This window comes from Brienomyrus brachyistius, chromosome 6, assembly GCF_023856365.1.
Source record: "Brienomyrus brachyistius isolate T26 chromosome 6, BBRACH_0.4, whole genome shotgun sequence".
Taxonomy (NCBI): Eukaryota; Metazoa; Chordata; class Actinopteri; order Osteoglossiformes; family Mormyridae; genus Brienomyrus; species Brienomyrus brachyistius.
In genome coordinates this window covers 3,140,765-3,212,315 of record NC_064538.1, presented here as the reverse complement: position 1 = coordinate 3,212,315, position 71,551 = coordinate 3,140,765, and the positions used below count along the sequence as shown (strand labels likewise).

General features: G+C 44.0%; 2 protein-coding genes and 1 long non-coding RNA gene across 18 annotated transcripts; 2 read left to right on the top strand and 1 right to left on the bottom strand.

Moving 5' to 3' along the window:
• The first annotated feature begins 4,737 nt into the window (after positions 1–4,737).
• Positions 4,738–14,844, top strand: zgc:154075 (uncharacterized protein LOC556929 homolog). Of its 8 annotated transcripts, none has more exons than XM_049017326.1 (15): positions 4,738–4,863; positions 5,400–5,530; positions 6,591–6,730; positions 7,032–7,116; positions 7,475–7,548; positions 8,626–8,685; positions 9,266–9,373; positions 9,567–9,623; positions 10,317–10,447; positions 10,693–10,747; positions 10,920–11,012; positions 12,591–12,725; positions 12,815–12,916; positions 14,025–14,186; positions 14,325–14,844. In XM_049017326.1, the coding sequence occupies exons 3-15, from the start codon at positions 6,638–6,640 to the stop codon at positions 14,508–14,510; spliced, it is 1,341 nt and encodes a 446-aa protein (XP_048873283.1). In that variant the 5' UTR covers positions 4,738–4,863; positions 5,400–5,530; positions 6,591–6,637; the 3' UTR covers positions 14,511–14,844. The 8 variants fall into 8 exon arrangements, with proteins under 8 accessions (XP_048873283.1, XP_048873280.1, XP_048873286.1 ...); XM_049017323.1 differs by having other exon boundaries at positions 4,789–4,926; XM_049017329.1 differs by lacking the exon at positions 5,400–5,530 and having other exon boundaries at positions 4,791–4,863.
• On the bottom strand, positions 11,777–15,518 carry LOC125744985 (uncharacterized). The gene is made up of 2 exons (XR_007398539.1): positions 15,392–15,518; positions 11,777–14,197 (listed from the first exon to the last, which is right to left on the bottom strand). It is a non-coding gene; the product is annotated as an uncharacterized LOC125744985 (long non-coding RNA).
• A 5,542-nt stretch (positions 15,519–21,060) lies between these two features.
• On the top strand, positions 21,061–58,185 carry LOC125744976 (ERBB receptor feedback inhibitor 1). 9 transcript variants are annotated; one of them, XM_049017332.1, is made up of 10 exons: positions 21,061–21,263; positions 26,632–26,713; positions 27,620–27,700; positions 37,620–37,736; positions 38,053–38,582; positions 42,181–42,280; positions 42,497–42,603; positions 53,146–53,345; positions 53,811–53,893; positions 55,660–58,185. In XM_049017332.1, exons 8-10 carry the CDS (start codon positions 53,194–53,196, stop codon positions 56,769–56,771), a joined length of 1,347 nt encoding a protein of 448 aa, XP_048873289.1. In that variant the 5' UTR covers positions 21,061–21,263; positions 26,632–26,713; positions 27,620–27,700; positions 37,620–37,736; positions 38,053–38,582; positions 42,181–42,280; positions 42,497–42,603; positions 53,146–53,193; the 3' UTR covers positions 56,772–58,185. The 9 variants fall into 9 exon arrangements, with proteins under 9 accessions (XP_048873289.1, XP_048873291.1, XP_048873293.1 ...); XM_049017334.1 differs by lacking the exon at positions 27,620–27,700; XM_049017336.1 differs by lacking the exons at positions 21,061–21,263; positions 26,632–26,713; positions 27,620–27,700 and adding an exon at positions 34,304–36,820.
• The last annotated feature ends 13,366 nt before the right edge of the window (positions 58,186–71,551 follow it).

Genomic DNA, 71,551 nt, shown 5'->3' with positions numbered 1-71,551 from the left:
GCTAATTAGAGGATGACCATTTAGTTTTAAAAGTAAAAGACTTTGGTCTTCGGAGCGTGCTGGCACTGCAGAGGGGGGTGACAATTCCAGTGAGCCAATTTCACACGGTTGTGCAGTAGTTACTGCGGTCCTTTCACACCTCTGGAGACCAGGGTTCTCCTACTGGTATTATTATGGGGTGTCTTCTGGGTTCTTCAGTTTCCTCCCACAGTCCAAAAACATGCTAAGATGAACTGCCTGTAGGTGTGAGTGGTGGACCCAGCAATGGATTGGTTCCCTGTTCTGCATTCTAGCTTGACTTGGATGATTGGTTGATTTGGCGCAGGATTGGCTCCAAATCAATCACATGTAATAACAGATACTTTATTGACTTTGTTTTTTCACCCCTCCCTCAAGCTGCTCTATGTAGAGTAAGTTGTCCGCAAGGGGCTGCCACCTGTAGCCGGGGGTTGAGGGCCTTAGTTAAGGACCCGCAAACATGCTGAGGATGGGTTTGAACCAGCAACCTCGTGATTATAGGCACACGCTCATCCACGTGACCCCGCCTAGGATGGGGAGTGTGTCGTGTCAGAAAGCGCAGAATCGTCTGAGGAAGATGGTGCCGCACATCGTGCGTCTGCTCTGTGCAGACAGCTACTTCTATGTCAAAAGGCCAGCTTCACTTCTTCTCAGGTGCCGGTGAAATCGGCTTAGTTAAGTCAGCACATCCTCAGGAGCTGGTGCCCAAAAAAAATTGCTGGGTGTGGGATTGATGACTGTAATAGCTGTCGACCGGGGGGGGGGGGGGGGGGGGGGGCATTACCAAATATGACTTAGCAGCTCTGATATAAAGCCTGGATAGATGATTGAACAGCCTAAAATTTACCCTGCAGCTTCATAAAGGCTTAGAGGGCTTCATCTTCATTTTTATTTGTATAGTTCATTTTTGATAAATAATATACATTCACAGCAGAAACAGGCATACATACAATATTACTTTGTAATACATATCTCCCCTTTGAGCCCAGCTAAGCTACACAGGACTTTGCCCTCCCCAGGACTGGAGTTTGTGTAGAGTATATGTTTGTATATATATGTAAAACGTATGGGGAGCCCATAGTAATGGCTAGATAGGAATGAGAAAGGAATGAGGATTTATTAGCTTTAAAGAGAGCTTAAGAAAGCTAGGATAAGAGGCACTATGATCCATATCCTTAAATATGCAGTCATTTTTAGATTGTTTTCCCATATACCAAGCATGCATCAATGCCTACAAAATCTCCCCCTTGCCTGTATGTCACACATATGTCTGGCTTCCCAGCAGTTTAATTCCATTCTGGTAGCCATTCACTGGGATTGTCTGCTGAACTCGCTGAAGGCCACAAGAAAAAACAAATTGCTATGAATAAGGTTCGACTCGCGACTTAATTTTTTTATGCATGCAAAGGTAATTTTGAAATATTCATTTTACAGGAAAAGGTAGCGGGAGAAAATCAGGCCAAAGGTAAGCGTGCTTCAATCAATTTGCAGTGTGCAAAGACTAAGCATTTCGGCTAAGTGGTTAGCGGCTGGGCCTGCCCCAAGGCTAAATGCAAAGACAGCAACTGCTGGTAGTCGTTCCTTTGTGCGGTTTGCTTACCTCAGATCTTAACTCAGATCTATTCGAATCACTTCAGAAGCGGAAATGTGATCCATAGATGCAAATTATGCTCAGACTAATGTTGATCACGGTGCACGTTCCCACATTTTATCACACAGCTTTTATCATTACTTCTATCTTTTAAAAGTTGGCTTTACATTAGCGTAAGAAAAAGAAATGCAGTAACACTGTCAAAAAAGATATATATTTAGGGCTATCAGTAACAGAATTTATATTAGCATTTAAACAGCCAGAGCAGTAAAATAAGATTAAATACTCTACTTTGATCCAACTGTACACCATCGCACCCCATATCCAATGGGTAAATATTTTTTTTCTTATCATTTTTCTGATTTATCTTTATCTGCTTCTCTTTAGTTTATAGCAATTAAACAGACATTAAACAGAGTTTGATCATGCGTAAGTGAAATGTAGCATTATGTTACAAGATATTAATCCTCAGAATGCCAGGAAATTCACTAAAACGTAAGAACTCTAAGTGCTGCCAGCCGGGACTATCTTATCCAGTTTTTTTCATCTGTTTTGTATCAAGTGAAACCCTTTTAGCTTCAGATACGTCATTTATTAAAGATAATCTTAATGTTTTAAAGGAAAGGGGGAAAATGTGAGGCAATGTTTTGCACATACTGTTCAAGCATTGCTTTTTGTATAAAATGCACATTTTTGCTTGGAAGTCTTGTTTTTCATATATATCCCCAGTTTTACGCTAAATTATGTAAACACTTTGTTTTTTCCATAAAAATCATTTGGTGGCATTATACATGTTTGTCAATTTATATCGACCAATACTACAATGTTTTTCTGTCCTAAAATAATCATCACTAAAGCGACATTGTGAAACCCCTCTGTTTAAATCCCAGTGCTACATAAAAATTATATATTTATGTTGAATATACAAAATATTAATGTCAGTTGCAAACAATATTTTTCACCAGCACTGTGCAGAAACTTTACGAAGGGCTGGTGCCCTTTGAATCATACATTAAAGGGCCAATCGCCACCCTTAAATAGATCAGCAAAAGGGGCACGTGTTCAAGCATCCCAGTGCATGTGCCTGCTGTTCACCAGTGCTGAAGCCGTTGGGAAATAGACAGGTGGATGTATTGGTTTGTATCCTAGGAGCTCTGGACTAGGTGATTCTTAGTGGGATGCAGAAAGGAGACTTAAAATTTGGTTTTTGAATGATGCTCATCCATCCATCCATCCATCTTCCAAACCGCTCATCCTATTGGGTCGCGGGGGGGTCCGGAGCCTATCCCGGAAGCAATGGGCACGAGGCAAGGAACAACACAGGATGGGGGGCCAGCCCATCGCAGGGCACACTCACACACCATTCACTCACACCTATGAGCAATTTAGCGACTCCAATTAGCCTCAGCATGTTTTTGGACTGTGGGGGGAAACCGGAGTACCCGGAGGAAACCCCACAACGACATGGGGAGAACATGCAAACTCCACACACGTGACCCAGGCGGAGACTCGAACCCGGGTCCCAGAGGTGTGAGGCAACAGTGCTAACCACTGCACCACCATGCCGCCCCTGAATGATGCTCAATTGTGTTTTTCTTATTTTAGCCAGTCAGTTACTTATATGTAAATTCTGCTTTCCTTTCTCTTGGAAAGAAATGATCTATTATCCTATACTAGCACACCAGCTCTTTCTCAAGTGACACGATGATTTCGAACACAGACAGTTCTGTTAGTGAGCTAACTACAAAACTAGTCTACTAAAAAAAAATCACTGAACTTTCACTGAGAATTAAACAAATGATCTAACTCAAAAACTTGATAATAACTTTATTCATAATATTTATAAATGTCAATGGCGAAAGATGACATATAAAATGATAAACTGTCACTCTGAGTTGCAACGAAGAGAGTATGTCTTTGTATGTGACAGAATGAATGAATGCCACGAGCAAACACCTTCAATCACATGTGAAACTTGTCAAACGTGTACATTAATGTTACTTGTAGTTTATCCTGCCTTGTTGATATATCCCCAAAACACTGCAGAGAAGCCTGGGTTCCAAGTGCGTCCAAAATATTTGATCTGTCCAATCAACTTAGCCTAAATGAAGCACCGGAAATACGTCAATGAAGCGCATTAACCAAATAAGCTTTAATTTATTCTCCATTTAGATAAAGCGTAGAAAAATCTTCCGTGGACTTCCAGTGAAGCAGAGCGAATAGGAATTTTTATTTATGCTGGTATCAAAGGGATAATCAACGTATACGTGGTCGAAAGCAATCCCCGTATAACTATATCAGCGCGCTGTACTTCAATTAATAAGATATATTACACTTTTAGTCACAAATAAAAATTATTTACATCGATACCTTTTAAATTGTTCTGGTAATTTTATGGGGGGAAACCAAGCTTCCTGTGTAATCTTATAGCATCTGGTGCTTATTTCATTTTGAAACAAACTGCACTAAAGTAAGCAGTGTCACCAGTGATGATACATGAAAGGACACCGATACTCTTCCCTAGTGTAGGGGTGACGGGTCGTCCTTCCTACAGCGTCTAATTACACGGGATGTCTGACTGCATCACGTATAAAATAAATGGGAAAAACCAAACATAATAAACAATATTATTGTTTATACACTTGTGGGATCTTTGGCAAAAACAGGAATTCTTATTTTCCCTCCTTTACTTCTCCTGTGTATTACACAACTAGAAAGGTTTATTTCAAAACAAATTAGTTTTTTTCCCTCATAATTACGACAGTAAAGACTTGAGAGGTCTGGATAACCTAAACTGTGGAAACCCAGGTGCACGATGACTATCGACTGGACTGCTAAGGGTTAGAAGAGTGTGTGTGAATCTTATACTTATAATTTCACACTCTCAGATCATCTGGATGTTTTGTTCCTGTTCTCTGTTTGTCTTTTTATGTGAATGAAGCATATATAAATTCAAATGCTGGGAGTCGTCGCAGTCAAATTGGCTTATTTGACACTATATTTACGGTCTTTAGGAAGCAGGTCAGCAGAAATTTTATTGTACAATATGCATTTAGTAATAAAAAAACTAGACGATCACTCCTCCCCGAAACAACTTTGACAACCCGAGCGGAGTATTTGGTCTGGTCACTGTGTGCTATGCATATGGGTGCAGCAGCCAAGACAGCTTGCCTGAGACGTTAATATATACCACATAAAGAGGAACTATAGTACACCGTGCAACTGGCTGTATTAGGAAGACGTGACTAACTAAGGTGAATGGAAATGCTGAAGTTCAGATTTTCAAAATGAAAAACAACGTAAGCCGTCTGGTGCCAGTATGTATCTGTGATAACCGGCTGGACACTATTCTACATTTTATCAAATATCTTTTATCATTACTTCTGTTTTTTTAAAAGTTGGCCTTACATTAGCGTACAAAAAAGAAACGCAGAAACACTGCCAATACAAGCACATGATACTGTTATTGTATATGATTGTATATGTGGTTTATAATTTATTTAGCACCTTAAACTATAGATTCAATATAAAAATGTAATCTTATAAGGGTAAAAAACCCAATTGAATATTAATCGCATAATGTGTTAATGCTTTAGTATTTATCACTTCTTATTGGCTATATGCTGACATAACCAGGTAGACACAGATGAAAATTAAATAGCACTACAAATAAAAAAGTATTAAGTGTTATATGCTAACAAAATCGGATTAATCTCCCCTAGCATAAGCGCCATTTTCAGCCCAAAGTCTTCGGTTTTCCTTGACAAACTCTCGCGTTTCTCCTGAACAGCCTCAGGTTGCAATCTGAAGCCTGACAAGAGCGGAGACGCGAAAAGAAAAGAAGAAAAGTAATATTAAAAACAACGGAACCAGCCAAACGCCGCAGACGCTCGGAATCCTTTTATAAACACCGTTGTTTTGGTACACTTTATTTACACGTGATTGATTGTATTTCTTTGCCGAGCAGTTTAATATTGTATAATCGGGTAGTAAGACATACAGATAACCTTATTTGAAAACGGAAGAAAGAAGTCTCGCGAGAGTGTGGATGCACGTGATCTGTGCCCTGGCTCAGCGCCGTTCCGAGTTGATCAAAGTAAAGTCTTTCTGCGTCCAAATAGTTATCCAGCAAAGGCGTATTTGGAAACAGCGTATTTCATTATATTTTAACTAGACAGGTGTTTTGGCTGTGAAATGTGGCAGATTGCGTGTATATGTCGTTAGCCGGTATAGCATGTTAGCAGTATTGCTATGACAGATAACAAAATCTGAATAATTGTTAGCTTACGAGATAGTTATGTAATAAGGTGGGGAAAGGACCGTTTCAATGTTTTAAATTCTATGTTTGTATTGAAAACTTAGCTAACTACAAAATAAGAATCAACAGCCACGTTCATACACAAATGTATTATTATTAAATTGTCAAATTTTTAATTTTGTTTTTATAAACAAAAGGCTACGTCATATTTTATGACACGTGCAGACTACAAATCTAATTAAAAGAGCGGAAATTCCTATTCAAGAATCAGTTTTGCCATTTGGAAACTATTTAGTTTTCTGCTTGTATACAGTTTTCATGATATTTGTTATATGGGCTTGTTCCACACAGATGGTTCCAAATTACATTAATGTATGAAAGTCACTGAAACGTTAATGAAGTCTGTATGAATTTGCTTTAGGGTTAGTGGCTCAGTGGGTACCACTGCCTCATGCTTCCCTGGGAGGGGGTTCCTAACCCTATCCCGCTCCATTTGCTGTGGCATTTGTATGTTGTACATTTTCTCCCCATTCCAAAGGCATCCAGCAGTTAGGTGGTGTTTCCAAAATGCCGTATTGTGTGTGCTCCTGTAAGTGGCAGGCATGCCATCCCGCTTTGTGCCCTGTGCTTCCGAGAATATATTTCAGGACCCCATTGTGACGCTGCACTGGATAAATGTTTGGAAAATGGTTGTACTTACGATCCCCTACTACTCCCGCACAGCTGCCGCGCTTAAAGGCTCCATCTGTTTCCCATCACTGACTTCTGATATGTCAACACAAGTTAAGGTCATCGTGGTTGGTGCAGGGAGCCGTGGGCAAACTTACTCAGAATTTGCTCTGCTGCATCCACGTCGCGTGAAGGTATGGCTAAGTTTGTTTGGCTTCGTTTGTTTACGCTAGGTTTGCTAGGCATAAAGAATGACTCAAATCAGACCAGAACTAGACCTTATACAGTCATGATGCAGGATCACTGCATAAACTGCTGTGGTATGTAAATGGGAATTTTTCAGTGGGATTTTTGGACTTTGCATATTTGAGAATTGCGTCATGAATGTGTCATATTGTTAGTTTCATTAGATTGAGTTACTCAGAGTAAAGCCCTGAGTCACACATTTAAGTTACTTCTGATTATTGAAATGCCTATGAAAATCTGTTCTGCCAGGTGGTTGGTGTGGCAGATCCAAATGCGTTTGCTTGTAAGAAACTGCAGGAACTGCACGGCATTGCTGACGAACATGTGTTTGACGGTAAGGAGTCAGTGGCGTCATTCATTTTGTACCACTTTTGTGTTCTGAAGTGATTTCTCTTTCCCTCTTCAAATCCCCCTTAAAATCTATCTATCTATCTATCTATCTATCTATCTATCTATCTATCTATCTATCTATCTATCTATCTATCTATCTATCTGTCTGTCTGTCTGTCTGTCTGTCTGTCTGTCTGTCTGTCTGTCTGTCTGTCTGTCTGTCTGTCTGTCTGTCTGTCTGTCATCTAAAAATGTGATTTTAATGTCTTTTATTTACATGTGTTCTTCTTCCTTTATAAAGCACTCTGAATCACTTTGCGTCTGAATTGTGCTATATAAATGAACTTGCCTTGCCTCACCAGACTGGCACGGTGTTGCGCAGAGGGAGAAGTTTGCTGATGCAGTGTTTATCTGCACGCCGGACCGGCTCCACAAGGTAAACTCCGGAGAACGGCATTCTCGTTGACTCAGTGGCTCATTGGGTAGCACTGTTGCCTTACGCTTCCAGGGGCTCTGAATGTGTGGAGATTGCATCTTCTCCCCGTGTTTCCTCGGTGTCCATCCTGCTTTGTCCTCTGCTCCCTGGAACAGTCTCCAAGTTCACCACAATTGAATATGCATGGATGATGCATTTTGTCTTGGGGGGGGGGGGTCCATTAGATGCCGCCTAGACTTCGACTTCAATAATAGTGTAGCATTTACTATAGTTTCAAGGATTCAGAAGCCATGTTTCAGGCATAAACGTTGTATAGAGTTATCATGGGGCATCATGATTCTCATTGTTTCCGCCTGTTGAAAAGTTGAGGTATGAAAGACCTCGGTTTACAACACCAGTCATCAACTGTTGGGCAAATATATTGAGTTATAATCATTAATTTTGACTGAATGCATGAAATGCATAGCAGAGGCCGTGTAATTATGGTGTCTGAGTGTGGATCCACCCTTTCGAAAGGCTTTCATGGCTCTCAAGGCCGTCAGCACAAATGCATTACTGGGGGATTCCCTGGATCATGGTGCCACTTTATGGGTGTGTTCCTACCCTCACCTATGGTCATGAGCTGTGGGTAATGACCGAAAGAATGAGATCGCGGATACAGGCGGCCGAAATGAAGTTTCTCTGCAGGGAGTCTCGGCTCTCCCTTAGAGATAGGGTGAGAAGTTTGGATATCTGGGAGAGTCTCAGAGTAGAACCACTGTTTCTCCACGCTGAAAGGAGCCAGTTGAGGTGGTTTGGACACCCGGCGCAGATGCCTCCTGGGTGGTTACCTGGAAAGGTTTTCTGTGCATGGAGCATGCCCTGGGGCAGACCCAGGACGCGCTGGAGGGATTATATCTCTTGGTTGACCTGGGAACGCCTTGGCATCCCCTCTGAAGAGCTGGTAGAGGTAGCTGGGGAGAGGAAGGTCTGGGTATTTCTCCTGAAGTTGCAACCCCTGTGACCCGAACCCTGGCTAAGCAGATGGTAATGGATGTATGGATGGACTTTTTGAGTTTGTGTAATTCTGTTCTGCAGGAGCCAGCAGTGGAACTAGCAAGACAAGGTTACCACATCCTGCTGGAGAAACCCATGGCTGTGAGTGCCGGGTCTCTGCCCCCAAATCCGTGGTGGATTCCATGCTCTGTTCTCTTAAACCAGTGCTTCCCCATGCGCTCTTCTGGGAGCCGCAGGCAGTCCACAAGCAAAAATGTGGATTGTTTGGCAGGGAGCTGGGAGGGAGCAAAAACGTGGACCGTCTGTGGGTCCCCAAGGACCGGATTGGGAAACACTATCTTAAAGTATTACCGTCCAATGACGAGTTACAAGCAGTAAACACCTAATCTAGAGCAAATGTCACGGAGGGGAGGTCTGGCAGGTAATTAATGATGTGACAAGTGGAAACTAGTCGTGGGCTATTTCAGATTAGAACAAAGAAAAAAATATTTTCTTAACAGTACAGAAACCATTAAGACAGGATGAATCGCTCATTCTTTGTAATTTATCTTCTTTTCTTTGAGTATTTTGAGTGACGTTTCAGTGGGTAAATACCCGCTCACTTTGCCCTTCTTGGCTTTTTCTGCATAGATATGCACAGTTCGTATGCTACGTGGTTTCCCTTTTCTCTGTATGTCTTTGTGTGTGCGTCATGCATCTTTGTATTGACGTTCTGCTTTAGGTCACCTCCAGGGACTGCAGTGAGATTGTAGCTGCCTGCATTGAGAACCATGTAATGCTCATTGTGTGCCATGTACTCCGTTATGATCCTACGATTCACAAGATAAAAGTTAGTATCTTGCACACGCTGCCTCTTTAAAAGAGTTCTGGTTGGAACATTCTTTAAGGTTCCATTTCAGGTGCTTGGTGTGTTCTCAGAGCAAAGCACAAGTTTGTTGTTTTATACATTAGATCAAGCACATATGTTAAGATCTCCATATTTGTGGTTAATGCCGTCCACACTGGAAAATGCACTTTTTCAGGAGCTTATCGACAGTGGTGCCATTGGGGATCTGGTCCACATTCAGCATTTAGAACCGGTAGGTCAGAATCAACTTTTTTTAAGATTTGAAAATGTGTGGTTCAGCTGTCATTGGAAGGTTGGCGGTTCAAATCCCAGGGTCGGCAGAGTGATTTTATGGTAACTGCTCTTCAGGGTTGGGGGAGAGGAGTCTGGAGATACAGGTGCAAGGCAGGGAATAACCCAGCATGGGGTACTAATCCATTGTAGGACACACTCACACGGTCATATCTGTAAGCAATTTGGTACGTCTAATAAACCTCAGCATGTTTTTGAGGGAAAGCAGAGTTTCCTCGGGAAACCCCATGATGACACACGGAGAACATGTCAACTCCACACGTGGAGCCACGGCAGACACTCAAAACACACAAGTGTGAGGCAACTGTGCAAACCATGCTGCCTCTGAAGAGAAAATGAAAAACCCTTTAATAGTATTTCGCCATGCAGTGAGAGATGGTAGTTAGCCTGAGTGGTAACTCTTAGTACAGGGGAGGGGCATAAAGCCTAGGGCTCGCCTCTTCTGGAGCTTCCTTTTGTTTTTACTCAAATTGCTTTGCCATCTTATGCCTATGAATGGCTTCTATGAAAAGCTTTCAGAAGCATTTAGAAAAAAAACCAGCCCATTCAATATATGCTGTGGTACAGAGGCTTGCCTTAAGGCCTTCGCGTGGTTGTCCCTTTGTCACTATTGGCTCTTTCTGTCACCACGCAGGTTGGATTCTACCATTTTGCCCACTCCTTTGTTAGAGGGAAGTGGCGGAACGAAGCCAAAAGCTCCTTCGCCCTTCTGGCAAAGTCCTGCCATGATATCGACCTCATCCACCACTGGGCTGGCGGCCGCAGGTACGGTCTGCTGCTGTGCTGCTCCTGCAGTATCATGTGCCCCCCCACCCCCCTCCCCAGTAGTACAGAGCCCAGCTACCTTAACGATTACTTAGCAGCTGAGTATCTCCAGGAAAAGCAGAAGCTAAACAGAACTCTCCTGTTGACATTGCTGTAGACCATGGGTTGAAACATAGTCCAGAATGCTGAGCACTGGTGATTTGAATGCTTGTGCAAGTTGCATGTTAATGAGCCTGTCTTCTAAGGTGTGTCAAGGTGTCATCGTTTGGATCTCTCTGCCACTTCACCAAAGACAATAAGGTTCGTACACCGTGATACACAGTACAAGACCTACAGCCTGTTTTACACTGAAACTTATATATTCTTGGCAGAGCTTGTCCTCTTCTCCTTTTAAGCACAGAAATCTATCCTAGCATCGCTGGTTTTTGAGATGTTCACGTTTCAGTTTGTCTTTTTTGTCTTGATATTCTAGCCTTCTGGAGCTGGTGACCGCTGTTTGGACTGTCCTGTTGAAGCATCCTGTCCGTATTCTGCGTGCAAGATTTATCTGGATAGAGTTAAAAAGGTTGCTTTTTGTCTACCTCATTTGTCTGTTTATGCAGCCGCAGACAAAATAACAGTGGTTTCAATGTTGCAATTTGTTAAAGTTAGTCATTACTCTATCTTCAACTTCTTTATAAAAAGTATGATACACATTCCTAACTTTTTAGTCAATGATCAAGCTAACAGCACAGACAGCTAAACAGGTACTGAGAGAACAGTGGGACTGCACAGGGAAGGAGACTGGGCTGCCTCGGGATAGTAGGTATCATATACGGCCAAAAAGATGTGGACACCAACTGGTCCAACGTCGTGACAAATTTTGAACAAAAAGGGCTCAAAAGAGCTTAGTTAATGGATGGCCCCTGGGTAAGACACACTGGGTAAGTACATTGGGTAAGGCAGATTGAGTAAGTAACGTTGGGTAAGGTACGTTGGGTAAGGCAGATTGAGTAAGTAACGTTGGGTAAGGTACGTTGGGTAAGGCAGATTGAGTAAGTAACGTTGGGTTAGGTACATTGGGTAAGGTACGTTGGGTAAGGCAGATTGAGTAAGTAACGTTGGGTTAGGTACATTGGATTAGGCACATTGGGTAAGGCAAGTTGAGTAAGGTACATTGGGTAAGGCACATTTGCTAAGTTCTACAACTCATTATCTGACCTGTGTCCTTTGTTGACTTTTTGACTTACTTATGGGATTACTTTTTTATTTTGCACAATATTGCAAATTTTTAGAAAATGTGCACTTTTACCTGACAGTTCCTATTGACCAAAGCATACATTGTAGCTATCAATTTCGTGAATGGTTTTACTCCGGTGTCCTGTAGAATTGCCAGGAAAATACAAGAGAGAGCCATCTTCCAGCTGCCTATACGATACACGGTTGTGGTGAGGATCAGCTGATCCTGAAAACTGGGTATCTGAGTGTATAGATATTCGCATTCGTAGATTTTTTTCGGTTTTAGGTTTTAGGATGAACGAGGTAATGTGGAAACGCACGTGATCATGATTTGAAGATTGCAGCTGTAGAAACATGAAGCTTGCGTGAATAGACCACAGCTGGCCTAGTTGGGAACATTAGAAAACTGTCAGTTCAAATTCCCAGATACCTCCCTGGACACCTACAATAACACTGAATATCTGGTACAGGTGTGTTGGGAGTTGAGAGGGAGCAAAAATGTAGACTGTCTGGGGGATCGTGAGGACTGGACTGGTTTAAATACACGAACTCGTGGCCATAGGTGGAAATTAGCGGGAGAACATTTCAAGCTGGGTTTAAGGAAGCACTTCTTTACACAGCGTGTAGTCAGAGTATGGAATAGCCTTCCTGATAATGTAGTGCAAGCTGAATCCTTGGGTTCCTTTAAATCAGAGCTAGATAAGATTTTAACAACTCTGAGCTATTAGTTTAGTTCTCCCCAAGCGAGCTTGATGGGCCGAATGGCCTCCTCTTGTATAGTTCTTATGTTCTTAAACACTGCTTCAGGGGGACTGGCTGTCATATCCTGCTGAAAGTTAAATGTAAGCAGGTGTGACATTCCAGGCTGGGTTATATGCTCTAGTCGAAGCGGTACGCGAATGTAATAGCGTCAGTCTTCTGGCAGGGGCACGTCCGCTGGCCGGTCTCGGTGCTGTGCCCTAGCTCAGTTCCCGACATCGAGACTGTGACGGAAGCTCTGCGTCAGGGTCCTTACGGCCGCTGCGTCTACAGCTGCGACAACGACGTCTGCACCAACCAGGTGAGGAAGGCCCTGGGTGAAACCGGTAATACCGTCGTTTTCTGTGACGGCACCCGGCGAAGCATTAACCTTTTTCCCCCCATAACCAGGTTGTGAACATGGAGTTTGATGGAGGTCTCACTGCTGCCTTCACCATGGTGGCTTTCACAGAGGAGGTCTGCAGGCGCAAGACCACCATCCACGGGAGCAAGGTAGTCCCCTCCCCCGACTACCACCTGTCACTGTACTGCAAATTCCACGTTGTTCATGGAAATTTATTATTATTTCTTAATGTTTGTTATTTAATGTTTTGTCTCTTTATACTTGCATCCCCTGTTTCTCAGTTTTGTAACTTGGCAACATAGCATTTCACTGCACAGTATACTAAGTATCACTGTATGTGTGACAAAACTTTGATTGATTGGTTAGTTGATTTATTGAATGAGTGATTTATTGGTTGATCGAGTGATTGCTTGGAGTGAAGTGCCAGCATTAATAGGCTCGTTCTAATGTAGCATAAGTGCAAACCGGGAAACAGGTTACAGGCAGCAGTTAGTGACCAGTGTCTGGGTATTGGAGAGAAACCCAGTTTTGGTGTGATTCCAGCAAGAGCTGCCATCGAAATGGGGAATACATCAAGCACTGCTGATGTCAGGCCAGAGTCATGACAGGATTTCCAGTTCTTGCTCAGTTCCATTTTACCACTAGAATTTACGGCTCGGTGTTAATGAATAAGCTGCAGTCTCCAGCAGAGTTTACAGTGAAAACAGTTTTTTTGGGGGGAGGGGGTGAAGTCATTATGGGGGGAGTGCCCTTGGCACTTAGCGGTAGGCAGGTAGATATCCAGGTAGTAAAATTATGGGTTTGAACCACCCTCAGAATATAGAGGGGTCTCGGCTTAAAACGTCCATCTATATTCTATAACTGCTTATTCAGTACGTGGTTACATTGGGACTGTTGCTTACCACAGGAGACACAGGGCATGAGGTTTGGATGGGATATCAGGTCACCGCTGCCCATGAACTCACACATTACGGTTAGCTTGCAGACACCGCTTCACTTATGTAAAATTTTCTGGAAGAGGAAAACTTGTATTAACATAACATGCAACACGCCCTCCACACAGAGAGCCTCAGGTAGTATTTTGGACCACAGAACTGGAGGCGGGAGGCTTCAGAGCTAACCACTAAACCATCATGATCAGTCTGAGTTCAGGTCACCTGAAGAGCCTGCTTAGCTCCGGTCCTCTGTGGAGATGCTGGGCTTGTATCTTCTCTATCTCCTTGTGGGATAACCAGTCTGGTATGTCTTTCATTTCAGGGTGAGCTGTCCTATGATGGTTATAGGCTCTCGGTGTTTGACTTCCTCACGCAGACGAGGACAGAGCATACGGTAGACATACAAGTGCTTGGAAACTTCTCCTCACAGGGTCACGACGTGGCCGACTACTGCCTGGTGGACACCTTTGTCTCTGCTGTGGCGGTGAGGAGCCCCTGTGAATTTTAAATGAACAAATACCATTAATTATCTTAAGAATCAGATCAAATTGAAGAGTCCAGCCTTGGTGTGTAATTCAGTGTAATTCACTGCTGTTTGTGGGTTTTCCGGCATGTACGAAAGAACAATGATTCATCCCTGATCCGGTCGGGACCCGAGGAGACCCTGGCGAGTCACAGGCTGGTGTTTGAGGCGGAGCAGTCTCGGCGGGAGAACCGGGTGATATTCTGTGGAATGGACCAGGAAGTACAAGGACCAAAGCAGGAAGTGGTGAAACAACCACATTCCCAAAGCCCTGCAAATGCTTAGGGGGAGGGCTGGAAAAATACTTTGGGCCTTTGATTGGCCTACATAGAATAGCATAACTACTGTTAGAAGCCGTGCTTCACTTCAAAAATAGAAGTACTAATTCCAATTCTAGAAGCTTTTGACTTGCAATTAAGATGAGCATCGCTAACTTTTAGCAACTGTAAATTAAGCAATGCTTCATTCTAATCATTTTAGAGTTTCTACAGTATTGTCTGTAATACTAAACTGTCCAGTTACTGTGAAGAGAAATTAATATTGTACTGTGACTTTTTTAAATTACGTTTTTATTTCTAATTAGGACATTGTGGGAGTACTATATAATTGAAGAGTTTTATGAGTCGAGTCTATTTGTGTGTTTTGTCTACCTCCTCTGTCCATTATTAGAACTGCATCCTCCACCTCCTGGATGACACCATGGAATGGGCGATTTAAAAAACTATTTCAGGACGTCATCAGAGGCCAAGGGGATGTAAAGTCCTGTCACTCTCCCTCCTCTAGTTGTGGTACCACGTGGAAAAAGAACACCTAGACCACAACTGAATTTCTGATACCATGAATTTGCATTCTAACTAGTTAAAACTGAATTTGTAATTCAAGTTCAAATGATTTGCTGTAATAAACAAGCAGTCATATGGCTGAGAAATTGTGTTAGCAAAAAGTTAAAAAACCAACATGCTATTTAATGAGTTACAATACACCTGAGCTTGCTAATTGCTATTACACTTGTGAAAAGAATGAGCTAATGTTTTCTCTGCTGAACAAACACAACTCTCTTGCTTCCAAGTATGCAGTATGAATGTGTAGCATACAGTGTGTGTGTACTGATTAAGGGTAAATGTCCTCATTCCATATAAAAAATGAAAAGATTCAGGTAGACTCACCTTATCATTGGGTGTAAAGTAAAGAGAGACTGGTTACATCCGTTTTTTGATGGCTCCCTTGCCCCTTCGCCCTGGTCTAAGGTTCTCATAGCTGTCGAGGGAAGTAGCATGGACAAAAAGTGGTATTGGGACACACTCAATGGCTTACCATGCTCCGCATTGTATGTATGAAGTCATCACTGAAGCAGAAGCTTTTATGGAACGTCACACATGGGTGTCCCCAAAGGTGGATTTCTCTTCTGCAAAGGGTACTAGACTAGACTACCACACTCCCTGATGAAGGGGTGACTTGGCCCTTGGTGACTCGTTCCATAAGGTATTGGGACAGCATTTCAGCATCTGCAAATAGGAAACTTTCAGGATTGTGGTAAGGTAGTGAAGGAGAGTGGTGCAAATAATGGTTTTGGGATGTGGCCAAATTGACAAGGAGAGGATGACATAATGCAAGTAACTATGTCCAGGATTCCAGGCTAATATTAGCACAATGTCCCAATGCTGTTCATTGCCATCAAAACTAAACTGATCCAACTAATTCTTGTCATTAGCACCTAGATTTTATTCTTTGGTGATTACAGTTGGAACTGTGGGTTCAGTTTGATGAAAGACAATCACCAAGTCTAACTAGCATAATAATACACTATGTTGCTTCTTTATTAGATACAATTATCAAGTATTAATAATCCTCTGCTCCTGTAACATCCACTTCAGGGATTGCTTTTCATAACCAGTAATATTTCATGATTATTCCAGCCTTTTGTATATTACATGGTGGTGGTGTTTGGTTAGACCTCAGGGTTCCTAAAGGTCTGCAACAGCCCTGGGTGTACCAGTCGATTATATAATTATCCATGACTTGCAAGGACTTACAAAACATTTCTGTGCAAAAGGCCTTCCATCATCACGAGAGAATAGTTTATGGATTTACACCATGCGTGCTACACACCCTGTGCGACCTTTCACCTTGAGACACCCATTCTCGGCTGTATAGGGTTCATTGACCTTTTTCCTCACTCTGTTGGGATTAATTTCACACTCAAGCTGTAAATGTGCCTGTACAAACACACAAACACTCAAACAGAGGTGTTCCTTGCCGGGCATTTGTAATAATTTGAAATCTTGTAAACATCAGAGGTTCTCCTGTGCCCTGAGTTCCACTGCCCTCGGGCCACGCCTGCTAATTAATGTCAATCCTGTGAGCTCAACCTGTTACTTATGGTTCTTAAGTCAATATTTACAATTAGATATTTAATGAGCGTTCTAGTGACTCAAAAAAGGTGTGCTTTAAGTTCTTGCAAGGCATTATGCGAATGTTAACAAGTGAAATTTGCACAGGTGATTGCAGATATGTTCAGGATCACGATTTGTGTGCATTTACCTCACTTGATGCAGACTTTCTTTTTACAGAAAGCTGCATGATCACGATTTTTGGTAGAAGGCCAATTTGTACACTTACGTTTATTTATTTAGCAAATACTTTTGTGGCAGCGTGGTAGCGTTTTTTTAAAACTTACAATGGGTGTTTGCGTCATCTGTGTTTCAGTGTGATGTGCAAACTATTGTTTGTACCATTGCCTCAGCAGGTTACATGTGCATCACCTAAATGGTTTGATAGACCTTTTGCTGAAGGCGATTCACATAAACATAACACTGTTGGATTTCAGGAAAAAACGTAAAAGAAAAAATATGAAGCAGGATTTAACCAGTTTAAAGGTAGGAGGCTGGATGAAGAGCTGGAGGAGGAGGTGCTGGGAAACTGATCAGTTACATTTCTGCCGATGTTTACGTTGAATTGCAAGCATAAAAATGACCACCAGGTGTCCATATTGCACCAGTATCATTTTGCTTGTAACGTGCCGTTTGGTTTCAAAATGATGTTACACTTGGCAAGTCAACCTGCGGTGCACTAAGTAGGTGCGCGCCAGGTTCGTTATCGAGTCCGATCAGCTGCAAACTGTGTGGAACATGTTAAAAAAACAAACCTTTACCATGTTAAAACATGCCATGCCGACAATACGTGACCCCTACCTCTCCCCCCTCCCCCAAATCACACACATATACTCACGCCATACACTCTCCCGCTGCTGTGCTGGGCCTAACGTTTATGCCTATCTTTAAGATCTTGATACATGCCGTGTTTGTGGGATATTGCTTTTGAGATGCGTTTTCATACTTGGCTCTTGGTCTTCTGTGTAGGAGAGCAGCTAGTCCAGGTGCAGTGGTCCTGACAAAGGGCCCTTCTGTACCCAGGGCAGGCCGCCCGCTGCAGGAAGGAGACCGAGCCGCTGAATGTGAATGCGATTCTGGTGCAGGAGGCGAATATCCAGATGCAAGGTCTGATAAAGAAGCTATTCTTCCATGTATCGTTTCTGCGATCTTGACGTAAGCAGGTAGGAGCATCTACTGTACCATCCTGCTCTTGTCAGCACTTACGTCAGTGCTGTCAGGGAATAATGTATTTAATATTTTGCCCGCGACAAAGCATGTCTCCTTGTTTTGTTGTGAAAGTAGTTGCTATTATAATTTATCTTACAGAAGATTCGAAAGTAGTTCACTTTTCCTAAACGTGTCTCTTGTAAATGGAGACAAACCATTTATTTATGTATTTGTTTGTTTGTTGATTTTCAGCATTCTTCTCAGGTGAATTACAGAGCATAGAACAGCATTGGCAAGATTTTTTTTTCCATCTTAGAACAATGTTATTCTAAAATAATGTTGTATCATATCGCTTTATTTGTATCATATTCAGGGGAAGAAAAAACCTCCATGTTAAAATGTTTGTTCTTCATTTTCAAAAGCGCAATCTCTCTATCAGAGCAAATTAGTGTGACGAGGTAACATCAGATAAAACTCGGTGACCTGATTGAAGCAGCCCTGGGGCAGCGTTACAGACTCTGAGCAGCACTACTGCTGCAGCTACGCAAACAGGACGTCCGATTACCATCTCGTCTCTGGAATGAAAGGCTTTTACTCCGGCCTATGCTCCCTTCGTCATGTAACAAGCTGATCCTCGGCCTGCCCTGTCCTGTGCTGAACTCCTCACCTAAGCAATGGGCGAATATGAGGACCTTCTCCTTCTCTGGGATCCACTTTTCCCCCCCAGCCGTCCCTAGAGACCATCGGCATTGTAGATGGTTGACGCAAAAAAAAATTTAAATGTAATTAAATTACAAGATTAATTGGAAAGATTATTGTGTTATTCCATGGGCTGGATGTGATGTAGTAGAAATGGGCAGTCTGTGTGAGCTTTCGATCTTCTCATCTATGATCGCTATCTGAAGATCTTCTTCTCAGACAGGCCCCTCAAGATCTGGCTTTCCTTTGTGGAGCTGTGCAGGTTTAAATTGTTATCTGACACGTGATACTGAAATACAGGAACCTTCACTTAAAAGTAAACACACGTAGCTGTGCAGAATCGTGATTCACGACCCACGCAGGTTGCGAATCTTATACAGTTTTTCTTGTTCTTTCCCAAAAGATGTAAGTTTTTGCACAGCTTCAAGCCACAGCTGCTGAAGTGAAGCATCAGGAAAAGATGGCGGCATGTCATGGCGGGCAGTGCGAGATCCTTCGGCTGGGTGCCGGACAGAGTGCATGTGACGTCGAGACTTTGCAGGGATTTGGGGAATGTTTGCCTTTTCAGGCATCAGTGAGAGACAGGAATGGATGGATCCAACACAATTAGCGGGACAGGCAAACATAATAAACCAAACAGCTGGGTGTCAGCTCCCGGGTAATGAGGAAAGACGCAAAATTGTTTGGGTTATGGGGCTTGGGGCTCACTTCACTGCCTTCTTTCAGGTTACTAGGGGTGTACCCTAATACCCCCGAAAGAAAGACTGAAAGTATACAATGTATAGTTTTAAGAAAATTTTGTTTTATTTATATAGAACATTTCTACAATATTGCATTGTTTCAGGGCGCTTGACATTATCCCTGCCCAAAGCCTCTAAAGCACAATCCCAAAGCCACAGTGGCAAGGAAATACTCCCTAGTAAGAAGAAATCTTGGGAGGAACCAGACCCAAAGGGGGAGCCCATCCTCCAGCGGGCAGCAGAGGAAGTCCTAACCCTAACCAGACCCAAAGGGGGAGCCCATCCTCCAGTGGGCAGCAGAGGAATTCCTAACCCTAACCAGACCCAAAGGGGGAGCCCATCCTCCAGCGGGCAGCAGAGGAAGTCCTAACCCTAACCAGACCCAAAGGGGGAGCCCATCCTCCAGTGGGCAGCAGAGGAATTCCTAACCCTAACCAGACCCAAAGGGGGGCCCATCCTCCAGGGGGCGGCAGAGGAAGCCATGACCCTAACCAGACCCAAAGGGGGAGCCCATCCTCCAGGGGGCAGCAGAGGAAGCCATGACCCTAACCAGACCCAAAGGGGGAGCCCATCCTCCAGGGGGCAGCAGAGGAAGCCATGACCCTAACCAGACCCAAAGGGGGAGCCCATCCTCCAGGGGGCAGCAGAGGAAGCCATGACCCTAACCAGACCCAAAGGGGGAGCCCATCCTCCAGGGGGCAGCAGAGGAAGCCATGACCCTAACCAGACCCAAAGGGGGAGCCCATATTCCAGGGGGCGGCAGGAGCAAGATGAGCAAGATGGCAAAAGATGTTTCATTATGACCTAAGCTATCTACTAGCAGGAAAGTGGGTAGTTCACAGTTACAGACATCTCATGTTCAGCCACCTCCATGCAAGCCCACATTCTGAATGAACTAGACGTCTCCAACCTTCCTCAAAACACTAAATACAGATCAGAGAGAATGAGCAATAAAACCAAGATTATCTGTCCATTCTCCTACTGCTTATCCTGGTCAAAATTCTGGGGGGGGGGGGAGTGGAGCTTGAGATTCTTTGCTTAATAAGGTGCATTTAAGTGGTGTTAACAAAAATAAATTTAACATGAACACGGAACACTCAGTTTGGATGTAAATTCAGCTTTAAATTCTGAACTGGCAAATATGTCTCAGAATGACAAAGAATCTTTTAAGAAAACTGTTTGTTTCACAGGCCAGTAGAGATTTCTTTCTGGCTTAAGTTTCTATTCAATTAAATAAAGATTTATCAGTAGGTGACTCACCCAAGTGAAAATTTGGGTAATCCAGTCCTGGGAGCCCAAGTGCCACTTTCTTAAGCACTTTGAACTGTGTTTGAATGTAGTGAAAAAATATCCCAAAATATCCCGACATCGATATTCTGCACGCCGTGGATTATAGTCTTTCTGTAGTAACTCCCTATGCAATATAATCAGACCTCTTTGCAATGAGGCACTTGAAAGTGAGACATTATGTCATATTACTACCTACTTCAAAGAGTCCAAGTTATGTATGTTTATGATATGCATAAAATCCGTCACATTATGAATCCTGTCCGACAGTAGTATTTAATTAGAATGCTTGCATCATCAGGCTCAGCGAATGTACATTATTTGCCATTTTATAAATATTATGATCCCTGAAACTACTGCGTAATGGAAGTCTTAAAGACTTCTCAAGATTTCGTTCTACGTTTCATTCAAATCTACGGCAGATGTTTTTCGGCAGATCAGTTCAAGTCCTGACTGAGAGAAAGTACACACTGGGTTGACGGTAGAGTTCAAAGGTTATTCTCCCTCTCAGAGCCCCCCCAGCCCCCAAAGACAATGATCTCAGTGTACACATCATAGTCAGGACATGTTTGGACAACCGATAACTGAGTGAGTGTGCCTGCTTTTATGAAAGATAAGAAGATACGCCTGAGGAAAGTCCCCTTCCACTACAAAACTCAGCTCACAAACTTATATGTCCTACTGCTCTTAATATGGACACAAAGAAAGGTGACAGCATCTGTAATTATTATTAATCAGGCCAAATGAAACAAGAAGACGTTTAATACGCAAAGGTATGTACTTTTCTGTACACTTACCAAACATTTATTGTCTATCATAGAGATATCTTCTTTCAAGTCATCCTCATTTAATGGATCAAATGCAATTTTTTCCCGAAGAGCTGTGTGAATGTTGCTGCGTGTTTATGGCAGTGCCGTATACTACGGGTTTACTAATATCTGCAGGAAATGTTCGCAGTATCGTGCTCCTGTGTGCATGTGTGCGATGATGAATTCCTGGTGTCAGTGGACGGCTGAGGTGCCTTCATGCAGAGCAGGTTATATAACACGCCTCCCTGGACCATGGCAGGGCCAGGCATGTTCAGATTTCTCCAGGCTATCCTCAAGAAATAAGATTAGTATTCCCCCCTCCCCATTCCCTCCCCCTTCCCTTCTCCAGCGCCTAAGAATGTCTGAAGCAGGTCTGAGTTTCTATCAAACCCACATTAATCTGCATCACTGACCGCAGGGAACACTGGACCCATTGTCGGAGCTCTGGCCAGATAGGCCACGACCACTGACAAATTATTAACTGCCCCCCCCCACCTCCAGCCAGCACCGAAAAAAAAGCCAAGTGAGCTGTGCAATACTGAAATCCAGGCTGGCTGCTACTTGAGATGGGGTTAGTCACTAGTTTCCATGCGGTCAGAAGTACTACATCATTTACTACTCTGTACCGCTCTTATGCGTTTTATAGATAACGTGTCCTGTTTCATTTCACCAGATTTAGTGGATGTCCTTATTCCACGTGACTTACGATGAGTCCGATGTGCAATATCTGCTCTTCCCTAGAGTAAGATTCACTGCTGATTTAATGCAGGATAAGAACTTCCCTCGGAGGTCCTATATCAGCACCCTTGCAGCTGACCTGGGAACCAGCATGTCTCTCTGACTCAGCATTCTGTTCCTGCCAGACGACCTGCCGCTGCGGGTGACAGAGGACGGACGCTCTGTTTACTTTATTTTGAGCCGTGTCGGAAAAAATTCTGCATATGAGCTGGTGGCTTCGGTGACCAAACCTGTTCTCCTGGCTGCCAGTTGAGAACAGGTTCCTCAAAGGGGGCAGCCCACATGGGGCCTCGCTGCATGCAGCCTGGCCGAAAGTGCCTACTAGTCTTAAAAGGGATCTCTGCACCCTAATGTTGCAGGTTCAAATCCCAAGGGAAGCCCTGTGAATGTAGCCTTGAGTCTCCTGCTTCATGTCTGTCAGGGAATTTATAACAGCAGTAACGCTTGTTCTCAGGGAGGTTAGTGATGGAGCACCGGCTTATTTTTTTGGCCTGCATGTAATTTCAAGAGAACACACACGCACTCGCTCTGCACGGAAACCCTTGGAATTTTAGCCCCCTGCCGGGTGGGGGGTGGGGGGGGGGGCACTGAATCGAGCTAAGGCTGCTCTGAGAGTGACAGCTTCAGAAGTGAGAGAAATGAACTGAAAACTGACTGGGAGATCCGGTACCTCCAGCCCCATAGCCTAGCCGCTCCCCAGCCGCATGCGGACTGACAAAGCGGAGAGTAAGCCAACATCACGTGTGGGCACTTTAGGGCTATTTAGGGCAATTTCTAACAACACAGTGACACTTGGAAAACTCATGGGTGGTCATGTGACTCGTTTGAAGCTTAAAAAAAAAAAACCATCAAATAATTATGTTTCGTGAGAGTGATGGTTCATCGTCTTATTGTTGCCCAATCAGCTGCTATATAAGTGCAGATGGCAGAACCAATCGAGCGTGATTCCACCTCCGTTCCCTAGTAGTCTGAATTCCACGCGTCATTCCAATTTGGTTATGAAGGAACTCAGGTGTGCTTCCTTTGCAGCAGGGTCATGTGATTTTATTTTTGGACGTAAGAGCTCCTGCAATGATCGAGGAAGAGGATCTCAAAAAGGGAGAGCAAGATGAGGAATAAAGAAATACACAAAAGAAAACTCAGGAGGAGACTCAATAGTGATGCGGGAATAACAAGGCGTTTATGCATGGGCACGCGAAACCCAGGTCCTCCCAGCCACAGAAACCGCAATAACAGAATGGCCTGTGGACCCCAGGTTGTCCAAACTGAAGCCTGCTTTTTAAACCTCATTTGCCAACCGATTGGACAAGAGATACAAAAGGAACCTGAAACCTTCATGACCGAACATGGGATGTTTAGGAATTGAGCAAGAACCCCGGGAAGTACAGCTGCGTTAAGCAGGGGATGCTGTCATCTCTTCCTTACGGCCCAGTACCCTTTTATCAAAGCTACAAAATGTTCAGAACGTGCCATTTACGACCGGCTGGTCCGCTGACTGTCGTGTCTAGTAAATAAATTCAGGAGGCGGCTATTGACCCGACTTGTACGTTCACTGCCGCTTCTGCAAATGTGCCGAGATGTCGGGGGCGTGCGAGTGTTGAGAGCTGGGCTTGGCAGCTGCGTGTGCTGTAATTATATTTTATTAGCTCCAGGGCAACAAGCAGAACCCTGAGCCGCTGCCTAAAAATAAGCCCTGAAGTGGATGTACCGGCGAGGAGGGTGATACAGAAACGCTGTCTGCATCTCTCAGCAGAGCGAAAGAAAAGACAAGAAAAAGAAAGAAATAAGGGAGGAAGAAGAAGGAGAAAATACATTTGGGTCCTAAAGGGCCTTTGAGCCTGGAAAAAAACAGACATGAGAAAAATTCTGTAATTTAGACTATAATGAAATTACACGTAATACATACCATGTGAAAACAATGGAATGATGCATTAAGATCGATTCGAGTTCAAAATAAAAACGCAGGCTGTTCTTGATTAGAGGTAAAGGGAGAATGGAACAAACAGGAGTGAATAAACGCGGCTGGATGAGGGAATATTTTGACCGCTGTTTCAGGCTCTGTGGTTTTTTGTATTTAATGCAGACCATGTTGCCCAAGCCAGTGCAAAGACATGCAAATGTCACGTTTTTATACAGAGGGGAAGCGGATAACAAACAGCGAGGAGCTCATCAGCAGCCAGCAGAGCCAAATTGTTTTGCTGTTATGTATAAATGGGACAGATTCATTGCTGATAAGGTTGGTCCAACGCCAGCCGTTCCGTGACGAGCCCCAGTAAAATGACGGAAGGAAGGTGTGTGCAGGCAGGTGAAAGCTGAGAGCTTCCCACCTGGACGGGGGTGGGGGCGGCGATGAGAGACTCATCTCAGCTGAAAAGCTCCCAAACTTTCTGGAAAACACCCTCCCCCTTCCATACAATATGGACAAAGGAGTCTCAATGCATGTTATATACAGTATGTATATGCATTACTGTGCAAAAGCCTTAAGCAGTTAAAGGACATGATGTTTAAATGATCTTATTCATGCTGGTATAAAACTACGATTTGTCTGCAAAAGTGCAAGCATTTCAAAACCACACTTAAAGTGATCCCAGTATTTCAAGCAACTGTTCAATACACCCATATATTTTTTGACTCAATTATTAGCTCACCTCATTTGGAAAATCAAAGCTTTGTTGACTTAAACTAATATAATTAGTTACCTAAGTGAGTTGGTGGTGAAATTTAAGTAATAGATTGAATGGAGCTGCCCCCAGGAGAGAGGAACTGAAGCGATGTTCATCTAGCCGTCCAACTAGATATCAGTAACTTTTTTTGTTTGTTTTTAATGTATTACTATTAATTTGCATATGTTATAATGTTACATTTTGTTTTACTTATACAGACACACACACACATACATTCACTGACTACCCAGATAAATAGCCTCAAACATTTCCATTGACTGCCTAAGACTTTTGGACAGTACTGCATACAAAGTTTACAATCTATTTAAGACATTGTTTTGCAACGTGATGTACAATTGAAAACAGGGTCAAAAATTAGGGGTTAAGGGCCTTGTTCAAAGGTCTAACGGTGAAATCAGTGTGCAAACTCTGGGATTAGAACCGGTGACCTTCTGATCAGTGCGTTCCCACAGAGCCACTCACCAATGGTTTAAACCTTAATGTACGTGCTATGTGCCTTGGCTGGAAAGGGGCGGGTTTGTTATGGCTTTGTTCCTGTAAATGTGACTGTCTGTGCCACCTCACTGCCTCACTGCCTCGTCCTTTGCGCAAGGCACCATCAGTTCCATATAAGACCTCATCTGTCCAAACACGCGTCACCACCAGCACATCGCCTTCGGAGGCGATGGCGATGTTTAAGGGCGTAACTGAAAGTGACAGGCCCAGTTCTCAGAAGGAATATTTCTGTTGTACCCTTGAGCAAAGTAGGATTGCTCTATTAAGATGCTGTATAAATGGCTGCGTAAAAGCTGTAAGGTGTGCTTGTTTAAAGTGTCAGGTAACCGAGGGCTTTCTTAGTGTGCTTCTAGTTTATAATAACACTTGTTACTTTATCCTCTTCCTTAAAAATAAACCGACTGGGATAGACTCCACCCCCCCCACACACACACAACCTTGCCCAGGATAAGTGGTTAGAAGATGGATGGATGGATGGATTCTTGTTTTAAAACTCTGTAGATAGTTCACAAGGCCTCTTCACCTACTGCCATTATGTATTCCGGAACATTCCTCCCCTACTACCCATTTCACTGTCATCTTTTAAGTTTTGTGTTGCTAATAAATTAGTATACACTGTCTGCCCTTAACCTTGAATCGCAGCCATTTGAAAATGGGATTATTATCATACTGTAGTAAAAGGCTTACATTCACATCCGAAACCTTTGTTTACATGGATTTAAATGACTGGAGAAAAACTGTCAAGTAGGAAACCCAGAAATGTAAAATATATAAAACTGAAACAATGTATCTCACTGATACCTATGGAAGGGGTTTACACTGTGGAGATGAAAACGCCCATTTCCACCGGCAGTAGATGTTCTCTTTCCCAGAACACTGTTTTGATTTAGACGTTGCTTCTTTAAAACAGTAATAATAATTTAAACGCTCACATGAAAATGAAACAGCGGAATATCGGAGCACCTGGGGAGAAAATGCCCGGGCAGTTAGTGGCCTCTTTAAAAGAGTGAGAAGCAGCTGTTGCCACGTTGCAGAGCCAAGGATGTGGGCAGACAGAGTGCATTAGGGCAGTGGAATTCTACCAGGTCAGTCTGCTGTAAGAGGCCCATCTGTCACGGCTCAGCATGGGGCTCCCGCAGCACTTATACAGGACTCCCCTGAAACGTGGGCACAGACCCCGGTGTGGTGCTACTGACCTGCAGCTGTGTGTTTCGCCCGCTATGCGGTTACAGCCGCAGCGTCCCTCGCATATCCGAGTAAGCCCCAGCCTTCCGGAACGTTCTGTAGCCAAATCTGTGTTTTGACAGGGCAGCCTCTCACCAACACCCCACTTGTTTTTTACCCTTAATCTGTGGCTTCTACTCTCAAGTCGGACACTTAATAACCAGACGCTCTTGGTTTCCCTCTTCACACAGACCCCTTGATTCATGTGCTGCGGAGCCGATGTCGGGGTAAACACAGCAAGGCGGGCGGAGTGGGCTGCCTTACACACAGCAGGTAATAATAGGTGGACTCATGCAGTCGCTGCGTTCTGCCGCTGACCCGCTCCTGAGTCATTGTCTCCCACACAACGTAGTGCATATTTATACTTACCCTGAAAAGCTTTTTTCCATATGACTCACATAATTGCCGCCATCGAAAAGAGGAAAGGATTAACGCCCGGTATGAACAGCGGAGCAGTGAAACACATCCTGCCCACGTCGTTCTGCTACCCAGTGCCAGGGCCACCCTTTCCACCTCCAATCCAGGGATGCCACCCATGTAGTGTGTGTGTGTGTGTGTGTATATATATATATATATATATATATATATATATATATATATATATATATATATATATATATATTTCTTTAATCATGAATGAAATGAAAGCATGACGTCATATTTCGAGCCATATACTTTTTCAGCCTTGTGCCATCAGATACATTCTTTAATTAACCTTAAAAGTTTTATTAATTTTTCCAGTCTCTAGTTCTCATTTTCTCAGTAAGGATACATTCTGTTAGAATCGCTTATCCAGGACAGGACTGTGGTGAGCCTGCACAGGGCGTAAGGCCCATCCGTGTGTGTGATGCATATTAAACAATTAAAATGTAAATTATAATTAACTGACAGGTTACAATGTAACACTCCAGCAAATCAAAGACAACCAGCCTGGAACGGTGCCTAGAGAATTCAGCCACGTGGCTGCAGGACCCTGTTTTTTGACCCTGCTGCTTGATCTCAGTCCCCTGCCCCCAACGGCTGGACAACTGCCAGCCGCTGCCTTTCATTATTCTTTCTATTGACAGTATCTATCACATGTCCTACGCCACCATCCTCATTGAAAGAGCCCAGAAACATATTTCATCACTGCCATCTTTTCCCTCAAATTTTGATTCCACGCCATCATATTTTTTTCAGAATGCCGTCACGTTAAAAATACGTTGAAAATCCGATTGACGGGTTCATCAGATCCCGAACACTCATCGCCCAACTGCACCAGTATGTAAGATTACTTCTCTACGTGTTAAATTACAATTACAACAGTTGAAGCCAGACATATTTTCATTAATGGATTCCATGAGGCTCCAACCTAAATATAATGTCGGAGACACAATGGGCGTAATTACGAGAGATGTTTCACGTAATATTCACACAGCACATAACGTAGTAGTCATCCGGATGTGGGCACATGTGTGCTGTCTCAAATCCCCATGAATACAAATCATTTGCTATTTTGAACCTTGCTATAGGAACGTGTAGGAATTCTTCTTAAGTGCTTCCTTGACAACGTATTGTGCCTTTTCAATCATTTTCTTGAGCTGTGCCTGAGGGGAGGAGAGGAAGCCGGTGAATACTGTAGCAGAAGGAGATTAAACAAGAAGGTAAAACAAAGTACGTACTGACAAAGAACGGAAAGGGAGGTGGAAACAGCCAACGGCAAGACTGGGATGTACATCTAGTTCAGCACCAAGTCACGTTCACGTTGGAAGTCTGTTAGATCAGATGCTGTGATCGGGCTGCCTTAACATCCATTAGTTAACGATAATGTAACAGTAATTTTCTACACCGTGACTGCTGGTGTGGCAGTTTGCTTACACGACGGGTGTTTGAATGAAAGGTACGGTTACTCTCAGATTGTTATAATGTGGATCGCTATGGTAATCAAGAACATCAGAAGAGCTCAATTTGCCAGCGATTTTGGATATTTGGAAACGACGAGTTAAAAACAAGAATGGGAGGGAACATGTCAAATCAGTGCCATTGCTGGGTCCCTTTGGAATCCCTGCATGTTACTGTGAAAAAATAAATGGGGGGGGGGGGGTGGAGGGTCACTTAAAAATACTCAAATTCTTTACTGGATGTGCGTAGCTTACCACCTCACAATAAGAAAAATCTAAATTTCTTTTCACATAAAACACTGTTCGTAGCATTTATGGCTGATTGTGGTTACGTGCATTTATTTGTGTGTGTGTGTGTGTGTGTGTGTGTGTAGCACATGGCCAGGGGTTTACTAAGCTGCGGTGAGCTGCAGGACAGCAGGTGCTCAGGTAGAGCTGCTTTGACTCCAAGCGCATTTCTAAATGACTCAGCCGACGGAGATCGCACACCTGCCACAACAAGCTCTCTGTGTGGACAGGCTGGCCTCACCTGACACCGTCTCTCCATGGGGAGAAGAGCGCGGGGCTGCGGGCAACACCCACGGCCTGCCAGCCGCACGGCGGAGGGGAAGTGTGGCACAGACACGTCAGCCTTTAAACCAGCCCTCTACCCCGACAGCAGCCCTGAGAGATGGTTTGCGGTTAAGCAAAGTCAGAACAAAGAAAACATGGATGACTTAAAATAGCCTTTGTCAGTTTTCGCCCCGAGGCCTCAGTGTGTCGAGGCTGAATCCAGTTCCCGCTGAATTGCTTATTGACTAATGTTACCTACATTTTCTCTCCCCCCTTTTTTTTTAAAAAAAAAAACTTAATAGGGTAATAAATAATAGATTGCGTTTGCTAACAAAGAACCCTTTCAGTTCATTCATGAGACATTACAAGCAGGATGATTTTCCAAATGAGGGGAGTAATTATTAAAAATTTAAAAAAATTATTATTTTGACATACTTTTGCTCTAATCGGTCCCCTAAGGGGGACACATCAGGCACGTAACAAGTATAAACAGTTAGTACAAGCTATACTTTGCAAATAATGTTAGAACGTTCTTTTTTGTGTGCTAATATCATTTAACATATTAACTACAGCATACTATGTTATATAAGTGCACGTCCGCCTTGGCGTCATGCTCACAGCTAGCGTCTATCACTCAGAAAACTTTAAAGAAACAGTCGGCTGGCACTGCTGTGCACAGCGACCCATTTACCTGAGTCGCCATGCCGTAAATCATGAAAAAGCTTCTAATCGTCCCCCAGCTTCTCTTCTGACAGTTTCACACCTCATTAGATGTTAATTACGTGCTCCTGTGCAATGTTAATGAACGTCTGTAAGGGTAGCGCAGATTCCCGCGCCAGCGGCAAGCTGCTGTTCTGCTCCTTTAAAGGTATCTTTTAATTAGCAACATAAAACAGGTCCTAAGTGTCTTGCTGATAAAATAATTACCCAAATGAGCAGCTAGGAGTAGAGGCATGAAGAGGCCGCAGCTGAATCGGCACGGATTATCTGAAACCGTCTTAATTACACAAAGTAACAGCCTCTTCCTCAAAACAGTGGTACGCGATGTCTAAGCGATATCGTGTAGGAAAGGTTTTTCTGGGTATGATGTGAAGATGCTTAATTACTACCTTTTTTAAGAACATAAACTCACCAGTGAATCCTTTTAAAAGAATGTATGTCAAGTTCTCTTTTAGTCATTTAAATCAATTTCCAGAACAAACTATGTAAGCTTTGAAAGACATATGTATACATATACAAATTTTGTCTGTAAACTTTTCAGGTTCAAGATGCACACAGAGAATTCGTTCCATTTTTCCTTTATCTGTACTGCTCTTGTTATGGGACAGTTACAACTCATGTCACATGTTCCCAGAAACATCATTTGAACTGTTTAAGAAGGTTAACTACGAACGGGACAGGGCTTGCCTAATTTGTCTTAATTTCTCAGCCAGACAGCTAGATCAGTTCTTTGAGAAGAAAAGATCTGAACAAAAAAAGTGTATCCGGACTAATTCACGGACCCTAAAATGCTTGAACTCATTGCCTCACTAATGGGACGTCTTCAAATATATCTGGCTGTAACACCAAGAATGTGCATCCCAGCTGCCGTACTTCATTGTCCAGTGAAAAACTATTCCTTCTCTGGTCGTGACAGTTTTCCACACTGGACACGTGCTTGTTATGATCGTACCATCTGCATGTACGCAGGGGAATGAGTTCCCTTAGGTGACATCATCCAGCTTCCTTTCGACGGGTTCGTGCACCTGGAGCAAAACCTTCTCTGAGATCCTTCACAAAGTCTCACTAATCAGGCGCTCGCCTCATTCGTGATGAAGTGTTGGTTATGCTTTTTATTTTGGTAACACAGGTGTGGACTGTACATGTGCTTCTGCTCACAGTCCATGGCAGTGCCCCGTCTCGAACCAGCAGATTAATGCAGGTGGCTGAACATGCTGGTGCAGTCAAGGAGAGTCAATGCTCCTCACTTGCCTCGCTTAATATGAGGCAAGAGCTTACAGGTTCAAGTCCAAACGGATGCTTCTAATCTTTATGCCTGGAAAGGTCGGGCTATTTAAGCCGATGGAATAATTGAATTGGAGATTCTTCTCTGTGAGTTGCTTTTTGCCTGCTGGGCAGCAGATCCGAATTATCGGGAAAGCTTCCCGGAATATGACTCCGACTCCGGAAGCGTGAGTGAGTGTGTGTATACATGCCTGTGGTCTGTCCCGTCACACGCCAGGAGTGGCCTGACCCCCCTCCCCGCCCCCCCCGCTCCATGCACACAGCTGTGACTCACGCTGACTGCCAGCTGACTTTCGTTCAGTTTCAGTTCTCTTGGAAACAGCTACTTCCGTTCGGCCCTCCCCCTCTCCCTACAGGATACTTTTCCCTAATGCTTCCTGGCACTCTGTGCTCACGATGGGGGGAAAAGGGTGAATATTAACCATTCTGGCATTGTCCCATCTTGGTAACAGACTGTGCTAGCAGACTGCGTCCTTAAATATCACCCTAAAAGTACATAGGTTATATTTAAGAAGGCGAACGCGTAAATAAATAGAAATTGTATAAACATAAAACAATGGCGTGTAGATGTCAAATTTGAAATATAGTCCAAAAAAATGCATTTCCTTAAGCTCTAATGTAGATTTATATACGATGTGCTTGGATGTGCAGTCTTGTCAATGTTTAGAAGAAATTTTTATGTTCTTTAGCCCTCATATGCCAAGTCATGTGGAGGTGCTTGAACCATCTGTCATTTAAGTCTCTCTTTCTCCCACTCTCTCTCTGCCTTCCACTGCTGACAAGAATATCCAGCTTCAATTCCTCGTTAATTTTAGCGATACTTGTTCCAAATATAGCATAGCACAAACAAATTAACACAGCCGCCATTTTTTTACTTCCTTTCATCTTATTCAGCAAAAACATATATCAGTGCTTGGCAATTCGTTTTAGCTTTAGCTGTTAACTTTGGCAGGGTACATAGCTTACGGTTCTAGCCTTCTGGAAGCTTCCGCAGATGTAGGCGTTCATATTTATTTGCTTAGCTGACATTTTCGTCCAAAGCCTATTACAATTTTGCCTCTTTATACACTGTGTCTTGTGTGGAACAGCAGAAATCCACTAGGATTTTACCTGGTACCCTTAATGTGTAATTTATATACAAATGAAGTATATGTATGTATTTTTTATTTCTATACAAAACACTACATGCTCCTCACCATTGAATAAGGTGTAGTGAGTAATAGTGAGTATAGTGCACAGGTGTATACTCAGTCTGCCTGTAAGAGTCCCCTGCGCCTCAATTCAGACTCGGGGGGTTGGGGGAGTAGTGCCAGTAGAGAGGCATTGTTTTTTGCTTCCTGGAAAGGCACTTGACTTTTCCAGGAACATGAACACATAAGGCCTTGGTATGTTGGTGTGAGTACAGTTTGATGTCACAGCCCTAATGTTCCGATCCTTGTTATTCACTTGCTTGTCTAGACTGAAGTAAATTGAAGTAGAACATCAGGTAATATGGAAGTGACTTGGAGAGGCGTAGGGACTCGGTGGACGGGCTGCGGCCGTATGGATTAAGGGCTGCTGGCTGAAATCCCAGCCCCTAGCTCTGTGAGTAAGACGATTATACATTCTCCTTGTGTTTGCACAGGTTTCTGTTGGGCTTTCTGCTTTCTTTCTACCATCTGAAACCATGTGGCTAAACAAATGAACTCACCTCAAAACGGACTATGTGATAATCCCATCTAGGGCGACCTCTGCTTCCTGGCCCAATGTGACTCTGTAGTGGATAAATCATTATGTAAGTGAGATGTATGGAGATAAGCTCAAATATTCCATACACAGTCACAAGTGGATCCTTTAGGCTGATGGCCAATGAGTTTAACCGAAACACTATTGGATGGAGGGCAGCAGTGTGCAGCTCAGGGGGCTCGGGTGTCTGTACCCATGTCAGGAAGGTTCCAGTCCTGTGGCTGGCAGGGGGTCTGCATCACCACATAGTCCCTGAGCCAGGGCCGATGGAGGTTGCCCTGCTCTTTGATACCAAACTCTCCTCACTTGCACACATCACTTTGGGCAAAAGCATCTACTGAATTTCTGAATGCAAATGACTGTTTGACTGTTATGACTGTTTGACAGTTTTAAATATATGCATAAATAAGTATGTAGTATTATTCTGTTTAGTAGAGCTCCCCAGATGGCTATTGGGTCTTTGCGTGATCCTCCTCCACTGGGGTGTCGTAAAGGGCTTGGATGATTCAAAGGGCCCCTAAGTGAGAGGGGCTCTAAAAATGTGGAATATAATTGGATTGGTCTGGGTTGGGGGCCCAGTATAATATGCTTTCATGGGGCCCCAAGTCTCTAGCGACACCCCTGGGGGAGGGTGACAGTGGAAACTGCAGATCGGAAGTAGGAAGCTGTTGCAAACCCTCCTGCTCGGAACGAAGCTATTTTAGTTCCTTTGTTAACTGCCAGTTGTGCGACACTGCAGTGCATTGACTGGAAAGTGTAAAAGTATACAGCTCAATGTAAGGAGACAAAAAGCACACGAGCTAACAGACATAATCACTTGGTTTGGGATTACATTCGAACTAACCTGTAATTCTTCTCCGTGCAATTGTTCATTACAAACTTCCAGGATGACGTGCCCGATCCAACTCCATGATTAAACTTGAAACTATTGAAAGACATTGTCCTACGGGCAAAATAGGTGTATGCCATGTCTCTGGTAAAGTAATTATAATTACATGACTAGACATGGTTCGGCAAGTCATGCCACCAATCAGGGTCCATGGTTACATCACTGTCAGCCATCACTCTGCACGTCTTGGCAATCGGCAGCATGAGGAGCAAGGCGGGGCCCCTCCACTTTATTCCCGTTGTCTAGACTCACAAAAGCTTCTTTTGTCCTAAAAATAAAAGAACACCTACATATATTTAGGCTGTTTAATAGAATAAAGTACGGACACTTAAGGATCACAGGTTTCAGAAGTGACTCAGATGAGCACAGAATGGCTTATTGTGTGCCTGCCGTGCTTAGAAGATACTCCTCTCGAAGTTCACTAATGGGTGACTCCCTTTTTTTTAAAGCCCCCTCCCCTTGGTACGGATTCTCCCTGAGCATATATTGGGAGCCTTCGCCTAAGTGGAAATCAATACTGAGAAGTGAGATAAAACAGAGTGGGGGGGGGGGGGGGGGGCATCCACACTGGAAAAAGGCAGTGAGGTCCAGCTTGGAGATGCCTCCAACAGTGATGGCTCTTTGTCCCCCTTCCTGTCTCCGGTCCTCTGGAACTTCCACAGGAAGTGAGACCGATAAGGTGGCCCTGGAGATCCGCTTCCTGGGACAGGAATACAGAAGTGCTAACAACTGGTGATGATGGGGGGGGGGAGGGGTAGATTATGGGGAGAGAGAGTGCAGTGCCTGCCCAATCCCCCCCCCACCCCCCCCCCCGCACTCCACCCCCTGTCCTGTTTGGCGGAAATAAAAGCGGCCACTGATCCCACGGCGCCTCGGAGGTGTGAGAGAGCAGAGCTAGTGGATGTCAGAAGCCCCACAGCCAAGGGCCAAGGGAGCCACCCCAGCTGCTCCTTCAGCTCCTATAAATATCCCAGAGAGACATTCAGCCGAACCCTGGCAGGCCAGACTGCAAAGGCTTTATTTCGATGGTGTATTTTTATACAGCTGGGCTTTTTGACGTCTCTTTAAGGAGCCCCAGGACTTAAAAGGCACCGCGCACTGACCCCTGGTCAGTAGCTGTACACAGAAGCCGGCCCAGATATCTCGACCGCCCCACCGCCATCGCGTTGGATTTTCGTACAAACATCCTCTGTTCCCAGAAGCCAAGGTTTCAATGTCTGCTGCGCTCAGACGTAGATTTGCTGATGAATCCGCTTCCCAAAGCGCTTATCTGAGAGCGAGTGCATTTCAGCTGGCTGGGAAGTCGGTCTAGAGGGCAGGCGGCCTCACATGATCGCTCACATGCGCACGAAACCAAGGGCATTTCGGCGTTGGCAATTAGGCCGAACGGCAGGCCTTCTTAATAGTGACGGGAAGCGCCTGACGTGGACCTGTGAGAAGCCTGTCTGACTGAGCAGAGGCTCGACGCAACACCATGCTGTTATGGAGCCTGAGAACAGATTATAAACCTCAGTAGAAACTCAACTGGTGGCCAAGCGCACGCCGCTTAGTTTAACAGAAAGCTTCCTTTCTGATACAATGATTAAGAAATCCAGATCTTGACTGTAGTGTGAAGCATCAGTTATTTAGTATAATTTACTGCAACAAGCACTAACTGGGATGTAAGCTTTTAAACTTCTAAACTGTTCTGGAAGGCTAAATAATTTGTTGTCTTTGTTTAGTAGACACCCAATTTTGGGTTGAGAAGAGGACTGAAGAGCCCAGTGGTGACATCACTCTGCTAGCACAGGATCACTGGAACAGTCCCACCCATACAATGTCCCACACACTGCAGTGCCGCACTGCATATATCAGTCTCATTTTAAGCTTTGGGGAGGTCTGCTAAACCAGCAAATAAGGCCGACCATCTGAGCTCCAGTGCTATAGATGCTTTGGGGTTTGTTTGGTTGGGGAAACAAAAGGACACTGAAAGAGCTTGGTTTCCCTCATATTTACTTTTTTTAAATAATCAATTAAAGCTCCTCCTTAATCCCCTTGATCATTTCAAATCAACCAGAAGCAAATCTGTGCAAAAATCGCTACCTAGTAATGCTACCACCGATCAGTGATTGAAGACATTAAGACAAGTACATGACATTAATGTCTGAAAGAAGAGACCAATGGAGATATGGGCTCCTGTCACCCCTGCGTATCGCATGGCTGACTTTCCAAAGAGAAAAACGATTGGCTGCTCAGTATGGGTGCAGACACACTGTCATTGTTTCAGCTTAGAGAACTGAACAGTACTGAGCTTCTGCTGATTGTTCAGTTAAATTAAATTAAATTGAATGCCTGTATCTTGCATGTCGTCTAAACACCTCCCAGGTCATACTGTTTGCTCAAATACCATGTCCCTCTTTTAAGGGTGATGATGTATAGGGCAACTTTTTGAGCAATATTGCCGGGCAAGCAAAGGTTGCCTGGGCACTTTCCCATTGATATTGGGCAACAAACTGCCATCTGAAATACTGCGATCTCTAGAGTGCAACTTTTTGCAACGCTCCAAATGCAGACACGCTGCCCTCACACCTTGTTGGCAACTGCGTGCAACATTGGTCAAGAGGTTGCCCTGTGTATCATCGGCTTAAGACCACAATCAGCAAAGAAGAAACATTGTCCTGATTTGGCCTTGAAGAACCGCACAGGTAAGTTGCATTACACATCTTCGAGGCGCAAGGTAAGAAACATGATCTGAGTGCACAAAATATAGAGGCGATTAGAAAAGATCATCCCGGATGACTGATCTGCTGTTAGCACTAACTCGAGAACAGGCTTCAAATGGAAACCAGTTGTGGACCAGTTTGGTTCAGAACAAAGATGGCATTTCATTACAGGACTGGGAGTGGAGGGTTGGAATAACCTTTCTATTCTCATAGCTGAAGCGTTGTGCACAGATATTAGTTAAACACCTAGATATCAAATATCTGAAAGAACATATGAGATGAAAGACCTCCTTTCTCACGTCCTGAAGTAAAAAGCAGCCCTGTCAAGAGCTTACGAAGCCAGACTATGTCATTTACTGAAAATGCTGTTACGGTCACAGTCGCATCAAGTAGGTGGAAGGGCAGCATCCCACGTGTGATCGCACGGGTTCACTGTACAATCCATGTCGCAATGTGCCCCCAGAGAGTCATCCAGACAGTCTGGTGCCGGGGGATCATAAAAGACGAGTTTCAGGTCCCCTGAATGGTGACTGTCCAGCAGACCACAGAAACCTGGAGGACTTTGCAAACAGTTGAACAGGACACCATACAGGAAGTGTTCGATGCGCTGCAATAAATGTGAGATAAGGTGCGCAGATAAGGAACGGCGAGGATTGGATGACAGACGAAGATCAGCTGTCATTGTGTTACATACTACACCCCAACCTAAATTACAGCTCTAAAGGCACAAATATTATTTGATAGTTTTGGCCTTGGGAGCAAACTCGTTTTGTAACAGTGGTGTAACTTATGACTGCCTTGGCAATGTGTTTCTTGGTCAGTTAAAAAAAAAAAACAGGAGCCTCAGTGTGTTGAGTATTTGGTTTGGGATCTGTGTCGATTCCATGATTTTATTTATTTATTTTTTTTCCCTCCATCCGTGCGTCTTTCAGCTGCTTATACGGAAGAAGAACGTAGGGTTTTCTTTAAAAATTCATTCCATTCTGTTTAAGCAGCTTCTGCAGAATCAGGAATATTATTCATATCCAGGGCTGGACTGGTCATCTAGCAAGGGGTCTCCCCCCTAGGCAAAGTTTACCACAGAGGACCCTAAGGTCCAACGGCGATTTCTAATCCCAGTCCTGCCCTGTTCAAATGTAACGTGTTTTTTAAATGAATGCTAAGGTGGCACTATTACGAAATGCGAATTTATACACTGCATGTAATGTCACTGCTGTCTCACTGACTTTGCCTTATATCGGTGTTGCCCAGTCCAATCCTCGGGGACCCATGGACAGTCCAAGCTTTTGCTCCCTCCCAGTTCCCGTACTGTCTGACAGGAAGCTGGGAGGGAGCGAAAACACGGACCATCTGTGGGTTCCCGAGGACCGGACTGGGCAACACTGTATTATATGAACTATTTCTAAGTGCATGCATATATACTCCAGTGTGAATAAACACAGAAACCCAGCTCGCCTCATGACCACTGAGAAGCGGAACGGACCACCGTCACTCGATCATGCCTATCACCGCGGCCTGGCGAGGACAAGATATCAGCCCTGAAGGTCAGGAAGTAACAGGTTGTTCCATGTACCCAGCTAAGCGTAAACAGGCTAAGGGACAGTGACGCTCGGGGGCAGGGGGGCTAAGTGTTTGTGTTGTCTGGGACTGTCACAGTCAACATTACGCTTCCCAGAAATATTCGGATGGGAGTCTTTGTGTACATTTGCGCACGGTCTTCGTTTCTCCTTTTCGTGTTTTTCTTACTGTTTTACAGGATACCTGAGAAACACATTCGCTCACTGCTGCGCTTCTGTTTTCCCTATGTCCTGCTTTTTTGTTTACATTGACGAATGAATGATGCCCGGGGGGATTCTGCAGGCCAGCTTCCTTCCGTGAGTCCAAATGGGTCAGAAAAAAATAGGTAAATCACTTCAGGTTCAAGCAACTGATCGGGGACAGGTTCCGCTTTTTGACGGACGATGTAAGATTCTACCCAACTGTTTTATTAATTACTGCAGTCCACCATATCTCTTAATGAAACTAACCCTTCACAAAAAAGTGGAGAAAATGCTAAGAAACTGCTGCAGATTTGTGCGATTATTAACATGAATAAGGTAGGCAAATGTGGAAGCTTCGCCAGACAGCCATGACATTTTAGTTCACTAAGCCTGAGTGCATTAAAACGGTTTTGCAGAGGAACTGCTCAATTTGGAAGTGAATCACAAGGAGGGGGCAGCGAGGTGAAGCCTGAGGAACGTGGGCGAATGCAGGTACTGCCTCCGGATCCCAGCGCGACTTCCTGGTGGGATTGGCGGCGCTGAGCCCCCAGCAGAAACCGACGAGACCTGGAATCGCAGCAATCCGGAGCCCGCTCAGACTAACCAGCCCCTATCTGTCCCCGTTGCCAGGTAAACCAAGCCATTTATCTCCTTGTTTTCCGAACGGAGCTGCGGGCGGAGATTAGGTGCCGTTTGAAATTGGCTGCGCGTAACCTGATCCCCATCCAATGGCCTTCGCAGGACCGCAGATAACGACTGGCCGAGTGGGCAGCCCGCAGGGCCGGGGAAATGCATCGCATGCTCTCTCTAAATGGGGCACGTAGATGGCTGTGGGAGGAAATGCAGGCCTCAAGCGTAACGCGCCGAATAGGTCTGCTTTTCACACGCATCCACCGTGAATTCATACGCACATCATCGTAAACCACCATCATTCACATGGTAAACGACCATCAGTAGTGTATGGACAGCCCTTTTAACCAAGACACTATATTATCCATTTGTACATCTGGATATTGTACTGATAGAATCATGGGTGAGAATTGTATTCAAAGGCACAACAGTAGATCAAAAAGTCAGAGCACTGGGATTTGAACCTAAAACCATCTGGGTTCAAAGTCGATGTCGTTGACCACCCTGGTATCTACCATCCCCCTTCACTTGTTCACATTCGTTCTAATCTCCCCTCAAAGAGTATAAAAATGGTGAGTCAGCTATTATTTTTAGCAGACGTCTTTGGAAAGACTGGACTCCTGTTTTTGTGGTAATACTAATGAGTGGTGCCATGACCCTTAGCCTTGCATCTTTTTGATCCCCTTCCCAGTGTTCATTGTGCTGCCATCTTATAGCCATGTCAGTTTGCTCCCCCCCCCCCCCCGCCTTCCCAGCCACCATGTCAGGTCCTTCAGCTGATGCAGAATCCACTGTCTGAAAGGCAAGACATCAGGAAACCCTTCTACCCTTTTATCTGCTTCTCTGTGGAGGGGGAATGTGATTTAGTTTAATGGGCAAAATTATTTCTCCAAACCAAAGACTATGAGCGGCGGTTCAGTCATATTGATTGTGATTTACTGGTGGTGCGTTACTTAAGGGCGAATCAAACATGGACTAAAAGATGGGAAAAGGAAACCAAGCTGATACAGGCTATTTCCTGATGACTTACTGGGAGGAAATCAAATATGCAAATGAAGTGCGAAAAAACAGCTTCAGTCACAAAGCAGAGATTTGTCAGAGAGGTTAATTTATGACTACAAGAAAAATCCCTATAGGCTTCTGGAAGGACGAGGAAAGAACACCAACAACACCAGCAACAACACCAACAACAACACCAGCAACAACACCAACACCAGCAACAACACCAACAACAACACCAACACCAGCAACAACACCAACAACACCAACACCAGCAACAACAGCAATAACACCAGCAACAACAGCAACAACACCAACACCAGCAACAACACCAACAACAACACCAACACCAGCAACAACACCAACAACAACACCAACACCAGCAACAACAGCAATAACACCAACAACAGCAACAACACCAGCAACAACACCAGCAACAACAGCAACAACACCAACAACACCAACACCAACAACAAAAGTAACAACAAACATAATTAGGAGTCTGCGCAGTGCTACTGCTGGTCCCTATTGGTTACTGTTTGGTTCTTCTGTCTTTTATGAGGTGGCGTTTGGGTTAGTGCTTGTGAATGGGAGGTTGCTGGATAAAATATTGTGGTCAGCAGAATGATGTCACCATTGGGCTCCTGAGGAAGATCCTTAATCCCAGTTGCTCCAGAGACTATCTGACCCTTTCTGCCTCAATTCTACACAGCGTTCAATAAAAAAATGTCTGCTAAATTAATAAATATAGCAATAAAAAATGTTGTTTAGCGTGATATTAACCTTCTATTCTGCAGATGGCGATACAACTAATGCCACACAATCTAAAAGTGACCTACGGATTAGATTAATGTGACCTCTGGAATATTATATAAAGCAAACGAAAGCGTTGCATGACTGCCTGCACGTCCCTGGAGGATGTGTCTGTAACAATGCAGCAATGTTGTTTTTTGGCGCATGTGTATAAAACTCATTAGCGCAGTGACAGCGTTGGCGGCTGCCAGTCAGGATGACGCCCTAAACATCAGCCGCGGCTCCGCAGTGACCCGTGCAGCTCAGCTTCACTGTAGCTCCACCTTTCAAGCCAAGTCCAGGTTGGACTTATAGCTTCGGACCGTGTCATGTGACATGGGTGTCAGAGGACAGAGCGGGGGGGGGGGGGGGGGGGGGGTCATGTGTGCACTTTCGTCTTTTTGTCTTCTTTCACACACTCCGACTGGGATCCTGGTGGAGAATGCTCTTATTGTTGTCCCTTCTCTCTCCCTCTCTTTTTCTGTTCCACCGTTTCTCTCTGTCGCTCTCTCTCTCTCCTTCTCTCTCACTCTCCCCTGAGTCAGTGGCAGGGGCTGTATGAGGAGATTAATACCTCAGCCGTTCTCTCACAATGGGCTACGGAAGGCGTCCTGCAGGGCCTGCAGCCCTCCTGCCCTTGCCGAAGCCTGGGACCACGAGTAATTGGACTGCCTGTCCCTCCAGCACCGTATCCTGGGCAAACCACAATAATACTCCTTTTCATTAGCAGCCCTCTATTTCAATTGCCATTCATAACCTGTTGTCCACCATGAAGCCCTGTTTTTGTGCTTCCATTTCTTTGCTTATCCTACTTCACTTCCCTTCCCTTTGTGTTTTCTACTTTCTCCTTTTTTATTTAGTCCACATACAGCGTTTCTCTCCATTTAAAGAGCCCATTAAAACGTTATTTTGTGTCTGTGTTTGCTTACGTTATTCAGCCATAGATCTCTGCTCTCCATAAAGCTGTACAGCCACCAAAGGAACCAGCAAATTATTGTCACAGAGTGGAGCTTTTCACTCAGCAAACCTAACAGCAAAATAACTTTGATTTCTTCAGTCTTCAGCCTTTCACCTTCCAACGCATGTATCGCTGACGCTTAACAAATATTGAGTTTTGCTCAGTGTGGAAACTTGCCAATCAATATACTCGATCTTTTTACGCATTTTAACACTGCAGAGTGCTTTGCAGACATTTTTCAGTGAAAACTTATCCCTGAGTCATTTGTCCTATAGCTGGAGGCCATCAATTAATACCTGAAAAATAATTATCACAGACCTGTAATGGACGCACTGGACGTGATAAGGAGAGGAACATTACTGTCGCTTAATGAGCTGTATGAGTTATGTCCTCGGTATTCTTCTCGCTAACGTTTTTGACCCTGTCGATTCTGTAAACACTGGCAGGCCTCGAGCATGGAAACCATTTGCACTTTCGTTTATTTACGTGCTGGCTGCTTCCGTTCAGAGCCACTTGCGGATTCAGACTGACATGCGGCCACACCCTCTCCTGCACGTCTGTCCCAACTGCAACCCTGGCAATACAGAAGCATCAGGTCAACGTGTGGCTCCAAGCCCAAAGAATGCCCTCCGACGGCCTCATGACAGGGCTCTGCAAGGGCTGAATGCAATGATGACAGATGTCTCTGCACGTTTATTTTCTATGGTCATATTGTCGGGAACTAGATAACAAAGACACGCTATGGACAAAATGTTAAGACGCCCATCACTGGTTGGCAGATCACGATAAACGGGACCTGTCAATGGCCGGCAAATCGTAATAAATGTTCATCAACATGTTGCCCTACAGACCTCCAGTTGCTGCCCAGAACGATGTGTCGATGAACCTGGAGATCTTGGCACACGTGTCCTCAGCTGGAGATGAGAGACACAAACATACTCTTTAACAGGTGACTGTTGATGAATACATACACACCCCCCCCCCCCCCACCCTCCCCTCAACTCCCCCACCCTGTTAAATAAACCTCGGAGATGGCTGTCGCGTGCATATGTTTGCATGAATCTGTGTGTGTGCGTGTGTGCGTGTGTGTGTGTCTGTGCTGCTGGCATGAACTGACACTATCCACCCACCCCTGCGGGCTGGTCCCGCCCTCCTGGGCCTGCAGCGGCACCGCCCTCCCCGCGGCCGGCGAAAGAGAGAATGCTGTGGGTGTCTGAAGATTCCGCAGCTCATTACGCCAACACCAGCAAAGCCACTCAACCGCCCCAGCAGGTTCGTCCACCCTCCGCTGTTTTTGGTGTTGGTGTATAATGGCAAAAAAATGATAGTTATTTATCAGAAGAGCTGCACGCTGCATAAGCATAAGGCCAAGACCAAAGACAAATCCATGCATTTATTTAGCTTCCTGGCTCGCACTTCAATGCAAAACAACTTGCAAATGTGGCCATTTTTACATCCATTTTTATATGCTTTATCTGTGCAATTAAATCGAAAGGCTGCACTCAAAGGTGCAACAGAAAGGCAGATTCATACTTTTCTGCACAAGCGCAAAAATCGCGTATCCATTCTGCGTTCTCTGGTCAAGCTGCGTACTTCGCACATGTGCACAACAAGTTCTATATATTATTATTATTATTATTATTATTAATAACAATGTAAATTATCATTCTGATGTTTCCTGCACATACACCAAAGCAGGGAGGTTTGTGGCTGTTTTTCCATGTTTCACAAATTCAGAGCGTCAGCGCAGACGGGTACCTACTTGGGTCAGCTGGCTGGCGTTAGATTTTCAATTTGAAACAAGTCTGCACCCGCATTTACATGTATGTAAGTTTTGTTACCTTGAAAATAGTCTGTAGGGTTTGCAAAGTACCCCGACGCTCGTCAAAAGCGTCCATTTTGGTGTCTGAAGCGGACGCTAGTGAGTCGATCGCGCGCAGTGTGTCCAGGGCTGCGTGCACGGCCACACGGACGCGTCCCCCAGAACTTTGCGGGGAAGCAGCAAACTGTACTTCACTGCCCACAGCCTCCCCGCCACATTGCCAGTGCCTCCGATTCGCCCCAAACCACTGCGCACCTCTACCAGCATGTCTCTCAATATGCGCTTCACTGTGTTCCAAAGCAGAAAGGCGTGTGCTCACTGTTCATAATATTGTTACGCAGTAATAATTCTTTATGTACAGTATTCTTGAAGCTCTTGATCTGTCTTTCTGCTTTTTGGAGCTTCTTGTTCCTGTCCTGAGGCACACTGGAGTCTTTATCAGCACTAAATATCTCACCAGATTGATCAGTAGATCAAATCTCTAGCATCTGTATTCGTCCTAGCGACCTACCCCAAGACTTCTGACTTCATCACCCAGGAGACGACCCATCTACGACTTCACTATGTTATACGTTTATTTGTAGTGAGATTATGATGTCATGCCTTGGTGATGATCAGCGGGGGCTCCCGCCTCTGTGTGAGAGGCAGGGCAGGCAGATGTAGGGTTAATAGAAGTACATGGCCTGTAAACAGTGGCATGTGGCAGATTTCCAGGTGTAGACAGCGAGGGCTTTGTATTTGTGATGACACACTTCGTGAAAAGGTAATCTTTCTTCTGTGCAATGACACAGTTTTTTTTTTTTGATGACAGCCCACAGCCCTGCCTTTCAACTACACACAGCCTCAAATGACAGCCAGGACAGTGTGTGTAGCACTCACTGCACCAGTGCACACCTTGCATCTGCAGCCACTTGGAACACGTGTTGCTTATACCGAGTGTTTTTTTTTTGTTGTTGTTGTGCAAATTGTATTTTATTGTGCCACCAAATCCAGGGAAATGTCTCCTCTTGGGCACAGGTTCTGCATAGATTGGCTTCCTGGAATCACATTCTTTTCTTGGGTTCTGATATATTGAAGATGTGGAGGAGAGCAAGGCAGCTGCCTCATGCTCTGTGTGGTGAATTTGGGACTCTGGAGAGCAGAGATTGATAAGCAGAAGCCTTTTCGCAGAGCTGTTCTCGACATCCTGTAATCCCATCATAGTCTCACCACGCATTGCCTGTACAGCAGGGCTGCAGCAAAAATTCTCTAACAGGAACCGCTGTGAGCTCCCTCTCACCCTTTCAGAAGAGTCCGCTCCAGATAGCTCAATTTTTTTTCATGTTATGGGGAGTTTTATTCAGGAAAATCCAGCTGTGTGGTGGTATGGTGGCTCACTGGGTAGGACTGTAGCCTCACAATAGTGTTTAGTTGCAGAGTGCCGACTATCACAGCACAAAGACTCAAACCACTCAAATAATATCAATAGTAGGACATTTGGCCAGTCTTCATTTCTGTCCATCATACATGGACAGAATGCCCCCCCACCAAAAAAATCCATCTTAATATTATAAAAGCTGAAGTATGAACAAGCTAACAAGATGCACCTAACCTCTATCAGCTCATTTAATGGCTTTTGCGATTTTCTTCTACTGTCTTGACCATTACATTCTCCAGGTTTGGTTATGAAAGACAGTGATATGTAATTCAGAGTTAACAGGCTGAGTTCTCTTCTGCATTTGAGTTGCACATAAATAAACCTTTTGAGTATGCCCTGAGGAGCTGTTGGTCAGGACGAGGTGGCGTGTGTCCTGCTTGAGGTGTTTAACATCAAAGTGCACCGATGATGTGGACTCCAGTCCAAAGAAGTACAGTGAAACACAGGAGCTTAAACTTTGCCCAGTTGGGCTCTTTGAAGAGGGGATAAGGGGTCTTTCAGAGATACCAGAGCAGAACAATGAGCTCAGCATCAGCCCCTCCTATGGAACCAGCAGGTGGTATTTATATGTTTGAAGGATCCTCTGGGTTCCTTCTGCAGTGTGTTCATGGCCCAGCATCCCCAGCCTTCAGTGACAAACCCGGGACTTTGGTTCACGAGTCCTGTGATTCCACTGCACGCCACCCCCCCCCCCCCCCCCCCCCCATTGAGTAGATCCAGATCACAAATCTGAATCGACACCCTCCTCCCTAACCCACCCCACCAGCTCCCTGAGCTGCCCCCTCTTGTTCTGAATTATATTATTAGGAACATTAACAAAATCTGAGAGAAAAAGCTTTTTGAGTTTAACCCTTATATAGACTGTGCCATCCGTGTTTAGGTTAATTTAAACATAATCATTCCATAAATTCATTTTAAACAAAGTCTCCTTAACATGCATGGTAATATCGTATTTACTTTACAAATCATTGCTTAATAAGTAATAGTGGTAGCAGATACATTGAGTAATAATGGGAACATTCTTGTGAAATGATGATAGACGATTCTCCATTTGAATAATGGATATTCCTGCTGTAAAATGGAACCTCGTGATTCCCCGTTGTCCTGAAAGTGCTCCCTGAAAGCTGGACACTTCGGAAACAGAAGACATCGATGGTGTTTTCTTTAACCTTTTCCTACTCCCTTAGAGTTTCCTGAAAGCCTCTACTTTTTTCTGAATAAAGAAATTGGTGGAGATCCTTCGCAGCCTTTAACTGGTCGACAAACCATGATTGTTTCTGACTGACGGACTTGGGGACCAGATGAAGGCTTGTTACTACAGCTGTGACACCCCAGCAATGTGGCTTCAGTCTCTGTTGGCTCCGCTGACCAGTTAACCAAGACAGTTGGGTTTCAGTACCACAGGCAGACATTTATAAAGGCAGGAGAGGTGGGAAAGTGGACAATACACCCCCCCCCCAAATTCCAAAAGCATGGTTTGAGATACCTCCAAAAACCATAGTGCTGCTAGACAATCATATCCTTAGTGGTGATGTGTGTATATTTCTGTGACCGTATTTTCCCTGATATGATAAATCGGTGTTGGAGTTATAGGTGGAATCCACAGGTTAATTACTCATATACTCCACACACACACATACACACCCACACAAACAAGCACATGCACCATATCCTGTAGGCACTCGTTAACTGTTACTACATGTTTCTAACCATGTGGTTTCAGCGTTAGACATGTCCTGTCAAGGTTACGCAATGTGCCAATCACATGATTCATTCAGCAGAGTCTGAATCTGGGGCAGGAGCCCAAACACACCCTGCCGGTTACAGCTAGTTAGTTATAAGTGTGAACAGCTACTTGATTAGAAGTGATTGAAAAATGATAGAAATTCTGATTCAACTAGATTCATTTTGAAGCCGGGCAAGAGAACTGGATACATTTCCTGAAAACAGTTTTATACCTCTAGTTAAAAGTGTTTTAAAATAGCAATTATTTTGTTAATTTTAAAAGCAAACATTATGTAACCAGGTACAAAGATTTACTTGTTATTACCTTACTTACCACATGTGTATCTTTATAATTTAATAGTTTTACACAGTTTCAAATTCATTTTGTAGTTGTCTTGGCTGAGTACTAAGTAAAGTAAATTAAATTATTGTAAACTTTTCAGACTTTGACATTTTTAACTAGCAAAGCAAAAAGAGGGTTAATACACTTCTCAAGTTTCTGCTTTTTGTTTTTTTTCATTAATGTGACTGGGAGGTTGGATCTGGAAAGATCTATCTCTGAGCTGTGGGATTTGCTTGGTCGGGTGTGGGGTGTGTGGGGGGGGGGGATTATTACATGGCACTAGCAGCTGTATGGGACAGAGGCCCAGAGACAGGAAGTGACTCGACCCCCCTTGTGGGAGTTCAGCCCACCCCAACTCAACCCCCACAGCTCCCAGCTCTGCGGGCCATTGTTCCGGCCCTCGATGAACAGATGCACCACGGCGCTCCAGGGTCATCCCCAAGCAGGACAGAGTCCGACTCACAGCGACTCTCACTCTGGGTCCCGTAGGCCTGCCTCATAATGTTTTTCTTGTAGTAACTAAAGAGCAACGTGTAAAGCAATGTTTCACACATTAGGGATATCCTGTTTCCCCTATTCAATCAGTATATCCACTACGGTTTTCATTTTTTGCTAATGTTTTTTTTTCTGATTACATGTCATCTCTTTAATGACTGGCTGATGAATCAATCTCATCATGTGATGCTCTGTTTGCCTTCCCTTTGTGTGGGCCTCACCTAAACTGCAGGCATCCACAGTGATAGAAAATGACGAAGGTGGCACTGCAGGACTGTACCAATCGCTGAAGTTTGTGAAAGGCGTAGGGACTGGGTTCCAGCAACGGCAACTCTGTCGAAAGTGGAGAATGATTATGGGAATTTGTTGAAGGTCTGCTGACGTCTTTCTTAACACACGTACAGTATGTTGGTGTTAGAAGTGCTTGACTGTGGTTATTATTGCTGAAGTGAATGTTAAAAATCAATGGTAATTCTTTTATTTTGATTGTACCAGCTGAGTTGTGTGAATCTGGCCCTTTGGTGTGAAATGTGCACAGTCTGGTCCCCCCACAACACCCCTGCCCCCCCCAGGCCAGCTGGTGCTGTCCGCCTGCCGGCTTCCCTCTGCCTCTCCGGCCAATGTCTGCCGCCCGTTTGACTTTATTAGGCAGTTCCTGTGTACACTGACAACAGGACAACTCCAGAGCAGAGTGGGGGGAGAGGGGGGGCTGGGGGAGGTCGCAAAGTAAGGTTCACGGCTCAGTTTCTTTCATCATGGGAGCGATCTGGGCTTTGATCAACCCACACAGCCCCCACCCCCCCCCCCCCCACCCTCGTCCCATCTCCCCAATTTCAGATTATGCATACAGTGAATGTGTATGAGTGAGCCTCAGTACAATCTCAAAGCTCCTGTTAAGGGCCAGGTGCATCTGACACGTAATTCTGAGCCCCCCCCCACACACACACACACAGGTTTGTAATTATATCTTTGTGGGGACTCTATGGGGAAAACTCTAATCCCAACATGACGACCTTAACCGCTACCCAGCCCTAATATTGACCATAAGTAACCAAACAAAATACAACACTTTTGGCATTTTTAGTTTTTTCATTGCATTCATGAATCTTTGTGGGGGATTGTAATTGTCCCTATAATGTCGAAGGTTTTTCTCACATTGTGGAGGACATTTGGTCCCCACAATGTAATATAAACACAATCCACACACGCATGCGCACACGCCATCGGCTACTACAGTAGGAAGCATTAGGAAAATGTGCTTGAAATTATAAAAGGACATTAAATTTCTAAAGGAACGGTCATTAGAACCCAGGTCCGGGAAGGGGGGGGTTCTCCAAAAAGGCAGCACAAAGACATTTTGTCCACCCTGCATACCTCTGGCTTTAGCTTATTTAGCACTTGATATGCTGTTCCCACCGCGGTTTGGTCTCCTCCGGCGCATGCTACGGCGGCTGCCTGTTTAGTCTCCGTGAAGCACACAACACGCTCGTCCTAACACCTTCCGCTGCTCCCATTTAATAAGAAACATATTAGATTGACTTCGATATAGCGCCTTTTCCAGGATATAAGAATATAACCTGTTACACCCCATTATGACAGTATATCTGATGTTCGCTGGTAGTGTCTTTAGAGGTGCTGCGTCTTCACGTGCAGAAGCGTGCACGAAAAGACTACAGGTGTAAATTTCTAGTCGTACATAATAATGCAAACATTTACAGTTCAATCTGTTTGCATATAAAAAAAACCCGAGGGAAGCCTCGTGCATTTTCAAAAGTCGGCTTGTAACTGTCAATTAATTTAACCTAATTCCTGGTTGTAATTGTAATTTAATTGCACGGTAATTAAAGTATTGGTAATTCCAGCGATTGTATGTAAATAACCGATACCGATACCATCGAACGTTCGGTCTCCGAACAAAGAAATTCAGTATTAAGGTCATGCAAATCTCAGAGCAATTTACAACTTTTCATTGTTGCAGATACATCTGACATTCTCTCGCAATGACAAATGACGGTGGCGAGTTGGCACCGCAACTCGGTGATGGTGCGGCTTACTTCAGCTTGTCTTTTCTAATGACGGGTTCCGAGTGGTCATTCGTACGATTCGGCAAAAAGAAACGCAAAAGAAAAAATATGAAGTATGAAAATGTTGGCAAAATACGTTTATGTACGTGATCACTTAATTTGAAGAGACTAGACGTAAAACTACAAGATTCTTCAGCAGGATACATTCAGCGTCAGGCTGCGAATTATAATAGTGGCAAGGGATGCAACTGGTGCTTTCGTTTTCTATGTGCTTTCTTTCATCAGAGAAAAAATATGTCAAAGACGTATTGAAATCTGTAAGTTATATATTTTACACCGTACACACCGACATGAGCACCGAACTGTATTATGCAGAGAACGTGCGTATTTCGTGCAAGATTGCAGAACAGTAAAATGTCTGCTAGCAGCGCGTGGTGTCTTTAAAAGAAAGGGCGGAGCAACAGTCTGGCAGCGAGGCATATAAACAGTGTCAGATACGAATGTCTCTATGCGAACGTGTTCTCAGAGGAACAGGGCTGGGTTGCAGTTACAATAGACTACTGTACACCCTAAACATTCGTTTGACAGAAGTGACTGGTCTTCTTGAGGTTTGCCCTCGAAAACTCAAGGAAGCTTACGAAAGCATGCAGTAAACACTGTGAAGCTGCCTACTGGAAATACAGAAAAATTCTAAGGTGAGTGCTTAAATGATTTGTTTTGCATTAGGAGAAAAATATTGCCTCTATCCGTACGCGCAACTAGCTGCAAAGACGCAATAATTTGTATAGTCATTTACGAAGATGTACCGATTTTACTTAAAGAATTCTGTCTTCAATGAGCAAACAGCAATTAAAAGAAACTATATATATATATATATATATATATATATATATATATATATATATATATATATATATACACACACACACACACACACACACACACGCACACATACATACACACACACACACACACAAACACACATATACGCGCGCATGGGTTGAGCATTGGGGGGCTGAGGTCTCCATCTATTGAATGGTGTCCTGGGGGCTGATTTTAATTGTTGTAGTTACAACCCGCTACCTCCCATATTACCCCCATAATTTGCACCCATGTATATATTTATGCGTCTGCGTCTGTACAGTCCTGGTATGTCTTTGGAATTATTCATGACTGAGTATTCATCACGATTACTCATTCATTCAGCTGTTTTAAGGAAAAAACACACGAAAATATTTGTCCTCGTTGCATCAGTCGGCTGCTCGTGGAACTGCACGAGGTTTTATAGGACGTATTTCGCACCTGAGTCACCTACTCTGGCCAGTCGCGTGCTGGGCCAGAGGGGAGCGCGCGATGATGCGCTTGCAGCACAGGTTTTGCGGGTATAGTTGCTTAGAAACCTGTGCGGGGTGTGAGAGGCAGGGTGTGTATTTTTCTTCCTCCTTTTTCCACGTCTGCCTATTTTTAAAGGACTATTTAGAGAGCTTTCATAACCTTGGGGCATTTGATATATGCATACAGCATAACTAAAATGACATGAAGTTGTATGACTGATAATTTTGGAGGTAAGCTCTATCCCAATACCTAATAAAGTAATAAGTATCGGCTGCACGTTTAATTGATACAAAACGAAATAATGTGTTTCCATTTGCAAGTTACGTACATTTAAATTAAGTGGATAGATGGCATATTTAAAAAATGATCCTTTAAAATGCTTTGCTATCATGCAGACAGAAAGAAAACCGTAACTGACTTGGAAAACATTCATGTCCACAAGTACTGAAAGTTTACCAATCAAAATAAATCCAGAATGCAAACTTATACATTTCTCCATACCCAAGCGGGTAGGGAAAATGGATGGATGGCTGGACGGATGTTTTTAGCACCTCACTCATTTAATTAATTAGGAGATTTATAACCGTAGTGGGGCGCAATGCAGCAGCTCGTTCCTGGCCCTACGCTGCTCCTGTATGTACATGGTGGTCTTGGGAAAATGCTGTGAAGAACGCTGATCTGAGAGGAGGATCGCAGTTTGCACCTGTTATGAGGAGAAAGCACATACCACTGGTGTTTGAATGGTTTATTGTCCGCTCGGGTGTAGATTCAAGGGGGAATACAGCCATCGGTGTAAACAGGGGTATTTTACATGTATGATGAGATGGTGTTGAAGTCTCCCCCCTTCCCATCGACACCTAATATCCGCATACTCGGGGTTCAGTTGCAGTCCAAATCGGTCTGGCACGGGCCACCTGATCGCCTTCCAGACTATCGCACGAAGGAACCTTCGAGCATGGCTGCTTTCCCTGTATCCCTGGTCAGTGCTTTCCCAGTAACCAATAACCACACCATTACTGCCTGGGGGGGGGGCATCATGGCGAATTTTGTTTCTGATCTCACAGGAGAGTACTCTGGAGATTGAGAAATGTAAAGGCTTTAAAAATCGCCTCAAAGAGCATTTCATACTTGGAAGACGTTCTGTTCATCCACATGGAGTTATTTGCAGAAGAATTATGTGTTGTTGGTTTCTTTCATTGTCATTTAGGTCTAATGGGGAACATGTTATTGCTGATGGAAAGGTGATATTATGGGCTGTACATTATTTACTTGTTAATTAATGGGGTATCACTTTAGTATCAAGAATATGTAGTGAACGTTTTAGATAAATACGTGGTCATTTACGTGCTGGCGGTATTTAACCCACAGATCATAAACTACACGAAGGAATAATATTTGTCGGGTAGTGGAACGTTAAGGACTCAACTTAAATTCACTGTCAGAAAACAAAATAAATATGCCCAACCGAGCTTTACTGACTTTCTGAGCATTATTGTAGTCCCAGTGTGTTTTTTCAGCTAGTACTAAAAAAAGGGAAGCATATGACAGCACATCGATATTCTGTGACAGAAGAGCCAAATATGGGAACGGTACCCAAAACAAACACACTCAAGATTATGAGAAGCTTATGTTTTTCAATGTACATCGCGTTAATTATTTCCGGACGACTGAAGGCCTATTAGAATCTTAACTCCACCTGCTATTAAATGGGGGTAAATTTAGTTCGCGAGTGACTGATTCGAGCTTTGGAAACATCGTAAAGGCCTAAGTAAATGTCGGTAATTATAGATCACTTCCTTTCAACCACCACTGGCCATCTGGTGGTTTATAATGATGGAATTAATCCGTTGGTTAAATAAATGTTGTTATTTATATGGTTGAGTGAGGAGTGGATCTGACCAGACTTCTTGGGTAACCTGAGACACTGTTTACAAAATGGGGGAAATGTTTTTTTGTGTTGCAACACAGTGAGCTGTTTTGACTGCATGAAAAGTCAGGTCTGTTGTTCCTCTGGGGACATTCTGTCCTGCTGCCAGTCTTATTAAAGGGCGCCGGTTGCATGCTTGTCTTTCAACTGACTTACATGGATTGTCCATGCAGACAATCCATCCATCCGTTTTCTAAACTCGCTTGTGCTAAGCAGAACCAAGGATTGAACCAGTCGGGATCTTTAAGCTTCTCCTTATCCCATCGCTTTCTTTAAAGCTTCCTCGCTGGGGCGTGTGTCTCATTACATGTCAAGCGACTGTATACAATTTGTCTTCGCGCACAACATGCATTATTTATTTATTTTTTTTGCAGGACGCCTTTTCCCCAGAGATCGCCTGGGTGTGAGTGTGTCTTAGTGCTGTCAAACCGAAAGTTTGTCATTCCATGGCGAGGGAGCCGTGGAGAATGTCAGACAATCGGCCCGTTGTGCGGCCAGGAAGGGGCTTCTGTGGCCGATGGCCGCGGCGCTGTAATTACTGCAGAGGCAGGCTGGGGGGGGGCACCCCCCGATGACTCTGTGGGCCGTGTAAGCGGCGAGTTTCAAATGACGAGGGGAAAAAGCGGGCGCTGTTGCATAAAGGAGGGATTTTAACCACCACGTACTGCATCCGCTCCCCTCGGTCAACATCAGCGACTTGGCTCACGCCTCCCCGTCTTTCTGTAGGCATGCCGGCCGCCAGCCGCTAAGTTCGCCCCGTGATCCCGGGCTTGGATGAGACCCCAGAACAACCGGACAATGTCCGCCGCCAGCCTGGGCGCCCCGGGGATACGCCTGCCGCTGAGGAGCGCCTTCGCGCACGGCAGCCGCTGTCACGGCGCGGACGTCGCCGGGTCCTGCTGGGAACAGCAGCACCACCTCAACAAGTGGGTGGGCGGTTAAAACTTTTTTTTAAAATGGCTTTTGCGTAAATTGTTGTTGAAATGAGAAGCAGGAGGCGTTTACTGGATATTTTACTAGTAGCCGTCTGTAAATGTAACAGGGCAACTTACAGGATGCTTCTTAAAAACCAAATTAGCGAAAGTTTTCAGTTGCTCTACTTGTCCTATCATAATAAAATTTTAAAAGAGGTAAACACAAAGGTGATAAACATGCACATGTTACTTGCATATAACTAAAGTATCAATTATTACTAATATTATAACTATTAGACACATGTTTAACATAAACCTAGGCGAAATTTAAGACCTTTACCCCTAAATGAACATTGCATCATTTCTTTAGAGAAGTATATCTGCATTGTACTGATATGTGGGCTGTGATGGTGCTTTATGCTCAGTCGAATCGGAGATTATCCGTATCGCTCCATCACGCCGCTGTTCTCGTCGCAGCTTTTGCTTCGAGCTGGATGCGGTTCCAGCGGAGTGCAGGCTGAAACCGCAGCAACGGGTCCCCGTGTCTGACGCCTTCGACGGTGAGTACAGCTACCGCGCATGTTACCGGCAAGCCGGGCATCCTGCTGAGTATAAATATATGGTGACAATAAAGGTCAGCCTTTAGTTTAGCGGGAGTTTTCCATCCGACTGCCCTCATTCGCTATAGGCTACATTAATTCATTGTTCCGTAATAATGGGACTGACATAGCAGACTAGCTGAAATGATGTATTTCGTGTAATGTAACGGGTAAGCGGCGGGCTTCTGACACGCAGTTTATTAGAGGCGTAAAATTGTCTTGTTCTGGGTGGGAGTTTTGAAAAGGGTTGTGGGACAGTCGTCAGGGGCAGTGACCACTCAGCCCATTCCTGCAGGCATGTAGACAAGAAGTAAGGTTACAGGTTTGACCCCCGCCCCCAAAATTTGTCTGGGTGCAGGCCTGCTATCCAAGTTCTTTTTGTGAATGTTTAAAAAGTATAGGGTTTTGGCAGATAAAAGGCAACATTTTGGTTTAGATCAAAGGTGCACGCCGATTAGCTTGTTTAAAACAGCTGTGGGTTTGAAGAAATACCCTTCACCCAGTTAAACTGGTAAGAAAATGACATCTAGTGTAACTGGTTTGGCTTGCCTTGAGATCAGACCCATGTCTTCAAACTGCACAACGTGTCCATAACCCACACCGGAGCCAAACAAACTAACAAATGTAGAGGGACGAAGCTGCAGGTTTGACAACCAGACATAACAGCCAACGGTACATTTGTGACTCTCACAAACGCTTTTTCCCCACAAGATCTCTGGTTCAGCATCAGATAGCTTTAAACAACCAGTTACTACAAGGAACACTCTGAAAAGGTGTACATATATAAACTATTCAAGCTACTTATATACAAAACAACGAAAGTGGTATTAAGATTACCTTAGTATTGTTAAAATTATTGATACACGCTTGCATTAATTAGAGGTTATACTACAATGCATCATAAATAAAAGCGCAGTAATCAGTATTTTTAAAAAAAGTTTTTTGCTACGTTTGGAAAATTATGTTGGTTTTGTACGTCAGCAGTATTAGGCTTGCAACAGTTCCGCGGTCGGTCGAGCACAGTCAGGACAGCGTAAATCCATGTTTACGACACAGACAATGTTATTGCAGATATTTATCGTTACTGCAGCCACGGATACCTTGTCATTTTTTAATGCGCTACGTGGGAAGACAGACGGTGGTTTGACAGTCGCGCTCTTTTATGAATATAACCTTGAGAGCATCCCGCTAGCTCAGCGGAGGACCTCTCACGTTTGCGACTTAGCCGAGCTCACAGATTGTCGTGAATTATAATAATAATAAAATAATAATAATAATAATAATAAATGCACAGGGGTGGCGATGCGCGAGATGTTCCGCGTCCTCGTAACAGCTGCCAACATTGACCTAATCTAACAAGGAAGCTTCAGCCAGAGATAAGCTTAGGCTCATTTGTAGGAACCGTGCTGGAAAAGATTATTGTGGTGCTGTCGTACTTAAGTAAGGTCATGGGAATTTACACGCTTAAAATGACTCCCCCAATAATAATACCACAAGTTTATGTTGTGGCTGTTTGGGATGTTTTTGCTGGAAGTGTTTTTGTCTGGATGTGTATTGCCCCGGAACAAAAGCAAAAAAAAAAAAAAGTTAAATACGCGGGAGCTGCCTACTGAGGAAGAGTTTAATAAAATATAGAAATGTAATCAATAAATTGTGAATTTTCAAGAGAAAGCTAATTGTGAGAGTTGTGCCATCTAACCGGCGTTTGGTGTGATGTATCCCTGCAGGACAGTCGGCTCTCCCCTGCTCACCGCAGAGCCCTGGTGCCCAACGTCTCCCCCCCAAGAAGTTCCGGCCGTCCCTGCTCATCCTGACCCCCAGCCCCGAGCTCTCCTCCCTCAGCTCCCCCGAAGGTGACCAGGTGGTTCCTTCCTTCCAGCGGTTGTCTGTGTACGAGCACGCCCCTCCTCTGACGTCGGGCCGCGGTACTAAGCCCCTTCCGCCGCTTCCCGGCCCGGTGGACCTCTCCTCGGACGAGGCCATGGATAACGAGGTGGAGTTCTTCACCAGCACGGACGAGAGCCAGCGGCTGGTGCCAGAGTCGTGCGCCAAGCCCGTGGGCTTCCGATACGGTGCCCTGAGCCGGCGCAGTTTCAGGGGCTGCGGGCAGATCAACTACGCCTACTATGACGGGCCAAGCGGAGACGGCGTCCCGGAGGAGGAGGTGCCATCATCTCCTCAAGCATCGCCTCCCGTTACCAGGCAACCGGCCACCCGCGAGGTGCCCAGGCAGCACGAGCGCCCCCAGCGGAGGCTGCGACGGTCCCATTCGGGTCCTGTGGGCTCCCTGAACAAACCCGCCGGCCTGCGTCTCTCCTCCACAAACCCAAGCACCCGCGCCCAAGACAAACCAGAGGTGCCCCCGCGGATCCCCATCCCGCCGCGACCATCCAAGGGCGCCGACCTCCGCCGCTGGTCGGCCGAGGTGCCTTTTGGGGGCTGCAGTGACGAGGACAAGCCCCCCAAAGTGCCGCCAAGGGATCCGCGATCCTGCAGCAGTCCTCGGACTCCCAGCCCCAAGAGTCTCCCCATATACATCAACGGTGTAATGCCCGCCACCCAAAGCTTTGCCCCCAACCCCAAGTACGTGAGCCGGGCCCTACAGAGGCAGCACAGCCTGGGCTCGCAGACTCCCCACTCCCCCTGCATCCTACCCATCATGGAGAACGGCAAGAAGGCCAGCACCACCCACTACTTCCTCCTCCCCAAGCGCCCTGTCTACTTAGACGGGGACAAGATCGACAAGTTCTTTAAGGAGACGGACAGCGAGAGCGACAGCCCTTCGAGCCTAGACTGGGATTGCGAGGCTCGACAGAAAGCACATATACACTTGGTATAGCCTTAGACAGCCGGGGGGGGGAGTGAAAAAGTCAAAGAATACGAACGACAAACGGTGCCTGAGGACCTAAACGTATAAAATACTCACAGCTGCTCTCTTTCTCGCACCATTAAGGATCTCAGTGTCTAACTATGTTATTTTATTTTATTAGAGACTAAATGTGGTATTAAAAAGAAACTTTCCACACAGCTACTTAGTTTTTTACCCTTTCTGTTGGTTTACTCAGTGGGCTATTTTGATCTAAAAGTCAAACACAAGTGACAGATGTAGTATATGAGTTTGTTTGTTGCTCCGGCATCTCACCCGTGGCCAGTGAAATGGACCGGAAACGGCTTTGGCTGTTCTGTTCTTATCATGACTGTTTTCTTTTTGGTATAGAAGCTGTTTTTTGTTTTGAGGTGCCACTGATATGGTGGAGTCACAGCTCGAGCTGGACTTGTAGCTGATGTTTGGTACGTTGCACTTCGCAGAACAAGGCGTGGATAGTATTTCTTCAAGGTGCTTTGTCAGCTCAGACTCGCCATGTACGAGGTACTTCAGCAAGCATGGCTGCCATGCAGGCAGCACACAGAGGGTGGCCTCTCCAAAGCACACTTGTCACTGTAACCTAATAGCATAGGCGGTGATGTTAAATAATTCTCCAATGAAGGATAAATCCCCTAATCCCTTAAGACAGTGTTTCCCAACCAGGGTCTTCGGGGACTCCCCCCCCCCCCCCCCCCCCCCAGATGCTACACATTTTTGCTCCCTCCCAGCTCCCAGGGAAGGAGCAAAAACGTGGACTGTCTGGCAGGGAGCAAAAACGTGGACTGTCTGGCAGGGAGCAAAAACATGGGCTGTCTGGCAGGGAGCAAAAACGTGGACTGTCTGGCAGGGAGCAAAAACATGGGCTGTCTGGCAGGGAGCAAAAACATGGGCTGTCTGGCAGGGAGCAAAAACATGGACTGTCTGGCGGTCACTGAGAACCGGATTGAGAAGCACCGTCTTAAGTGTCTCGTGATGTGAAAAATCAAGCGCGTATTGCAGGTTTGCTAGCCTTTTTTTCTGTTCATCAGCTTCACATTAAGGTTACTGTACATGTATGTTTCACCTGGTGAATGTATAGCGTGCGTTGGACGAATGCCGTGCGGGAGCTGGGGAGGGAGCGTTTTCCCGTGTTTCTGTGATGACAGCTTGACCTAAGCATATTTGTGCCTGAATGTGCACTTGTGTTGTGTGTGTATGTGTGTGGGGGGGTAAGTGGATTTTGTGTTGCTCAGCCTGGGGGATGCTGCTGTCCGTGTAACCCCTGCCAGCTGCACTGTGGATGTTTGTTTCAAAGGCAGATGTTCTGTCACTGAGGAGTTCTGAACCATGCAATAGCAGAGAATCTGTCAGACCTCTATTAAAGAACATGAAGGATTTTTTTTTTCAATTCCTGCCTCTGCTGTTTTATTTTAATTATGCACAATAATATTCTGAATGTGAATGTATTATAATACTTTTCTAGAATATATATATTTTCAGTAAATTGTTAGCAGATGGTGAATTTGTTAAATACTTCTGTCAAATATTAAAGTAACTTTTCCTTTACTTACAGATGTATGTTACAGTGCTACTTTTCACAGATTTACGCAGTGCATTCGATAAAATTTTAAATGGATTTACACTTTTTAAAATTCAACATTTAATCCGATGGAATATCTTCGCTTTCAATGGAAAAACCATTAGTCACCTATCAAAGCTTCTTAACATGAAAGTAACGGCCAAAGCCACTTTCAAATCCAGTTGTAGTTACACATATTTTCTTCATTCATCCAACTGTCCCTTCATCCAGTTTTAACGATTACTTTAGTAGTCCAGGCCACACTGCTGGATGTAGTTTGCAAGAGAAGCCAATCCAATGTTCAAATACAGTTACAAATAAGTTCACCCTAAACAGCTGCCTGACTTAATGAAGCAGGTGACTCAGTTCCTGCAGAAACAGGTTGTTCTGGACGATGTACGACACGGCACGTAGTGTAGCGCACTGGGTTTGGGATCCCTTCCATCACACAGGCTTGGCTGCGGCCGGTAGTACCAGTTCAATAATGACAGCAGAGGGTGTGGTCCCACGAATTCTAGATGATGGTACACCGGAAACTGGATGTAATTGGGAAGGAAACAAAATACATGAAAATTACGGTAAATAAATTGACACGTAACATTCGATAAACACAAAGGTTGCGTTTGCCTGGAATTTGTGAAAATAGAAAAAGGATACGAAGTTAGATTTGGCTGAAAGCAATAGAGACTGGAGGAGGTGCATCCATTCTGAGATCCCTCTCATTCTTTTTGCCTCTGCACGAAAACCAATACTACTGAGTCAAGAGCATGTCAGTGCTTCTTGGACCAATCCTGTAAATCTCCATTTTTCTCAGTGTTAGATTACCCACATGCCTGTTCCGCCTTAACATTCATAATCCGGCCCTGGGATTGGCTCTCGCGTCCGTCTGACATGGTGCGTTCTGCCAGGAGTGGCTAACGAACGGCATGATTGTCACATACTTAGAAGGTTAGAAATGGGAGAGATTACATCAGTACTTCCTTTGAGAGGGATGGACGGATATTACTGACCTTTTGTTTTGTCGAGCACACCTTGAAACGTCTTAAGCAAGAACACCCAGGCCTGCCCTACTTTCTGATTCATTGTGTGTCCTGACAAATGACAGCCGTCAGTACAATTTTTAAATGGTTAAATGTAACTCCTCCTGTTGTATCTGAGATACACTATTTTGCTTTTTATTTGTTTGATTGTCAGGTCCATGGAAACATTTACAAACAAGCCTTGCTATTGACTTTAATAATGCCTGCATCATCTTACACAGCTGGTTAGGTTAATGTTTACATGCTAACTATGTTAAAAATGTGATATCGTCAATGCTTCTTGGTGTACGTCAAAATCTTAAAAACACCAAATAAATGCACTGTTAAATCCAAGATTAACTGGTGTTATCTGCTGTTGTAAAAACACATACACTATTACGATATGCTGTGATGTGTCAAACTCCCATGTGCGATACTCTGTAATGTATTAAACGAACAAATAAACGAGTTAATTTATGCAGTACATGTTTCTTGCGTCTTCAAAAAATCCTCACCTGCATAACATCTGTCGATTTCAATTTTCGAGTTATATCCTGATTAGACACCACTGTTGGGTTAATCGTTTGTTTATTGTTATATAGCTGTGAGAATCCAAGCTCAGTAATGTTCTCAGAATCTGAGGGATGCTGGCACATCCATGAATACCCATTCATCTTACTAATGTGGTTATTTTGTGCTAATATTATATAGTCAGATCGCACAATCCTTTTCCAAATTTTGACAAAATAAGAGCAGATTTCTTGTTTCATACTAGATCAGATTGTGAGATATATCAAGAGCACAGTGTCTGGAAATTCGGGGCCAATATATAATTTTATGTATTTAGGGACCTCTGTTAAGTGCCTCTACTGCGCCCCTGTATCAAAGTATACAAGGTCCTCACGAGTTAGAAAGCTTTGAAAACCTGCGGCGGAGCTTTATTTTTAAAGTCTGTTGGCGCCATCTGGTGGCAATGAGCTGAGAAGGACGTAGAACCTCAACGTCTGTTTGAGTCTAAGCACAAACAGGCAGCAGCCATAGAAAGTAACAGTAATATTAATGTCTTTAAAATACATTTAAATAAACGTAAAAAAAATATATATATGGTCGTAAGGAGCACCTCATTTCTGCGGCACAACATGTTATTAAGTAAAGAGATTTTGTTTCTGTTTGTTAACGTTACCTACTCCGACTAAACCGAGTTTATGTGCCTGCTTTCCATAGGCAAAACGTAATCGTTGATTTGTCTTAGGCTATTATGGGTAAAGTTAGCAACAATTCTTTGTTCATTTTAAGATATTGTAAATCAAAGGCGCATCGATTAACTAACACTAGCAGCGTCTGAAAATCAGGCGCAGTTCCTCTAACAACCATTGCATCTTTAGGCTGGTTATTTAAATAGAGTGGTGCTGCGATCTGTTGACACATTACAGACTACATTGTGGTTATGGTGGACAAGCACCGCCTTTGGTTTTGTCTTTATTGCTAGTGGCCTTTAAAAAAAAAACGGAGTAGAGCCCTTTCAAATATCAGGAGTTACAAACGGCCAAAAAACCCTGCCTGTATGAGGGGTGGTGTAGGGGCATGGATATCCTGGCAGATTCAGGGGGCCCAGCCCCTTACAGGGGCCCTTAAATATGTAAAATTATAAAATAATGCTATGTAAGGGGGGCGGCATGGTGGTGCAGTGGTTAGCACTGTTACCTCACACCTCTGGGACCCGGGTTCGAGTCTTTGCATGTTCTCCCCATGTCATCGTGGGGTTTCCTCCGGGTACTCCGGTTTCCCCCCATGGTCCAAAAACATGCTGAGGCTGATTGGAGTTGCTAAATTGCCAGTAGGAGTGCATGTGACTGGTGTGAGTGTGCCCTTTCATGGGCTGGCCCCCCATCCTGGGTTGTTCCCTGCCTCGTGCCCATTGTTTCCAGACCCCCCATGACCCAGTAGGATAAGCGGTTTGGAAAATGGATGCATGGGTTTTATGTAAGGGAGGGCTAAGGTAACATTTCGTCAGTTTCTTATGAACAAAGCCTGCTGGGAGTATCACCTGCATTTCAGCCATTTTTAAGTATAAAAGGGGGGAGGGATAATGAAGCCGGTAGAAAGGTGCCATGAGGGTGATGTGACTGTCCGTTAGGACACTGTGCCTGTAATCAGAAGGTTGTCGGTTCAAGTCCCTCAGCTGTCAGGGTGATGGACCTGTAAGCATGACCCTCATCCCCATTTACTCCAGGGACTGTCTGACCCTGTGTACTGTAGGATCAAGAGTCTACCAATAAGTGCGCAGGGTAAAAGCTTCTGGGGGTGGTGGTCAGGGCTGCCAGATTGATTGGTTAGTTTTACTAACTGGCAACACTGCTGTCCGCATATTTTCTAGGGGTGTCACCGTTGGTAACCGCAGTTCGGAGCCACCCTGTTTCGAAATACATGCGAAAATAATGTAAGGCAGATGTGAAGTAAATAGTCACCGCGAAAATAAAATCAGCCACCTGGACAGACGCATATTTAAAAAATGCAACTTTGTAGACCATCAGTGCTGTGATTGAAGTCAGCGATGAACATAATCACTGTTAGTCATCAGATTAGAATGAAAAAGACAAGCTCTCCCAAGTTCACGTTGTATTTAAAAAAAACGAGGTGAATATTTCCATCTGTGTTTCGAATGTGTGGTTTTGTCTCAAATGGGAACAGCAACGAATTTGCCGCTCTCGCCACTGAAAACTTATTCGTCCCAATTCCCGTATGATACGGACGATTGGCTGTTAGTTATTCGTGATATCTGTTAAATCCTGGAACGAGTGCAAGGGGGTCTCCTGTATAAAAGCGTGTATGGTCAGCAGAGGGCGCCAGTATAGAAAGAATATTAAGTTTCCCGTAAGATGCTCATCGTTTGTTACGATATCCTTTTAAACAGCTGGGTTTCAGCACATTGTCCGTAATTTAATACTTAGACACATTCCACTAAAGGTCACATCCAAACGAGAAGAATTGTTTGGACTATGTTTCTTGTCGAAGTGGATGTTTTTATAGCACTGAATTCTTTTTTTATGGCACTGAGTGTATAAACATTTGGCAGATTTGCAAGGGACCACCTACTTTCAAACAGACTGTGTAAAGTGACGCATACGGAAAAACAATGGAGTAACTGGGGTCAGAGAAGAAAAACAGCAGCTAAACAGCCCTGGGGTCTGGCACCTGAGATCTCGAGCCCTTTCATGAAGAGTGAAGCCTTTTCACAGCGGCGAATCTGCCTGAGAATTTCATTCGAAGCGTAGCAGGGACATTCATAGCAAAGACTGTCGTGCCTGACTCAGCCATGTCAAGACCCCGCAACAAGCACCGGAAATAATGCGACCTAAAAGTTACGGCAATAAAATACAGGACATTTTCAGGAAGAGCAGAAGGTCCACATAGAGAGATCAGTACTGTGTCAAATGCAGGAACTGTGGGAATATCTTAACATTTAGCAATGATGGATCAAAGAGTTAGTAAATGAAATATCATTCAGTCTAAATAAGTTAATATTATGCTAATTGTTTATTCATTATACAAGTACAAGTTGGATTTCGATTGCCATTTAACAGCACAGCTCTTTTCACCTTATACTTTTACAGTTCTCACAATTTTCACTAATCCAGGACATTACTGAACTGGTCACGATAGAAAATATGTTCTGCACTCACCCCTTTCTATGTCAGTCGTCTTTTTACTCGCGGGTCTGGAAGTGACAGTCTGCCTACCGAAGCCGGATTTGAGAATAAATAATTTTAACGGAGGGTTGGGCTTCTCCAAATAAAAACTTTAAGAAAAAAATCTTTTAATTATGTTATGAGATATATTAATCGTATGTGATTTTTGTAAACCAGGCATTTTATGTGATATTATTGAGGAGGGCGACCTTCCCTCATCTCAGCAATGGGTGGGGAACGACTCCTCCCGACCTTCTAAATCAAATCTACGCCTATGGTAATAACACATCCAAAGCACGTTCACTGCTAGAAAAGAAAAGATTTTTCATTGGGCAAACTTTTAATCTATATTTCTGTTCTAATGGCAAGCTGCTAAATGTCACTTTTATTGATTCGTCCAGTTCCGTTGTTTTATTATCCTTCTAGTGGTGGCATAACAGCTAGCTAATATCTTGACGTATGTCAAATCTATTAGCACTACATTTTATTGCCTTCTTTCAGCACGTGCCATCCAGCTTGAACGCGCGTATACAGTTTTCAGCTGCGAAAATAAACGCAAACGGGGCAGCCCCGTGCGCACCAAATAAAGACTGTTAGTAGCAGTCCTGACTAAGATGCAACAGATACAGGCGTGCAAGACAGTTCCACTATTGCCATATGTAATTCATGCACAATAATATTAGTTAGTTGTGAAGAAAAAAATATGCTGTTCATATCGTTCATGTCGCGCACTGCTCAACAGCGACATCTAGAGGAGCCTAGGCCCAACGGGCCGTAATGCGTTGTTGAGAAATTAAAGAAAAATAAGTGAAGCTGGGGAAAGTGAACAAGAACTAGTCACGAAAAGACATTAGTCTCGCGATGTGATAAAGACGCTGTAGCCTAGTTTATACACCTAAATACATAATCACGTGGGTAGAATGGCTTTGTACCCTTCCCCAAAACATCCATGCCCACCCCACATTCCCCAATGATTAATTAATATTTTTATCGTAAATGGTTCACCCAGCTGTTCTGTGTCTCTTAGTGAAGTCACTCCTTTAGTTTACTTGATAGGAGTTTAAAGAGAGCCAGCGCTAGAAAGCTAGTCTGTTGGCGTTCCTCGTATCTCCAGCAGATGTCCTCAGTGTGCCATGAAGATACAGTTCTCGTTTTAGCTAGAACAGTGGTTTTCATCTGCTGTAGCCTTAGGACCCACATTTTTCCTGGCATTAAGTCACGACCCGAATTTTTAAACATTCGAACCAAAGTTATTTCACAAAAACAAACAAAAAAAAATGCAGTAATACTAAATAGCACATAGTTCAGTGACAGAAGCACAATTCTTGCATTACTGAGACGTGAAAACCATTTCAAAATACTTTTTTTACACACTGCAACCCAATGCAAATGGCCCTGTGACCCAATACCCACCAGCAAACTAGAATCTAAATATGAAATAAAAAAAACCCATACACATATGTACCACTCACGTAACGTTTTAAATGTAAATATAAATATGTTAATATAAATGCTGCTAACATTCTTTAGCCTGTGCTTTAGCTCCCGTATCACAGCCTTTCTGTATCTTCTATGGCAGGACATCAATGGGTCGCTGCCCGAGGAGCCAAAATGCGCAGCCTCTGCTGAAACAGCACAACATGGCTGACGTGACACACTCCACCGGCACAGGGCATCTATAATGTCATCTTCAGCAGGGAATCTGTGACTGGCGGTTAGAAGACAATGGCAGACTGGAACCTATCCTATCTCATCTCAGGGCGCAAGGCAGGGGACACCCTGTCAGTCCATCGCAGGATGAGTCTGAATATACGAGGCTATTCTCTGCTGATCCTCACCCCCAAAGCTTTTGCAGAAGAAAGGTAGCATTGCGAATTACTGCCCTACAGAGAGGTGCAGAAATGTCTTTGAAATGAGTGGCACAATGTTTTCACTATGAACAAAGCAGTACAGGTCACGTCAAATGTGTTTTTACTCCCAGAAAATGCGGCTTTCTGTTTAAAAAAAGAAACCACTCATACTCAAGAGATTTAAGTGACGGATTGATATTCAAATTAGAAGGTTTTTCTTTTTTCAAGGATGGACAAGCAGGTGAGATTTTAGGTGTTTCCCTAAAACTGGAGTCAGACAAAGTGCAGCGGGAAAGGAGTTTTGATCACGCTAGCTTTCCACATGTCTGGTTTCCATAAGTTAATCGGTTTGAAGGACAGGCATGACTTCAGATTCATTTTTGACCTCATTTTCAGTGCTTATTGAAGAATAGCAGCTGCACTGTTATTAGGCTGACGGAAATGTATAATCTCCGCATTTATCTGATGAAACTATATGCAATAAAATTAGCTGGATGGGTTTCAAATTTTTAAAAGGCAAAAAACAGTCTTGTCTTAAGAATCTGTGCTCCACACATTGTTGGTGTGCACTGAATAACAATTTAATTGAGTCTACAGTTCTTACCAAGCTTATCGAGATATCTGGAGATTACTTACATGTAAATGGTTATTCAGTTTGCCATGGCCTCTTATATTGATAATAGTAATGTGTTTTGCTTTAACTAGCTTACCCTTTCACACAAATTGCAGCACGGTTGCATGATAAAAACAAACATTCCGTTATATTTTAAGGAAATTACTTTAAATGCTTGGTCCATTAAGCATTTCAGGCCCAGATTCACTGTCTGCGGCAAACACCGTTGCTTTTAGGTATAATCTTAAATCAGATATTAGAGGTGAATTAAAATGTGTCATTAGACAGAATGATTGTTTTTGTAATTATAATTGTAGACATCTGTGACTTCTTTAGAATGATGAACTGCCATAGATTGAGTGTGCTAATGTAATAGAATTCGTTTGCAGACTTCCCCTGGCTAACGTAACGACCCGATTACTGAGTGACATTTTCGGTTTGTTTTTATTTCCTTTCGTCTAAACATTTGTTTTGCCATTTGACTCTCAATACACTTTATGTATTTGCATATCCCTATATATATATATATATCACTATATATAATATTTTATATAAACACAGAGAGTGTGAAGTATCTAAATTAATTCTTCATATGAGGGCACTCAAGGTAAATCTTTAAATTTAGAATAATTTCATCCAACGTATGTTATTTGGCATTATATTCAGCGCAGAGCTTATAATTTCATATAATTGCACTAGACTTTGACTCTCTCAGATGAAAGACGTTAATTTTATGTGCTTGTTTTCATAACAGAAATTGTTGTCTCGGCCTAATGCAAAAAGCTTAAATCAAGCACACTGTTTGAACCAGAGTGCTACTGGCCTCTAATTCCAGAATATAAACATCGTACGAAGAAAAGACTGTAAATGCAAAACACGTCATTGCCATGCAAACGACTTCTCTGGGAAAAAAATAATCTGCAAATGAATAGAAACTTCAGCCGGTTATTTGGCAGGGGAGATGCCTCTTCCATGGCGAATCTTGCGTGGGTGTTGATCCCACACCCACACCTTCACGCACCTTCACGCAGGTCCCAGGTTCCTTCGGACATCAGAGTGAGAAGTTCCAGCAAGTCAAACAGTGTGGAGATGCCAGGGTGGCCAGACAGAAGGCCAGTGAAAGACAGGGATGCTCCCCTAGTGGACTTTTCACTGAGCTGTGATGTAAACTCAGATTCATTTTGAATTATATAGCTGACACTAAAGCTGGATGTATTAATGTTGCTGTATGTAGCAAAATTCTTCAGAGTTCATCTACTTCCCAACACCATTCAACTTAAACACCATGTTCAAAGATTGCTGATGTATCACTCTTGGGAATGGGGTTGGCAGGCTCCTCGTTCTTCATTGCTAAGGCACCTACAGGCTAGAATAAAGTTTTGAAAACAGCTGCTATCATTACCCACTACACTCAATGAATGTAATTAGTGTTTGCTTCACTCTTAATTAAAATGTCGATGGCAGGATTTGCAACTGCAGTCTATATCCTTTTTTAACCACAAAACTCTGCTCATTGACCTGTGCAATGAAAATGACTTATTCGTGAATCCTTTTCAGTGCGTTTAGATGATGCTTGTCGTGTTTTTAAAAAAATAAAAAATTTTGGATAAATTAAACCTGCTCTTTAATGTCGGTTTTATTTGAATTTATTTGAATTATTTTTTATTAAGCTCCCACAAACCAAGGGGCGAAGTCTTCCGTAGTAATATTACAGTATGTTCTTTTCGCTTTGCAACGTAACTTGCACAGTAGCCTACGCACTAACAGGGCGACCGTCTCCTATCGTTTATGACCATCAGCGCCTTCATCAGAACCGCGCATTGTACAGCGACAGAAGGGGAAGGGAAGCAAGTACGGGGGGGATCAAATGACTCCCTTTTCATGCCTCGGCCTTTTAGATTGATTTAGTGAAACCAATTTAGGACGCATGTTAAAATGAACCCGTCCCTTTCAAGCACTTCGCGATTTTCCTTTGTCTTTTTCCCCCCCAACAAGAAGCCTCACTAACTGATTAAGCGAGAACGCAACCAGTGTGTCACATGTTGCTGGATTCTGGGGTAGGGTCGTCTTTGCCGCCACACCGTACATGTCGTTCTGTGGCCGGAACGATGAGTTGGGCTGTTCTCATCAGCACGTGCGAATTACTCACTTATTCATTTGGAGTTTATATCGGTTATATCCATATATATTTATTGATTATACCGTGTAATCAATTTGTATGTGACTGCACGTGACAATTTTTTTTGTTAATGTGTATTTTTTTTATTTTTCAGTCTCACAGACTCGTTTGCACGTTGGTAAGGTCAATTTCCATTTATGCATTTGTTTGTTTATCTGTTTTGAAAAAGATGTTACGTGTACATTCTGCACTTCAGGTGTTTACTTTAATAAATGTTAATACGTGCATAAAGCATTCAGTTGGCCTACATTTGTGTTATTAAATGAAAATTTGTTATAAACTATAAATTTCCCATCAGTGGGGAAAAAACGATTCAGAATGAGATTCGGATCTTGTCAGCATGTATATTTTAATAGAATTATACATCATTAGACAGATATAAGTGATGATTAGAATAACTTTCACAATTGTGAAAATGCAGTTGGTAGATGCAGTGTTTGTCTCACTGCAGAATGCTGTTGAGTGCAGAAATTCACGTTTTCTGGGGAATCTGATGTATGTCAGGCGTCTGCAACTCCTGGGGGAAGAGATGCAGCTGATTGGTCAGTTTATCAACAGTGTTTTTTTTTTATACACGTAGGCAAAGGTGTAACAGAGCGTGAATACATTTGCGTGCCTTTCATATAAATTCCAGTTAAATGAAATTTAGTGCGATGGTAATAATAAAGGTTATAAGCAGAGCCTGCAGTTTTTACGCCGTAATGATAGAAGTGAGGGATGGCCCCCATTACAGTGCAATCTGCTTGGAGCCAGAAGTTTGATCATTTTCCCTCTATGAAAGAGAAATCCGTTATTTTTCGCTCCTTAGCGTTTAACTGAAGAGCACAGGTGAGGTTTGCAGTCACACCATAATGACTTTGCCAGCTCAAGGCTCTATCTGTTGTGCTTTGTTGTGGGGCAGGAAGTTCTAACACTTCCCCCTGGATGCACGCACACACGCACACACACATACACACGCACACACACACACACACACATGTAGGGTATACCTATCCTTATGGGGCCCGCTCATTCACTTCTAGGGGAGAAATGCTAACGCTAACTATGACAACCTTAACCCCCACCCTGCCCTAACCATAACCATAAGTAACCAAGCAAAATACAGTTTTTGCATTTTTAGTTTTCTCATAACAGTCACTGATTTTTTATAAAATAGAGTTTTCCCTTTTGGGGACCAGGAAACCGGTCCCCATAAGGGAAAAAAAATGGATATTTATCACGTTATGGGGACATAATGATAGGTATACCTGCTCGCTCACACACACAGACACAGACACACACACACGCTCCATTTTCATTTGCATTGCCAGAAAAGCATCCTGCCTTTCCCTGAACATCACTGAGAAAAGTCCATCTCATTCCCACCCCTGGTAATGAGGTCTCCTTTAAGCCATCCCACCCCTCACCCGAATGACACTCAACGACACTCCCGCCAGCCCAGACGCCGGTGTTAACGTATTTCTTCAAAGGAATGGGAGCTGGACAATTTGTTAAAGAGCTGAGTTATGAGCCTCTGATACTCTGGGACATGCTCCTTAGCCGTGGTGCATAACTCTCTTTAAACCTCCACCAACCTCAGTCCTTAGAGCAGAGGCTAAGTCTGCTAACTTAGCATGCTAATTTCACCTCTCTTGGCTGGACTGTAAACCTAGCGGCCCTTCAGGGTCAAGTATGAGAAACGTTCTGCTGGATGGAAGAATGAATGCAGCCGGAGGTGCACCTGTCCTGGACCGTTTCCATGTGGCAGATCAGTCCTGTCCACCTGCGTCCGGCACCATCATAGCCTCCAGAAAAGAAATGCGTTGTGTGGATTGCCACTGGGGGGTGGGGGGGGGTGCGATTTTTCATTTTACTTTTTTTTTAAGTTCTTCTCTTGATGAATGTTGACAGGATGTCATTACCGCCCCCCATGATTTAACTTGCCTAAACGCTTCCAGCTGAAAGCCTCTTGTGTCTTGTGCTAAATGTGTCATGTGAATCCCCCCCCCCCCCCCCCCCGCCTCCTGGACGGCAGTGTTTATGTTGTCTTGTGCACCTGCTCACCTCTATGTCTTCCTTCTGCACTCTCCTTCCTTTCTATCCAGATGATCCAGGATGACCCAACCACCCTTGTGTCTCCCACAAGCCTAGTGAGGTCCTTTGTCTTTGCCAGCACTTTGCCCGGATCAACTCTCCGCTGGAACATCACCCCACTGGCATCTTCAGCTCCAACAGGTCTTGCAGGTAGCATGGCCCCGTTGCCTGGTTACGGTGATCGATGACAGCTCATGGAAGCTGAACATCTGAAAACCAGAAGATGATTTTCTTTATTATGAGCACGCTGGCTTTGAAGGTGTCATTCCCATGCTCATACCTAGCTGGGTGATGGCTGGCTCGTGAAGATGTTTACACTCATTTATTAATGAGGCATTAAGAAAATGTTCTGCTTTTTAAACCTTTTAAAAATCAAACTGTGAAAACCAACTGTAATATTTCCACCTTTTTTAACTCTAATTGTTTATGAGTATGAATTAGAAAAGATGTACCTCTTTATGACTGTGTTCTCCATGGTCTTCATAATCAATTTTAACAGTTTTGGTGCTTGGTATTTAGTTAGATACCCGGGAATGTTGTTGGCTTCGGAGATATTTCTTAACTCTTCTCTTGGTTGTTATTTCGAAAAGGCAGCCCCCCTTTCATTGAGATTAATATCTCAAACCTTCTTGACCTGATAGCACAAAGCAGAGGTAAAGTAAGCAGTATCCTCTTCCTCTTACAAGACATTTCATTCAGGAACTTTTAGGCATCCTGATAAAATAATTCCCATAAGGAAGCAATAGCACATTGGAATAATCCCGAGCAGATGTGAGCTTTGCCATAACAAGCTAACAAGATCATTCTGGCCGAACCGTAAGCGCCTCACAAAGGGGAGACTGTCTTGTGGAAGCATAACTGAATGACGGTTGTTTCCCCGCGGCCTCAACCTGGCTGTAGGCCACATGAGATGGGCCATGGCGTATTTCCACGTCGGAGGAGAGCTTCTCGGCACGGGGGGGGGCAGCCTTCCGTGGGCTGCCGGTGCTTTAATCATCTTTGCTTTTGCTACTGACTGAAGCATTACCTGTGCAGCATGTTATGAGATGTAAGGGGGTGTCTGGACTTCCTACGTTAATTTTATTTATTTACTAGATAGCCCGTCCCTGGAGTGAGAGGAGTTAAGGTCCTTGATTAAGGGTCTAACTCTGAAACCATTTTGTCATTCACTGGGTCAACAATGTAGGAGAGAGTTTGACGCTGGGGTGGACACAATTTAATTACAAAGGTGTATTTTTAGAAGGGATGAATTAATCAACCCCTATTTGTCACCCCTGTCCCCTACGTTCCTGCACGGGATTTGAACAGGTGACTTTCCGATCACAGGATCCAAAGTCATTGAGTTACACTCTGACGCTCTCTTATAGTCTTTTTAAGAAATTCTTTGTTGCGGTTTAACAAAAAAAACACCTTTTCATTTGACCCACAACTAAAACCAAAACTATATTCTTGTCATTGTTGCAATTTTTTTCTGGGTCATTGTGGGTCTGTTTTTGTTAAGGTGTCTGTACCAGGTACCGGCGAGGTGTCTGTCCGGCCACTGGCGTAATCCAGGCACCGGCGAGGTGTCTGTCTGGCCGCTGGGGGGCAACCAACACCCTAAAGGTCAGACCCCTTGTCACAAACTGAATTCACTTCACTTTAAACGGAAATTGTCCTCATGCTTCAGGAAACTACAGAAAGAATAAAACATGTTGGGAAATCTGTTTGACAGTCTTTAGACATGCTTGCAGATATCTGAAAATGTTTTCTTATACGGCCTCTCTTCAGGT

Bases quoted from the DNA above. Each gene is read 5' to 3' on its own strand.
- zgc:154075 (XM_049017320.1), top strand. From the start codon at position 6,470: ATGCCATCCCGCTTTGTGCCCTGTGCTTCCGAGAATATATTTCAGGAC. The intron at 8,686-9,265 runs GTGAGTGCCGGG...GTTCTGCTTTAG, and splicing joins TGCTGGAGAAACCCATGGCT to GTCACCTCCAGGGACTGCAG. The intron at 11,013-12,590 runs GTTGCTTTTTGT...GTCTTCTGGCAG, and splicing joins ATCTGGATAGAGTTAAAAAG to GGGCACGTCCGCTGGCCGGT.
- LOC125744976 (XM_049017334.1), top strand. From the start codon at position 53,194: ATGAGACCCCAGAACAACCGGACAATGTCCGCCGCCAGCCTGGGCGCC. The intron at 53,346-53,810 runs GTGGGTGGGCGG...TTCTCGTCGCAG, and splicing joins CAGCAGCACCACCTCAACAA to CTTTTGCTTCGAGCTGGATG. The intron at 53,894-55,659 runs GTGAGTACAGCT...GTATCCCTGCAG, and splicing joins CGTGTCTGACGCCTTCGACG to GACAGTCGGCTCTCCCCTGC.